Source organism: Sinohyriopsis cumingii, chromosome 19, assembly GCF_028554795.1.
Source record: "Sinohyriopsis cumingii isolate HCF-2022 chromosome 19, ASM2855479v2, whole genome shotgun sequence".
Classification (NCBI taxonomy): Eukaryota; Metazoa; Mollusca; class Bivalvia; order Unionida; family Unionidae; genus Sinohyriopsis; species Sinohyriopsis cumingii.
In genome coordinates, this window is record NC_142979.1 from 37,007,366 (window position 1) to 37,079,454 (window position 72,089).

The following is a 72,089-nucleotide window of genomic DNA, read 5'->3' on the forward strand; positions in this document are numbered from 1 at the left end:
TAGCAGTTCTAATATTTCCCGTTCCGCTTGCTTTCCTAACTATATCGTTTCCATCTAAGCTTCTCTATCTCATTCTTTCCTTTCCGGCCTGTTTTTGTCTGACACTGTCTTCTCTAATTCTGTCGTCCCCTTCTCGGCTTGCATTTCTAATTCTATCAACTCCTTCTTGGCTTCAATTTCTATATCTAATTTCTCCCTTTCAATTTCCCTCTCCTTTAATCTATGATCCCTTTACCTAGCCTGTACTTCACGAAAAAATAAATTCTAAGGGACTCCGTCTCGTAGCCAAACTGTTTCCCCAGTTCTACGAATTCTTTCCTTGTTGACATTTCACAAATCTGAAAACATCAGCTTAAAGTGCAGTATTATGCAGAAAAGGCGTAATTAATCTAATTTCAACGAACCATATTTCCCTCTTGGAAGGCAACAAAAACATTAAAGTGTACTCAAACGTAAACTGTTATGTGTTTACTTCACCTCTCTGTCTTTTCAAGATTGTCTGAAACACACAAAATATCATACAAGAATAATAAAACAATAATTTCAGTGCTCCGTTAAATTCGAGAATCGCACTTCTAATACCATTTGTAACAATATAACAGGGTGCGATTTCGGATTTAAAACAGAACACTTTTGATGGTGATACAAATACAATGTTTAATGATAAATGACATGATTTATGATTAATACGTGCGAATAATATCCACATATTGGATAAATGAACATAATGCGAACGATCGATATAATGAAAATACAAATAAATGACCCTAACCAGCACAAGGATAAGTGATGAATGATTCACAGTGATTTCGCAACGAAAGAATGATGTGTCTCACTCAAATGGTAAAACGGTGTTATGTTACTCCTATAGTACAATTTTATTCACTCAAATAGTGCAAATGATGAAAACAAAAGGACAGATGTATTAAATATCTTTATGGTCTCAAAAACACACTGGATATTACAAACCGCAAAGATTAGCCGACGGCTTAAATATTACATGTATGGAGTTACACACTCCGACACCAGTAAACTTGGCTACCACTCACACTGGTCAATCAAGCAGTTACTATTTCAGGTTGGTCAATCAAACAATCAGCACCCACCAATCTCGGTCAGCATCACCCGATCACCTGCTATTCGACCAGGAACACTGTTTACTTAGCTCTATGGCTGCCATGCTTCAGCTTCCCAGCTGCTATGGTAAACGTCTTTTGTTAGCTCTGCAGCTGGTACCATGTCGACTCCGATCACTCCAATCACTCTGATCACTCTGACCGGTCTGATCATCTATACAGCTGCGACTTCTATCATTCTGGTCACTTTGATCTCTCTGATAAGCTATAAAGCTGCGACTCCGATCCCTTTGATCATCACTCCGACCACTCTGAGTACGCTGGTCAGCTCCGCAGCTGAAGATGTGCAAGTCCTTAAAGTAGATGTTGACACCTTTACTTCTCCCCATCATGTTAGCTGGTTTGACCTTTAAGGTGACACCCTGGTGTTCTCAAGTAGTTGTTGTGTTTTAGTGTGGGTTTCCCTGTCCACCCTCTTTGTGTTATGACTTCCTGTGTTTAAAATAATACAATGTGTATAACATAAGTGTAATTTTATTAGGTGTTCTCTATGCTCTGTTCATCAAATTAAGAAATGAAAATTATCCCAAAGAAGCTTGGGACTATGTTTCCTTCCCTATGCCTGGGCTGGCAGTGGGCATGGATACTAATCTCCCTTGCTTAGAACTTAGGATTGTACAACCTTTCCCCAAGGACTATTATGTCCTAGGGTTGGATGCCATTCTTTATGGTCCCAACAGCTTTGAATATCAAGAGTGTCTCTGCCAAAGTTTTTTTCATCTTTGTGTTATGCAAGTGTGAGCACTTTGTTGTAAGTGTTCCCTTTATCTGTTAGGACAGCTGTACTAGATCAAATATATTACAGTTGCTTTCCTTATCTACACCTATTTGTGGTGTAATAAATTTTTAATGTATGAGATTAAAGCCGAAAATACAATATTTAATGTTGAAAAACAATAAGGAGTTTGTTGTGCTTTTGTTTAGTGAGTGCATGTATTGCATTTTGTTAATTGTGTTTGAATTAGTCTATATGCCTTAGCATATTTTGATCAAATTGTGTTATGTTACCTTATTGCACCTTGGCACAAAAAGCTGATTTAAATTTTCCATCACGCGGACGTGATGGAAAAAACTGTTGGTATGTAGCTGTAGTTTATATAGCAACAAAATCATTTCTTGGTGTATGGTTATGCATAAAAATGCCAATTATTTAAAAGGGAGAGTTAATCCCTTATGCTATTTAATAGTAAAATACATTTTTTGTTTGAGTTGTTGTATCTAACAAAATTGGGAATAACTGGTAAGTGTTGCATCTGCAAATTGAATGTTATACCCAGCTACAATACGTTAGCGAGGAGAATTATTCCCTTAATCAATTTAAATATAAATCCAAGTTATTTGAGTTACTAGTTCAAATAAAAGATCTGGAAATAATTAGTAAGTAGTGATTCGACAAACTAAAAGTTATACCTAGCTGCCAATTTTTAATATGCCTTAGATATTTTTTATCCAATTGTGTTTAGTTATCTTATTGCACCTTGGTGCAAAAAAGGACTGAGATCTTCGATCACGTGAACGTGATGGAAAACACTTAATTAGTTATACATTGTCAATTAGTAGTTTTGGATCGTATGACGAAATAAACAATCGTTTAGAGGGAGAATTATTCTCCTAAGCAATTTTAAAACAAAACCAAGTTGGGTGAGTTATTAAATTGAAATTTTGAGTTATTAATGAGTGTATTTTGGAAGATTGGAGAAGTTTACATGAGTTATACATTTATGATCAAATTCAAAAAGTTAAACCTTGGAGAATTTTGAAAGTGATTCATCAAATTCTTCATCCAACTGATTCTTTTTTCTCTAGTGCCTATTTCTGTCTATTTGGCTCGTGCCCTTTTAACCACCATTGTTTTTATGGTTTTCTCTTTGTCTTCTGAGTGTGGCTTCGTTACAGAATCTGTGTTTTGCGGGGTATTCTTCAGAAGAAGTACTGAACAAAGTTTTCAATCCAAAGTCTTGGAACTGGCTCCATGTCTTTAGAACGTTCTGTATACTTCACAATAAGTATTAAGTAATGTTTTTAGCGAATTCCCGTATTAAGTAATGTTTTTAGCAAATTCCCGTATCTTAAATAGTTATTCTAAGTCTGAGACCTTGTTTGTTCCATCCCGAGTTCATGTTCATTCCATTTCTTTTGAATTTATATTTTAATTATTCTGAATCAAAGTCCTTGAACGTTTACTTGTTCGTCCTGTTCCTTCGAATTTCCATTTTCCATTATCCTGAATCAGAGTCATTGTTCGTCCCTTGTCTGTTCCGATATAATGTGTTGTTTTGTTGGTTTATTTGGGTTGTTCTTGGTTAGAAGTTAGAAGTAATTCGCTAGAAGTACTAGTGATTCATTACATCACTATAGTAGGCCGCACACTGACAAGACGTTCCGTGATATAAAAATTTAGCCTTATGGCAAGGCATTTATAACTAGACGATGTAATAAGACATCATCTGTGCGCTGGAAATATTCGGTTATTCCCATCGAAAGCACTTTGCACGTGCGGCATAAGATGAACCGAACTCACTATTTTGAAATCTTTGTAGAATATACATATATTACCTTCGGTATCGTTGCACATAGAAAACGAAACCCGAGTACTTGTATTTAATGAAACATTATTTATACATTTCTTTGACACATATAGGCTTTACAATAGAGGATCAATAACTGAACAACTGAAACAACCGTTCTAAGCAAGAGACTAATAAAACAGTGCTTGTACGATTGAACTCAGTGGTCCGCCTAAATATATGTTGCATATATTATTGAATACCACCTTACTTGTTTAAGACTTGTATTGATTTCACCGTAATACTTTCGTATAGATGCTGCGCATCGTGTTAATGTTTTCTGAAATTTAGGAAATTTTTCCACTTCTGACTATAACCCTTGCTTTTTATTACTTGCTTGTAATAGATACTTTTGATTTTTTCTGCTGGCTTTCATATTTTGCTCCAGTATTCATAATTTAAACATCATGCGACTGTATTACTTTTCTTCATTTGTAACTAAATGATGTAAAGATTTCTTATTATTTTCAGAGGATTATATTTTTACTTGTTTGATATACACTAGGAAGGGGGTCTCTATTCTTGAACGTTAGTCGGGCAATTTATTTTATGTTAAACATTTCATTATATATGGAAATGTATTCTAGTAGACAATTATAGAGCTATTTATTTCAAATAAGAAATATATATATATTTGGACTGCGTTTTTAGTTGCAGGCTTTAAACACTAAGGTGATATTGTATTAGATCGACGATAAAGTTCAAAGTGCTAACTTATCGATAAAAAGACAGTCCATAATCGTTTGCCTTATCGAACATGCTTCATAACACCCTCACAGTCCCCATATTCTAAGATTCTAGTGGACAGTATCTGGTGTTCTTCATTGTGTCCCATACTAGTGATATGTATTTGGCATTCCACAGGTAAACTGCTGTCAATTTAACGATTGTCTTCGTCTATATGTCTTTGTTGTAGTATCCTTGTACTTTAAGGACATAATTTATTCTAAGTATAATTACCTTAAACAAATGATAGCTAGACTTTTGTACAGAAGTGTATAAAGACGTTCGTGCAGTTAAGTTACATGTGTGATTTTTATCTCTATTCATTGTGTGTGTGTGTGTGTGTGTGTGTGTGTGTGTGTGCGCGCGTGTATTATGTGAATCACATCATAGGATTTGCAGTTGTAATAATTCACAAATGGTCCCAGTGCCATACAATATTGCATATATATATATATATATATATATATATATATATATATATATATATATATATATATATATATATATACACATACATATATATATATATAGATATATATATGTATATATATATAGATATATATATATATGTACATATATATATATATATATATATATATATATATATATATATATATATAGATATATATAGATATATATATAGATATATATATATATAGATATATATATAGATATATATATATATATATATATATATATATATATATATAGATATATATAGATAGATATATATATATATATATAAATATATATATATATATCTATATATATATATCTATATATATATATAAAGATATATATATGTATATATATAGATATATATATGTATATATATATATATATATATATATATATATATATATATATATATATATATATATATATATATACACGTTTTAGGTGCGTTGTGGGCAGTCATCCCGAAAGTGGGTTTACGGGAAGGACATGATATAGTTTACATTTCAAATCAAAATACATATACATAGGTTGTATTTCTTACATAGTAATTATGTATATGTTGAAAATAAGTATATACACTTATGTTATAGTCCTATTCATGTTTTCGGTTCGTGGGCAGATATATAAATTTCATGGGCAGTTTTGACCTTTAGGTTGAAGATGACAAAGTAACTGCCCAAAAATACGTTCACGAAGAACAAACATATAGCATTCTGCCCGCGAATACGGCCCCGGGAACAATATATAGCGTACTGCCCACGAATACGTTCACAAGTAACAAATATATAGCATGACTTTCCGGTGTGCGCGCGCAAAATGGTTGTCAAGACACGACGATAAACATTAATCTATTAAAGCATCCTTTGCAATGGCCAGCGTACATATAGCGGACGTGAGGTTCGTTTTTCACAGCTTGTTTGAAATAAATGGATGATTATATATCCAGTGTAACAACTTGTCTTGACAGCTTATGGATGCTAATGTTTGACATTTATTGTGAAGATGATTGTTCACTGCTTGTTGATGAATTCGTAGCTTCTGTTAATCGATGTTATAGCTCAATTTAACTGTCATACACTGATATGTTTAAGTCTGCTTGCACAGTTAACTATGCAGAGTTATGGAAATATAACAAATTGGTTTTAATAACTTTCAGAGTTTGTTTTACTATTAATCAATATTTGTTTCAAGTACTATAAAGGCTGTGATAGGTTGGGTGGCTTAGATTACAAATCAGGCCCTTCTCACTTGGGGGGTGGGGGGTGGGTACTGCCCATTATGAATATTACTGGTCCTAGATGTCCAACCTGATATTTATGACATATAGGTTCAACATCTTACTGCCAGCAGAAATGGTGTTCTGTAGTATTTTTCCCAGTCAATAGTTTATGGATATATTATGTCATGTACTATGCTTGTTTAATTCTCTCATCTCAGTTCTGACGTTACCATTGAATGCTATAATGTTCCCAGACATCCGGTATTCTTGGTTATTAAAATTATATATATACACAGATAACTGAAGGTGAGTTCTCATTATTCCCTAACAATTGTAATTAGTGGGGCTGTAGCAATTGATGGTCTGAGAATTCAAGTTAACTGGTTCAAAACTTGGGTAAACAACAAACTGTTTTCTTCCTTTGACAGGCATCATAAAGTTTTGCATCTTTGTCACTCTGATGACTGTGGTACACAAGTTACAGACTTTGCCTTAGAATGAGCCTGATTTTTGATACTTGTTACTGAATGGGGTGGGGTAGGGAAGTAACAAAATTATTAAAGGTGGAATGTATGCAAACCATGCTGGAAATAGATATGTGCCAGCAACTGCAACATGTAAGCTTCAATCAATTTGGAAACTATAAGCTTTATCCTGTAAATATTAACAGTTCACACCCTGTATAAAAGATGATTTTGTGTTTGATTAACTGGAACTGTTAATTTATTATGTTAAGGAATTTATTGTTTTAACCCTAGTAAATGTAATATAATTAGGTCAAAAGTTCCAGTTTGTTTATTGTTTCCAGAGTTGATTATTGTAACTTGAAGAACCTGTTTCTAAGTGTTAAATGAAATGAAAGAGATATTGTTTACTCAAGTGATATAAAATAAAAGTTTAAAATGAACTGAAAGAAATATTGTTTATTCAAGTGATACAAAATAAATGTAAAAGTGTATATTCATTAAGAAGTGTATTGTCAATTGCAAATAAATGAAGATTTATCTTATTTTGTTCTTTACTTGTGTACAAAATTATACCTGGATTGGGCAATAATTACTTGGACTCCATTTGGAAAAGAAAAATCTATATGTTCTAAATACCTAATGTTCATATCATAATGCTCTTTTAATGGATGATTATGCTTTTCAGCTGACGTTACCATATTGCCAAGTGAACTAATAGTATGGCCTTCGGTGTGGCCCACTAATCACATTTGTAAATGAATTATGCATACAATAGAGAAATAGCTCTTAAAATATCTTAGGAGTTGAACAATGTGTGTACACAAATAAACATAAAGCAAATCTTTGAACTTGTATGCCACACATGCAAGTGAATTGGTGGTTTTCATATGTAACTTGTGTACTCTTATGGCTTTTGTCTATATTACTTTTAGCCATTTCTATTCACACACCAGAACACAACCTTTTTTGTCTGATTCAGGTACTAATGCAAAACTTATTTCAGCTGTAACTGAAGTATACAGAATTTTTCCTGATACTGAGGCCTACTGTGTAGACAGTATAGCTGTAAGTCATCAAATCAAATGGAAGACAACAGTGTGCAGTTGAAGAAAATGATATATACCCAGTACCATTTAGAGTTATCTTAAAGAAAAGTCACAATGCACACTGATACAAGTAGTTTTAGAAAATGCATTTGTTCCACATACATTTTAACTTAACCCAAAAGTTCAGTCTCTTGCCTAAAATTCAATCAGATGTATGCATTTATTCCATAAAACACAAAGATATAATGAACCAAATCATTTTCATTATTGAGTTAGGTAGTAGGCTATGTTAAAGAGTGCAATCACTTTATCGATTTTTTTTTTCCATTTCATTTTTATTTATTATAAAATGACATTTCTTAGTGGAGTGCTAGCAACTGTAACTTGAGGAATATTTTGTACATGCTGGCCTAAGTGTCATGAATATACTGTGCTACATTTTGCTTTATTAGGTATAATACTATCATGAGACTTGCTTGATTAAATCCTGAATTTGTCAGTTACACTTACAAGTCCACTGGTAGAATTTAAAATCTGTGACAGTTTGGGAACTTTTTTTGCAGTAACTGCAAATCACTTTGCCTTCACAGTCAATGAATTCAAGCCATTGATAATTGTCAAACCATTGTGACTGAAAATGTGATTGTCTCTTAGTTGTGTCCTATTTGATAATTTTGCTGCCACAGAGTCTGGATTGTGTCTCTGAAGAAATAGTTCATCTAGACTCTGTTGCAGTATTACATTTTATATGTTCAATTTAATGAATTTTCTTTCTTTGAATCATTCTTATGTCATAACTTGCGAAAATAGTTTAGTTAACAATATTTATTCAAACAGAAAAGATAACCTCACTTGACAAATCATCCTACTAAAGTGATCATGGCATACACTTTTATCTTTGAAATTCAAATATTGCCCACTCGTTAATTAACATAACTAATATTGCACATTGAAGGTGATCATATGTATCATCAGTTTTAAAAAAATAAAGACATAATACTATCATTTAATCACTGCATACAGGAAACAGACACTTGTGTCTGTAAAATGCCTTTCATTGGATTACTTTGGTTTATTAAAACCAAACAGCGATCCACTCAGGATTTTCTAGGGAAGATACAGAGAATATATTATGGTCATTCAGAACGCTATCAATACATCAGACCAGATTGTTTTTATTATTATTTAGGCAAAATAACTTAGTAAGTCAGATGGCAAACATGAGGATGGTGATAGGTTATGTGGAATTTGCATTGAATCATCTGATCCCAGAAGATCTGATACAATGTCACTGGTTGTGGTAATCATCAAGTGCAGTTGCACGGCACCATAAGACTTATCAAGATACCATAAGCTAGAAAGATGAAGAAAAAGAAAAACGATGACCCAAAGACAAATCCTGCAAACTGTGTGCAAAAACGATTCCACAGATTATAGATGAAAACTTTACTATATTTAGCTTCAAGATATTAATAAATTCGGATTACTTCCTCCCGTCTGCTACAGTAATTCATGCCCATTGCACTCATAAATTGATTATAGTCCTTGCAGTATTTTGTATGGGCCACAATATTTTAATTGATGCAACTGATGCTCCATTCTTCAGTTCAGTGTTGATTCAAACATAGCAATGTCCCTTTGGGATGTGTGCATAAATAAAGAATGCCTGTTCCTTCATTACCACACTTGTTGAATTTATCGTGTCTCTCTGAAAACTGTACCATGTGAGAAAGAATTTTATAAAGAAACTGGACATAAGTATTGCTAGACATATACTCAGACCTGAGACTTCATAAAAGACTGCTTACTTGTGAGGCATTATTAGTGCTAGGGTTTGAGGTAATAACTTGCTATATGTTTGGTAAGGCAAAATAAGGGGCCTTATGACTTAAATTGAAACTGTGAAAAAACAAAAGGTTCAAATGCAATAAACTTTTGTTTTTCCTCATTTGTTATATTACAGTGCCATGAAAGGTCATTTCTTTTATCTTTTTAATCCCTTGCCAATTTTAAGTCATCATCACTAACCAAGTCTCTAAATCAATTCTTGGCATATTTAGCTAAAATGGTGTCTACTGTTCCATTATATCATTGATTGTTTAGCTTGCTTGTATGGAGCTTAACACCATTTTTCAGGACATCATAGACTTTACATGGCAGCCAACATATTTATTGGAAGAAATCAACACACATAACGCTACTGGCAAACTTTCCCATATACACACATTGGTTGGACTAGAGAGAGTTGATTAGTGATGTGTATGCCTAGACCATTCTATAATCCAGGGCCCCATGATTGAATACAGCTTAAAGAAATTAACCCTAATTCAATTTCCTTGTTGCATTTAAATCATAACACCCACCATGCAAAGTGACACGTCTCAAGATTTTCAAATTTGTATATGTTTTGCAACTTTTAATTCTGAGTTGATGCATGTGGATGTGGAAATTCAGTTACTGAATACTTAGCTACTTATATAAGGAGCTCTCACACTGGTAAAAGCATGCAGTTGGGATTTTATTTGCAAGAGGGCAATTAATTGTTCAAAATACTGTTTTAGCTAACTACATATGTGAAGGGTTGATGTATAAAAAAGAGGATCAAGAAATCCTAGCTAGTAAAGATAATTGTATCCAACTTGATAGAAAGTCAGAAGGCCTTTTAATTTTGTACAGCAGTTTCATTAAGGAACCAACTATAATACCATTAGAAGTTTATGAGCAGCAAAAACCACATTTAGGACCAACTAGACATCAAAACCATATGCATAGTTCCATTTACGGCCAACCAGACATCAAATAGGTCATCTAGTGAAAGCACAATGTCAAAATGACCAGCCATCTAGGAGAAGTAGCAAGGAAGGGGTTTTCCAGATGCCCATTAAAACAGCCATATTGGAGGTTAGATTGGCACTATTTTCATTTACGTCCAACTAGACATAAGAAGTCTTTCACTGATATGACGATTCATTCAGGAGAAGTAGTTATAACAGGATTTTCAGGATGGCCACATTGGTGGCCTTATAGGATGTCTGTACAGCACCATAATTCTCATTCAGGACCTGCTAGACATCAACATAAGTATTTTGTACACATGTTGACACGCTGACACAATTATCCATTCAGAAGTAGCGATAAAAAGTTTCTTAATATGGCTACTGTGGCAACCACATTGTATGTGTGAGTGGCACCATCTTGTTTTTTCTTCCAGATATTTTCACACAAATATCATATTTAAAGATAACATGAATTCATACAAGATCTTGTCGGTTTATTTCATAACAGATTTTTCCCTCATATTAATATAATCTTTTGAAAACATTTATACATTATAGTTCTAGAAATTTTTCATGCTCTCAGAAACTATTAAAATCACAGCAGAAAGTGTTATGTTATATCTTTATTCAGCACTGAAAAATATTTATGAACTCTTAAAGTTTTTTCCCCTATATTAACTTAATTTAATGAAGATGTTCAGACTATAACCTTTCCATTGGATTTATTTTTTCAAACATGGCGTAAAAAGTATGTTATAGTAACCAAGTTTTACATTGCCTTCACCATCGCAGAAATCTCTATAATCAATTTCCTAGTAAAGAAAAGCCAAGAAAATAAATGGACAGTTAATATTCACTTCAGGATCACAGACCTGAGGCAAATATGTCATTGTTAAATCAAACATTTTTATTGTGTTTCCTTAGACCAAATATATATATATACTTGCCGTTACTCTAAACGAAGGCTGGTGATCCAGTTGATAACCTTTTGGGGGTTTTAAGGATGTCTTTAAAATTAAGGCCTTAAAAATGTTGAGATCTTATATTAAAAATGACAATTTGAGCCTTGCAGATTCATGTCCACAGGTGCCCAAATAAAAAAAAAGGGGGGGGGGTGCAAGGGGCAAGCTTGTTGGTGTGTTATAAAATAACTGACTTATCATCGGTGTGCTGACAGGTAATGTGTAATTAAATCACTGTTGTAATATTAATAATGAGCGAGTCTGCACAAAGGAATTTCATACAGCTAAACTAACTCAACAACTAGAGGCAATTAAGAAATATATCCACATTCGTGATTCTGTCAAATGGCAGATACAACAGCATCAGGAAGCTCAAGTGGCATTTACAGAAGGTAAAGAGCCGCTATACTTGTTATCTTTTTAGGGATGTGCTTGGATTTTGCCCTCAAGCTGGAGCAGTCATAGGATATATAATAAATCGCCACGGTCGGAATTTATCCCCAAGCTGGGGTAATCGATGGGTAAAGTCTTATCCACAGTCGGGGATTTATTCAAGCTTCAGGTGCAAGTTTTTGTGCATCTCCATGCCCTTGCATAAAACACAGTTACACGTTTTTTTATATAGATATTTTTCAGTTGTAGACAGGAATAATATGTATTTGCGAGTGTTTGAAATGAATGGGTTCATTATGAATTGAGTGGCACTACATTTCAAAAGCAAAATTGGATTGAAATGCAAGAACTGTAGTACGGAATTAGTGTTGGTTCTGGATCGTAGAATGGAATTGTGTGTGTGTGATTGGATTTTTAACGTAGCTTGAATAATTTTTCAGTCATATTGCTACGATGTCTGCAGTGTGGCAGTTTATAGTGATGTATAGCACTGGGGCATCATGCTGCAAACATGTAGTATGATGTTGCACCCAGTCACATTATCCTGACACCAGGCCGATCAGTCCTAACACTAACCTCTTAATGCTGAGCGTCTAGCGAGGTAGCTGTTAATACCATTTTTGTAAGTCTTTGGTATGACTTGGCTGGGGTTTGAACCCATGACCTCCCGCTTCTGAGGCGGACACTCTAACCACTAGGACACTGGAGTGGTCAGAATGGAATTGTAACAATTACAATGGAAGCAATTTGTATTATGCTTGTTGGGGCATTCCTCACTGATGGCTGTCAGTGACATCATCATGGGAATGTGTAACAGCCACATTTTGTAAGAACAAGGTGTAGTTGGTGAACAATACAGACACTTTTCTGCCATTTCCACTGGCATCATCTCATATGATGTTATTTAAAAAAACTTCCTACAACATACTCACAACATATAAAACCTTTATGCAAATCTGATGAAAGCTGCTTGTGTTTCTGAAACACATATTCCATACTGGTGGCAAGAATGTCCAAATCTACATTACAAAAATGAAAACATTACCATCCACCTAGGAGTTGCAAATGTATGAAATCCTCTTGTTGGGTAGTTTTACTAACAGGCTTTACAGCAGGGCCTTCCATTAGATTTAAATGTGGCAGGTAAGTTGACAAAGTAGGGTGGGGGGTTGGGGGGACCTACCCCAATGGGGATAATTCATTTTTTTTTTAAAGTAGCATGGTGTAAAGTAAAAGTAGATGGGCTGATAAGGAATCCACTGAATTTACAGACTAAAGGTTCAGACATTTGTTTTTAAGAGAAAAATGAAAGAAGGAAACAATACAACAGATATTTTAATATGACTTTAATGTTTATTTTCTAGATTTAATTAAGATTATGAATCAGAATCAGTCTCCAGCTCCACTGTAAAGTTTATCTATTACTTCTTCTGCTCAGGCACCTGCAAATTAAAACAAAATTGTAATGCTTAAATAAAGTCATATCATCTCAGCACTAGTTACATATGCAGAAGTCATGTTAATCAGCATTATAAAAATGTATGAAATTTTCTTCACTGCACTTGTGCTTCCCTTACTATCGTTAAGCCATGATACAAGATAACTTTGCACTTACTTATCATTTCTGGCAAGTGGATGGTGCAATCAATTTGCACAAAGATGAATTTATTTCATCCAAATATTTCATGTGAATAAAAATTCCAAATGGAGGCACTTGTCCGATCAGACAAGATATATGCATATTGTAGTTAGCTGGACTCTAGCTTTGATAGTCCTGGGCAATAGGATAAGCTGATTTTGTTATCAGTTTAGAAATGCATCCGCTTTGCAAATACTATGCTTTAAAAGACGAAACTGAATCCAATATTGATGAAATAAGAGTCATTTGGATTACCTTGTTTTTTATCATTCTGCGTTGGTTGGGTGCATATTTGAGGGTCTCTGATATGGTCTCTTCCATTCCATTTGCCTTTGCTTTGCCATTAGTTTTCAAGCAGGCTTCTGCAAGAGTAATACAATGTTTTAAAAAAGTTTCACAACAAAGGATGCATTGCATTTTTCTAAATGCCAGCAATAATCAATGGAATATTTTTAAAACATGTACTTTGAAATGTGGTCTCAAGTTACTTTATCAATTCATTTAAAAATCTCTGGCAAGTCACATGAAAAACACAATTTAAATCAAGCCATACTTACTTATCAAAACCTGACATATCACAAGCTCTTGAAATGCTTTTTTCCCTTTACGTCCCTTTGGACTATACTCTGGCCAGTCTTTTTGTTTTAAGCTTTTTCATCATCCTGCAGACACTATCCCCAATTGTAAACCTGCCAAGGGAGCTCAAGTAGCATATCTGAAAATAATAATAATAATAATATTACTATTTTTTGATTTTGATATTATTATTAGTAGTAGTATTTCATGATCGATGTGACAAAATATGCTTGTATATAGTTATTTTTTGCCATGGTTTTGCAAGCAAATTTAATTTCTCTAACTTGAAAAAAATTTGATAACATTAACTATGCAACACAATGTACTAATAGCAATTATAAACCAAATTAACCACCGTGAATCTATTAACTTCATAAATGACATTCACTCAAGGATTGAATTAAAGTAGCCACATAATATGTAATAGTGTATATGTAGTAAAATACCTGTTACATGTTCATCTCTAAACATGTTTTGGCCTACATCCGTAAGACAAAACAGCCGACCACTACATGTTCACCCCACCCCCAAAAATAATTATACAGGCACTGCAGAACTTGCATAAATTATTTTGAGGTTCACAACAGCAAATAAAGGTTATAACAGTTTTTTTAAATAGAAAATAAAGCCCCAATTTACCATCTTCTTGGAGAGTTTGGGATTCTCCTCCAACCTCTGGCAAAGGCCCTCTAGTTCCTCCACTGAATCACATGGCATTGCAAGAATTTCTTCTCTATATTCTGTGTCTGGGCCTTGTGTATGAACTTGGAGGGCCAGCTGCTCCAACAAATTCTCAATATTTGTGTCCAGTTTCATAAGTACATTGAACTGGAAATCTGTAACAGATTTGTGATGAAATTAGTTTTGAAAGATCAAGATCATTATTATAAACTCCTTAAAAAGATCTGTACAGTGAACATGGGTTTAACAATGAAATATATTTATGGAATGAAATACATGGTTTTTGTACAGTTTATATGAAAACTTTTCCCATAATCCTTTATTTTTTTATTCCCTGGATATGTTGTTTCACTGCTGGTGTCTGTAAAGTCTGCATTCAATGTAGATGGTTTAGGCGTCTGACTTACACAAGACAATGGTATACATCAGAAAGAAAAATAAAAAAAACCAATGGAATGATGAACAGTCGACACATCAATGAAAAACAATTCATTGTTTATTTGCACAAATAAGTCTTGAACAGTATGTTTTATGACCTATAATTTAATTAATTAACATCTCACAATGTTCTGAAATAACAGTATCTAAGCTACAAGAGCTTGTGCTTTCATGTCATAATCTTCCATTTTGCAAACAAATTTTGATGTTGAATCAATGTATATGACCTTAGCATTGAACACTAACATTCAAAATGTCTACAAGATGACAAGACTATTATCAACTGAAGTGACAACAAACCAATGAGTTTTACGTGCATTGAACATAAGCATTTTTAAATGCTATAAAATGTGTTTTTAGTGTATGGCCACAAATTACCCAACATTTTGTCAAACATAAAACAGTTCTACTACCTTAGATGAGAATTAAATTCATAAATACAGTGTATAATTGACCTACTCGTATTTAGAGAGCTGTAAATGAAATAAGAGATTATATAAAAGTCAACACCTGTAGTATTTGTTTCATTATTCTATAATGTACATTTTTTTTCCATCCTCAATGCTTACTACTTGCAGAGGAACTGGCAGAGAGAAATCTTTATATTCTCCACTCCAGAGTGGATGGGGATGGTGATGGTGTTGTCCTTCTGGATGCAGCTAAGAGTATAAAGATTATCACTACTCCTTAATTGCAGTAAAAAAGAAACAAAGAAATCAGACTGGATTTTTTGGCATGTAAACAAAATGCATACTGGTTGCAATGACCACTGTATATAAAGCAGTGATACAATATATCACAAAATGCATTCTTTTTTAACAAAACATCTAATCTCATATATACAGCATCATGAGTAAGTAAGTACTCTTAAACACATCTTATTAAACAGACAGAAAAATGATGAAATTTATACATACTTTTGATAAAGAATTTCCAATTGTGGCATGGTATAAAAGCAATTGATAAAAAATAAAAAGAGACCAGATAAACTAAATAGAACATACCAGCAGGATAAGAGGAAATCTTGGAGTCTGCAAAATACTCTCCATTTCAGGAGGTTTTGGATGAGATGGCTGACCAGAAAGGTTTCCACTTGAGATTTTCATCTTTTTTCAGTTCTTCATTTTCATCTGAAATGTCAATGAGAACTTGTAAATACTGTATGAGTCCTTGAATACACTGACTCCTTGTGACATACAGGGTTTGCAGAACAATCGCTAGCAATATTCATCACTTTTAAATCCAGCTGGTGAATTTTCACCATGAAATGCATCCGAATGCAGTGAATAATCCTGGATTAAAGACAAAATAGTGTACAGAAATGTGCAATAAATTAGTCAAGCTCCAGACAAAACAAAGATATGATTTATCTCTGATTCATAATGACTTTTCTTGTGCTACACATTTTACCAATGCAAATTACATTGAATTTTGTAAATTAAATGGTACAATTAAGATATGTATGTCAAAAGATTACTAATCTTCAGCTTTCCAATTAATGCTAAACACAAGTATCAAGTCATGTATTTAGTCTCTCACCACCAATAAATGCATTTTTAAGTAATCATCCTAGAGTGCACCAAAGTCATGTGAACTTGATCCAATTCCAACATTACTGCTGCTTGAGTGCTTAGATCCAGTATTGCCTTCACTAACTGATGTTATTAATACCTCTCTCTCATCAGCATAATTTCCATCATTTTTCAAAACTCCCATTGTAAAACCTCTGCTGAAGAAACTAACACTACACCATAAGGATTTAAAGAACTACTGCCCGGTTTCTAATCTCCAATTCATATAAAAAATCTTACAAAAGGTTGTTCAATCCCAGCTTGCATCTTGTCTGAATTCAAACAGTCTTTTTAGCAATGTACAATCTGCATATCGCCCTTGCCACAGGACACAAATTGTGTCTGCAAATAGATTACACTCCAGCCCAGTTGATCTATGTTGTGGTGTTGCACAGGGGTCTGTTCTTGGACCTGTTCTCTACACTCTATACACTCAGCTGCTCTCAAGTGTCATAGATCATCATCCAGTGTCTCACCAGTTGTACACTGATGACACCCAAATATACAAATCTAGCCACCCAACTGAAGTTGATGCTACCATCCAAGGTGTAGAGATGTGCATTTCTGATGTGAAATCATGGATGACTTGTAACAAGCTGCAGATGAATGATGATAAAACTGAGGCCATTCTGATTACAACACAAAGACTTTCTCATTCACGTCCTTTACCTCACACAATAAATATCAGCAACACCAACATTAAATTCACACAATCAGTACAAAACCTAGGTGTTACTCTGGACAGTACTCTCACATTGCACCAACATGTCATGAACATATGCAAGGCTGCATATCTTGAGCTGAGACGCATCAGCTCCATTCTCAGATATCTTTCAGTTGATGCCACTAAAACACTTGTGTGTTCATTACTACTTTCAAGACTGGACTATGGTAACTCAATTCTGTCTGGTTCATCTTAATATCTACTGCAGAGACTTCAAAAAGTTCAAAACATAGCTGCTTGGATCATACTCAGAGTACCACAATCAGAGCACACCTCCCCGCTGCTCTGTACCCAACACTGGCTATCCATTCGATCCAGAATCAAACACAACATTAGTTCTCTGTGCTACGTTTCACTGACAGACTCTAGTCCAACATACCTATCCGACCTCACCCATGTGTACACACAAGCAAGATACTTACACTCCTCTTCCGACAATCATATACTCATTATTCTCACTATGAAAACAGAGTCACATGGACAGCATTCTTTTGCATACCAGGGCCCAGCAACATGGAATGAATTGCCCACTGAACTTAGACACAAAGACGCAGTGATCCCATTCAAGAGTGCTCTCAAAACTACTTATTCTGACTGCAAAAACAAACTTAATGACTTAATAATGTTAACTACCTTAAATATTCTCAGCATGTTTTTTATGTTTTCTAATTTCATGGTGTTTGTTTTTGTAATCATATCATTGTGTATGTTTTTATGTTGTCTAATGTTGCAAAGCGCTTAGAGCTTCTAAAGATTAGGCGCTATACAAAGTCCTCATTATTATTATTATTATATTTAGCTTGGATGAATATTTTTTAAATCAGTGGCCATAACTAAAACAATGGGATTTTGTTTTATGATCATAAAAGTATGTTGGACACCATCCATGATGTACAATGCTGTCTGACATTTCTATGCACCTAAGGTTTCCATCTCAAATATTAAAGCAAAATGCATACCAAATTTGACAGATTGACGAAAATAAAAAAAGCAATGCTTACCATTTGAAAAGAGGCAATTGTCACTAGAATATTCTATTCAAAATGATATTAATTTTGGACACAGGGGATACCACCCCCATGTTTTCCTGACTCGTGATATGTCGGCCTATTCTGTGCACAGCTTTAAAAGATGTAATGTTTATCCATCGAGCTATAGAAATGAAATACATTTACTGTAGACTGTTTCTGTCAGCAGTTAAGTTGAGTAATTAGGTCAGGTTTATAGCTAGTTTACAAAATTCAATGTAGAATGCCAATAAATGACAAGATATATTTTTGCAAACTAAAGTGATCTTGAAAAAAGATTAGTAAAGTTTAACATTTTATAAAAAATAAGCTATTATGTGGAAGAGAAACAACAATGAAATAGGATGCAATGTGTTTGTGTCTTGTTGATGGGGGAAAATTACTAAAGAATTTAGAAACAGACTATACGCTGGGGAATTTTTTGAGAATTTATGTTCTGGCGACAAGTTTACATATTGGGTAGCAGATGATTTTGCATGTGCGGGACAACTTCTTGCAAAATTGGAAACTTGGATTAAAATGCAGTATTGTTTTAAGGTATACATTACCATATTTTATATAATGTATTGTATGATTCTAAAAGATGCATAGTTAATCGGAATTTCTGGGTTACAGATTCAAGAAGGTCATGGAGTGGGTCTACATGTTGACTAATAAATTACTATTTGATCCCCTAGGTGATATTTCAATTCTAAATTAAAACTAATAATACTTAATGTATAACCAAAAATGCGACAACCTGGTGGAGAGGCGAAAATGGATATAAAAAACTTCCATATAGCCTCAGCAAATTTAAACTGAATAAATAGGGAAAAAATAATTAAACTAAACAACAAGACAAATTATGATATGATTTTCATACAAGAAACACATAATAAGTTGACTAAAGAACTAATAACTTCATATGAGGAAAAATTAAATGGGGTTATAATTGTGAATGATTATAAGGAGATGTAAGGGGAGGGGTAGCTACTTTTATCAAGAATAAAATGGGAGTAACTTGGGAGCAAAAAGCAAGGGAAACTTTTTTGCAGGAAGATTGATACATATTGTGATACAGGACACTCATTTTATAAATGTATAAATACCTGCTAATAAAAACAAAAAGCAACAATTCATTGAAAACCTGTTTAAATATGTAGAAACAATTTCAAAGGCCCCCCTCCAATCTGTGTTGATATTGATGGAAATATTGTGGATCTGATGTGCAATCTTACTGCATGCAAATCTTTCCAGAAAGCACCTATGTACTGTTTAGACACCGGTATTTGGTAACAGCCATATCTAGCGCAAAATTCAAAATGGTCATAGGACAGAAGGTTGAGTAGCTACAATGTCATAGCCTCAATGTCTCCACGAAGTAGGGATAGTAATATTTGTGCTAGGGTTGTGCTATTCCATGTCGATTTACAAGTAACCAAACAGGATTTGATTTGGAAATATTTTTCGCAAAAAGATCTCTTCTGCCAATGGTAGCTCAATGGCTGGGAGAAATACTGGCAAGTCAGATGTGTATAAAATGTACAGCAATGTGTGCAGATAAAATTGTCAAAAATGTTTGCAGGTTTTAATGAAAGGGCTATATCAGCCTTGAAAGTGCCAGAAATTATCATTATAGATGTGGCTTGAGTCTACATGTTTTCAGTTAACAAAAACAGAGTATCAAAGCTAGTAACTGGCATCCTTGTTAATTTGACTAATAACTATTTTTAATTAACCATTTCAGATTTATAAATATATACTCAATAGTAGTGAAGTGGGATGATATAGCATCAATGGGACTTACCATTAAAAACCACCCTGGGACGATATAGTGTCAATGGGAAATTTAACATTATGGAAACCCTTGGGACGATATAGCGTCAAGGGGAATTTAACATGGGAATATGGGACTGTTTAGCGTCAAGGGGAATTGAACAGGGTGGGACTGTACAGCGTCAAGGGGAATTTAACATGGGCAAAAAAAAAAAAAAAAAAAAAATCTTGGGCCTGTTGAGCATCAAGGGGAAATGGAACAGGGTCAGGACCCTATTTTAATAAGGTCCCGACCTGATGGGTCTATGGAAATGGAACAGGCGAATATTGAAACAGGGAGGGGTCTCTATTTTTTATTTTTTTTAAAACAAAAAAAAAAAGAAAAAAAAAAGGGTAGGCAATGAAAGTCAAGATCTTTTCGAGACCTATGAGTGGCCCTGAAAAGGGCCTTTGGGTTTCTTCTTCTTCTAACTCTTCCACTTCTTCAACCATCTTCTAACTTTTACCAATATTCCTGTCATCTTCTTCTTTATTTCTGACTCAGGCATGCAGTCAGGATGACCTATCACTCGGAATTTCTCCTGTATTCTTATCCAGTTATTGTTGAGTTTCTCAAAGCTTTTTTTTCTCTTTCTATTTTCTTCTTCTTTTCTTTCCTTAGACCACTTTTCTTTGATGTTCTTTACCTCTTCCGTCAGCACTTTCCTCATTACTTCTTCCATTTTTGTCAACTGGTCGAACCCCCATTTTACGTATCACCACTCCATCCAATACAATACTTTTTCCAGGAAGCACCCGACTTGGATGACATGGTCCAGTGCTTCCTTCAAACTTCCCACTCTGACATAAGGTGGGTCAGTAAATCCGCTTGACTTGTTGACTTCTTCTTCTATCATCCCTGTGATGAGATCTCCGGCCACCTTTAGTCCTTTGACTTGAATAGTTAACAAGTCTTGCCTATTTCCATCACTCCATTCCTTTTCTATTCTTCCTACAACATATTCAACATCCATTATCCAAAAATAGATATCTCTTAATAGATTGAATAATTTTGTCACCTCCATCTTTGTTTATTCCGTGGAATGGTCTGAACGATTGTTGTTGTTGTTGAGTTGAATTATAGTGGCGTGCGCTTCGCATTGAGCATGTACCACTGGTTTATGATGCCACAGGCACCGAACTGATTACTCCTTGGAGGAAGGAATGGAGCCACTTCCTCCAGGCATATCTGTGTTCACAGAACACTAATTGATTGGGCCGTCAGGTCAAGGTACTTTTGTGTACACATCGATCTGATTGTAAGGCCTATGTTTTGTTTGAGTGGGATTGGACCCAGCACACACTCTGTCATTCATTTGCATTGATTAGCGACTAGTGGGATTGGACCCGATCTAGTCCGTATTTTTAATTTATGATGCGTGCACTGCACGTATGTGTTTTGATGTCTGTCCGTCGCAAAGGGCGAAAGTGGTCAGGCTCGGGCGGAGTTGTCTTGCCACAGGTTAGCAGGGTTTTTCCGATCCAGGGTATTTTTGTTCTAAATTTCCGTCTTTGGAATTTTGAATCATAAAAACTCTGTGCTGTTTTTAAGAGAGATAGAGTCTATTGAGGTCGATGTTAGCTTTTAGGTGACAGTATTTGTCGATTGGTTTTGCAGCCTTGTGCTGCTGGCCCTGGATGGAGTTGGTGTTATTTCCATCTTACTGAGTAATTGTTTTTGGGTCCTAATTATCTAGTTGTAAATTTTGGTTGCAGCCTTGTGCTGCTGGCCCTATAGTCACTGGTTTTTTTTTACTACCTTATACAAGTAATTTTTGGGGTGGTATTCTATATATTTGTTATATTTGCAGCATTGTGCCGCCGGGCCCGATAGTCGTTGGGTTTTTTTGACTACCTTATATGTGTAAGTTTAGGGTCTTAATACGGGGGATCCCTGATGGTCTATTCTTGCGACCACCTTTTACGTTCTATTTTGGGACTATATGGTTATACCTAGTTTTTGTCTTAGCTGTCACCTATGTAGAAGATAGACTTTTGGAGCTGTTAGTTAGGGTGTTAGGTGAGTATTAAGTTAGAAGTGGAGAAGGTTTGTTTTGTTTTTCCCACCACCCACCCCCTGTATATTTCTTCCTGGTATTTGAACTAGGTGTTTTTTAATTTAATGATATTTGTTTGTAGAGTTTTATCAGTCAGTGGGCTAGTTTTGATAAAATGAGTTTTTCTATTGTTCAGAATTTGGTACTTGTTTTGTGAGTGTATTTATTTTGTAATACTTTTGGCTAGATTCGGATTAGATTCCCTCGTCGATCACACTCGCCTCTCATAAACGGAGAGTTCGGGGAGACCGAATCCTTGTCTTCGCCATTGGTCCAAATTTGATATATATATATTTTATGTAAGTATTTATTAGTGTAATTTAGATAATTTCATTGCTTAGCCGGTTTCGGATTAGATTCTCTCGTCGATCACACGGTCTGAATGACGAATACTGTAGGTTCTTATAGTTATAGCGCAGACCTGAAGGAAAACATCCCCCTAAGACTAAAATCTTATATTACCAAGATCATCACTTAAAACGTACAATTCACAATCTTCTCCTAGAGCAAAAGTAATCCACATAGTAAGTAATTTCAGACCACTGCCATTCAGGGTAACGTTCAAGAATCTCATTGAACTCTTTTGATGTAAACGGTCTAAAGCGATATAATAGTATGAATGCACCCTTGACCCAGAGAAATCTAACACACTGGTTGACTTTTTTCACTTATCTCTTGTGAATTTCTCGGAATAAAAGTTCTACAGTTATCCATTGAGATTTCACTCTGGCAAGCCCCTGCCAAACTTCCTTGTAAATCTTCTCTTGCAGTTCTTTAGGTAATGATTCAATATCGTTTTTGAAATGAAGTTTAAATACTGGTCTCGATGATGTCCAACATTTGACTCCTAACCAATCTGGTTTCTTCTTTAACGACATGGTAAGTTACTTCAATTTCTCGGTCCCACTAAGGGTAAGTAATGACAATTCGGTGACCAACGAGCATGTTCTAGATAGGCCGAATCTTGTGGTTCCCAGTGGTGAAGTGACACACCGCAACTGAAGCACTTGACTTTATCCCCTTCGTGCAAGTAGAAAAATCTGGCTCTGGCTAATTCTTTGGGGATCGGTCCTCCCAGATACTTAGGCCATTTTCCTTTGAATGATTGAAGACGATTTTCAAAGTCGCAGTATTCCGACAAACACACAGGGAACGAATATTCGTCTTTCACAGGTTCGTTTCGATGAGGGCTGGGTGACATGGACAGGAGTTGCTCAAGTCTGGATGACATCCGTAGGGGGGTAGACGTGAAGGTGAACATCCACATTTAAAATGAAACCCAGTAAAGTGTCCAAGAGGACGAGCAGCATCGCTTTCGCATCCCTCAGGTTTGACACGCACAGCATCACTTTCCATGAGAGGGGTAGTGAGAACAAAGTTCTCATGATGCTTTACGGCATCGCTAAGGTCACAGCGTACAGCATCGTTCCCATCGCAAGGCTCACAATAACATTCCACTTCAGAAGCCCCAAACTTGAATTGTGCCTTTCTGAACTTGTTTTGTGTTTCTCTGAAAGGATTCATCTTGTTCGCTTGGTCTTGGTAGTCACAATGAACTATCGATCTTGACCATAGCCCCTTTTTATACTAGTCACAATGCAGTCTCAAGCTTGTACATCGTTCCTTTTTTATATCTAGTTTTTGAAGGTACTGTCTCTAAGGTACCGTCATAATTGTACCGTAGTGTAATGGGTGGAAAGGCCATAGAAAGGTAAGGGCAGTGCAAAGACCATCGAGTGTGTTCCAGAATAGCTGAACCTTTATAGATACATAGATCCATTCGTAACTTCAGTCCACAAGCGAAACACTGTACTTCGTATCCCAATCCTGACTCAGGTCCCAAGTAGACAAATCCTGTTCTAGCTAAAACATGCGAAGAAGGTAATCCTTCCCTATCCGTAAACTATTTCTGAAATGTGTCCAATCGACGGGCACAATCACAATAGTCAGGTAAGAAGACTGGAAAATGGTAGGGTTTGAACTTGGAGTTCTCATCAGGTTTCTCACTTGATTCTTGCTGTGGCGTAGTCATGCTTCTGGTGAGTGGCTATCCACTTACAACCAATGTTTTATACCGACATGTCCATATGGCAATATAAAGTGATTGGGAAGCCGCACTCGCTTCTGATACACGATTTGACAGACTTTTTCCAAGGGTCGACTGACGATGTGGTGAGTGGGTAAACGTACAATCTTGTTCGGTTGATAGGTGGTCACTTTAAAGTGTTCATCTTCTCTAGACTGCAAAGCTTCTTTCAATACGCCAAAGTTCACCACTCGACTGGTACGATAATTCAGAGTCAATCCTTTCACTTTACACTTCGTGTGCACTTCTCCTTGTTTGTCCCAGTATTCGTAGCCGTAATTTTTAAGACCGCCACTGGCAAAACTTAGAATCTTGTCGTCAGAATGCTCATCTGTCCAGGCTCCTAAACGGTCTCCTTCGATGTTAGAGTGCTGTTGACTCGGGTGATCGATGTAGATGCAACTATCCGTGTCAAAGTACAGGACGCGTTCCCCTAACAGTTCTAAAGCTTCGTACAGTTTTAAGCGAGCATGAGCTGTCACGTAAGCTGCAATGATGACATTTCCAAAAGGATCGGCTTCTACAAAGTCCAGATCTTCTTCGTAATTGACTAAGATCAAATCTTCGCGAACGACGTCCACGTGTTTGATGAATTTAGTTTTGTTGTGAATCATCTGGAAGTAGCAGGAAGGTTCTGTCAAATATTCTTGGGTAAACACGGTCGTTGTGCCATTTTACCCCACAAGCAATTTAACATCACTTTGGCAAACGATCGCCTGCCTTTGTTTTTCTCGATGTGATCTAAAGTAATGCCTTCTTGTGCCCAGTATTTCTCTTTGAATGTCTTTTGGTCTTCGGGAGTGTGATACCAGGACGGATAACCACTGGCTTCTTGCTTTAGTTTCAAAAAGGCATCCACGTAGTCTGCCAAAATGCCTTTCTGAGTGGGGTCACCCTTGTTGTATTGTTCTGTCTTGGGAAAGTGACAAATTTCATACACTTCTAACAGTTGGTATCCCATGTCCAGAGCTTTGAACAATTCTACGCTGACCCACGTCCCCGTCAAGGCCCGTTCTTCCTGGGTGTGCTGACAAGGCTGGTCTTGGTTGCACGTTTCAGCACAAGTACGGCACAAAGGAAACATCAGTTTGTCTTGACAATGGTGAGGTAGAACGGGATGGTACAAGTCAGTGGGAGCCAAAACTTTACATTTGATCAAGCCTTCATATTGTCGAATGTTTTTCAAATCGATGTGTTCCGTCAACAATTGTGGGTGCCCTGCAGGAAAGCGACAATATTTGCACACGTAGGGATGCAGTGAACACACGTCCAAGTATTTGATTTCTTCTCCTTTCTCTTCGTCGGCTTGGTACAGCAAACTGGTGGCATTGGTCCTTCCTCCGTACAAACTATCCCTCGTGTTCAGGGGGTCCATGAACTGGTAACTTTCCACGAGGTGTTTAAACTCTGGATCGGTTTTCAAACGGTGATGGTACTCGTGTTCCCACATTTCCACCACTTAGTATCCTTCCTGTTCTAACTTTAGGCGTTGCTGACATGTGGCCTGGTACAAGTCTTCCATGGTTCATTGTAAAAACTGATTTTTAGTGCCACGGTCAGGGTAACAGACGGGGCATCCGTGAAATAAGCAACCTTTAAACTCGTACACAATCTTGGGGTTTTCTAAGTCCCAACCATCGACCGAATGCATTCTGATGGTCTTTTCACCCCCTCCGTTGCGGGCATGCTGAATCCATTTGTCTTCCTTGTCACACAAGTAATGTAACCAGCGTAGGGCTTTGACCGAGTATTGACGTTTGACATAGTTGGTCATTTGAGGACTGATGACAGCCACGGTGTTTTCAGGCATGAATCATTGCCGGTACACTAAGGAACATGCTTTGGCAATGGTGCAAGCTTCTTTGAAAGGATCGACCCCTCCGTGTTCCATGAACAGTTCTCGAAATTTTCCACAGCAACACCGTAAAATGTCCACGTCGGAACGACAATACTTTAGCATTTCTTCCTGAAAGTCGAAAGGGTCAGAGGCGTGAGCCTGGTACCAAGCGTAGAAAGCTTCTCGTTGTTCGGTACGCATGTTGTCAGGGTCGTAATAGTGAGCCTCAGGCAAATGGGGTAGAACGGTGTGTTGATTGGCTTCCGTATTGAAAAAGTGTGGAAAGCACCCTTTAGCCATTTCTGTCATTCCAAACGTTTTAGGCATTCGACTCAAAAGCATGGCTAAGTAACTCATCGAATCTTTAAACTGTACTTGTCCCACTTGCATGAAAATGATTTTGGCTCCATTCAAAGTGACTTTAGGACGTTCGATGCCATGTTCTGTATAGTATCTGTGAAGAAACTGTCCATCGTATCCGGAGAAATTGTGAGCCATCACTGTGGCATGACGATGACAATCTCCGTAACGTTCGATGTCCTCTTGGATCCACGTCTTGTCGATGGGGTGTAAGACCCATCGAGCGAAATCAGCTAGCGTGTTCGGTCCTCGAAAGATTTTTTCACGTCCTCCAGAAATCTTGCTGCAGTGAAGGCAATGACTGAAAATAGGTTCTTGAATGCACTTCTCGCACGCTTGATGAGCCACGCAGAAATTAGGAATGTGAATACCAGTCTCTTGCATGCATTCAAAATCGAAAAAGATGAAATTGCCTTTCTTCTTGTGACCGATCTCTTTCTCTGGTTGGGGTTGGTATTTTTGCACATAGCATTCGTGTTCCAAGTCCACGATGTGGCAGCAAATGTGACATTTTTTCTTTCCTCGACACAGGTGTGCCTTGGCATTATTGGTAAGTATGCCTTGTCCACAGGTAGGGCACAATCTCAGCAGCTGACAAGCACATTTCTTCTGTGAACCTTGCATCTTCAAATGTTGTTGGTAACAGGCAGGGCTGACAAACGTGCGCAGACCAGTTGAACAATGCACTCGTTCTTGTCCTTCGCTCAGACAGGGTGGAGAGGCCAAACATGCTGAGCATTTCAATCCACATCTCGGTGATGAACCCTTCTGCTTTCTCTAACAGTACTTCGGACTTGAAATCTTTAAACTTCACCGTGTATTTGTAAGCTGTAGTTCTAAATTTTCTAGAGGGATGCTCTTCCGTCTCTTGAATGGAATAGTACTTTTCACGGTTGACTAAGGGTGGTGAACTTTGTTTAGAGGGTTTGGATTCTGGTTCACTCATGTCCTCTTCAAAATCACTGGCATGAATTTGTGCCAAGACTTCAGCCCTGGTACGAGGCGATAAAGCACGTTTCTGCCTCTTACTTTCTTCTTCCTTCTTCTCAAATGAATTGGATCGTTTCATCTTGATAGCAGAAAGTCAAATGACTAAAGTTTAAACACCATGGACTAATTTATAGTCATAGCAGACCAGCGTATATAAAAGGGTGTGTGTCTTGTCCTTTCACTATTCATTTCACTCTCAAACCGAGCACAACGATGGAAGAGACTACCCAGATCGAACGTTTCATCAGAGCTTTGCGAGGGGTCATCCAAAAATTCTCTTCAGACCAGCCGAGGGACTACTCTCCTTCCTTTCAAGATAAAAGTCAAGATACTTGCTATATCTGTCAGAAGAAAGGGCATTGGTCTTCAGAGTGTCCAGACCGTCAAAAAAGAAAAAAAGGGGCTAGAAAAGACAAAAGTCAAGATACCTGTTATTATTGTCAAGAAAAAGGACACTGGTCTCCAGATTGCCCAAAAAAGAAACAAGGAGTCAGAAGAAGAGAGGGATTCTTCAGAGGAAGAAGAGGAAGAAAACAGGTGAAGAAAAAGAAACAGGAGAAGAAAAGAAGAAGAGAAGAAAGTGAGGAGGAATAGGAGGAAAAGACTGTGGTGGTGAAGAAATTCAAAAAACTCAGAGAGTGAACAATGAGACAGAAGAAGTTTATGAACTTTTTAAAGTGCTCTGTTGTGAATTGTGAATTGGATTGTAAATATTTATAAAAGAATAAATTAGGTATTAAAAGGTAAGTGTCTTTGGGTTTTGATTTTAAAATAAGAACCTACACTCACACACTCATACACACGTACTACAGAGGTAAAATGTTTTTTTTTTATAGTTTGAATGGATGTTGGCAATTGAAAGTCTATCTCTTTTCGACAGACGTGGGTGGCCCTGAAAAGGGCCTTTTTTGGTGTAGGGGTGAGTTTAAGCAATCAACTTTAACTGCCTTAAGCCTTTGCCACGGCCAAGGCCTACTTCTGGACTGCGTAGTGTTGATGATGATGATTTGGTTGAAATCACTAAGGGTGGCACGGGAGGCTTAGTCACAGGGTTGGAGTGTTTAGCTCGGGAAGGTCGTATTCTCTTTGGTCGTAATAAAGAAGTCTGATAACATTTGTTTCAGACTTCTTAACTCCGCTAAAATGTCTAACAGTACCGTGACCATTTGATTTTCACACCCTTGTTTCTTTGCTGCTGCTTCTTCTTCTTCTTGTTTTTTTCTTACCTCTTCTTTTTGCTGCTGTTGCTGTAGGAGAAAAGCTTGTTCCGCTTCCTTTTGCTGTTGTATAAATTTCTCCAATTCTTCTTTCTGTCTCTGTCTAAATTTCTCCACGTGTGGTAATGAAGGAGAAGGTGACAAAGGTTCCGGAACAAATTCTTGCGAGGTAAGAAAATCCACAAAATCCCAATTCACCTCTTCTGAAAGTAAGTCCGGTTTCCCTTGGGTAGTCTCCACAGCTGGTGCACCCCAATTTATCGTTTTCTGAGTTTCCGTCATGTTGAAAAACTGTCGCATGAATTGACTGCACACAGGTGCTAGCAAATCTATATAGACCACATGACGTCACAGACTGCTCTCTTCGGATTGGATGTGGGCGTGTTTGGATTGGTCAGTGAACTCCGTTTCAATCCTTCCTCTCCCTATAAATAAGTGTAGTTCACTGCATTCCTTCACCTGTTCTCGGCGCCTCAACATGTGGACCAACGTTCAATCTTCTATGCTTGTGTCTTCGATGATGTTCAGGACAGACACACCGATGTACGTCCGATCCAAGTGGACAGTTGTCCATAGGACAGATACCAGCCTATGGATACGTAGGATCTATGTGGAGAGGCAAGGATGTCTCAAAAGAGTTTTAGTCTATGGTCCTGCAGTCAGGCGAAGCCTAAGGACAAGAAGAAGTCACAGATGCCCTTTATGTTAAGGGCATATTAACATAAACCCAAAGGCCCTTTTCAGGGCCACTCATAGGTCTCGAAAAGATCTTGACTTTCACTGCCTACCCTTTTTTTATTTTTTTTTTTGTTTTAAAAAAAATAAAAAATAGAGACCCCTCCCTGTTTCAATTTTCGCCTGTTCCATTTCCATAGACCCATCAGGTCGGGACCTTATTAAAATAGGGTCCCGACCCTGCTCCATTTCCCCTTGACGCTCAACAGGCCCAAGATTTTTTTTTTTTTGCCCATGTTAAATTCTCCTTGACGCTATACAGTCCCACCCTGTTCAATTCCCCTTGACGCTAAACAGTCCCATATTCCCATGTTAAATTCCCCTTGATGCTATATCATCCCAGGGGTTTCCACAATGTTAAATTTCCCATTGACGCTATATCGTCCCAGGGTGGTTTTTAATGGTAAGTCCCATTGACGCTATATCGTCCCACTTCACTACTCTCAATGTGTTTATACCAATATTAAGTTTCTGTATGTCACTGTGTTTAAGTTTTGATTTTCTCTGTTTTATTTCACTTGATACAAACACATGCTGACTAATCTTGTCATGTGGTGTATCTCGATCATACTGTAAAAGTGCATAGCTTAACACAGGTTTCGAACTCTTGCTATGAGCAGCAGCAGTAAACATGGCATGTACCACTAGAAATCAACTTTTTTTCTTCTTGGCTATAAAATCATTAGGTACTAATGTGTAAACTATTAAGTTGGTAATTTTTTAAATATAATTATTGTGCAGATTTACTAAATGTACTTTTGCGATACTAAGTCCCATGTTTGTTTAAAGGTTCTAACAAGCTGGGGTTTTTATGCAATATGTCATAAGTATATAAGGTGTTGTGGGCTGCATGTATGAAGACAGCTCAGCAGCTTTCTAACTAATATTGCAATTACTATGAGCTTTTTTAAAAGTTATTTATTTTTTTTAAGTTGTTTCTTACTGTTCTGTATATAGTTTAGAAACTTTAAGCAATATTTTGGACTAGTCCGATAACATAAGACACATCACCCAATATATTTGTTGGGGGGCTGATGGGTCTTACTGCCTAACGAAGGGTGCTGTGTGGAGCGTTTTGATGTCGACTAACAGTGTAATGAAAGTCAAATTTTCTGAAATATCACACACAACTGGTAACCAATAACAATGCATTTCTACAAAGTAAAGTTATAATGTTTTTGTCAGACTTCACTTATCCTGATGTCTTTTCTCTAATAAATTCAAATTCTCACAAAAGAACCGGACCTGTTTTCAAGTTTTGTTGGCCCACATTTCAGTTGGCTGGAAAGCGATGAAAGTCAGGAATGCCAAAATCGGGTTAAGCTGAAACATTATTCTTTAAGGAAACAAATAAAAATATGTTTTGCCTATTGGAACTGTAAGCAATGTTTTGTTTCATTCAAGAAACATATTCCCCACATGAACCTACTTAAACAAACTTTGGCGTACCTCGACTACCATTGCATTGCAGCAAATTCAAATGTATGTCAATGGAACATGAAAATGTGTCCATTTGCTAGTGTCATATTTTCACTCCACCAGGATAAAGACAGCACTGTAAGTATATTAATTACCCATAAATTAGTGGAAGAGTGTCGATATAGGCTGCCAAGTGTGTGAGCTATTCCTGAAACTTGGACTACTCATTCCGATGACAATTGACATTGGAACACATATACATGGCCGTTATTTGGGTAGTAAGACATAGCACTAAAACAAAATATTTTGGACTTGTACATTTTTGTTTAAGATTTTATTTAAGCACAAAATATCTATTGATGGAATTTAATGTGCTTTTCTCTATTCTAAATTATATAATTAATATTCATTCCTAACTTATTTTACAAGCAAACTACATATAGTTATATCATTTGTTATAAGAACTTGGCTATATTGTCAAGTGAGTGTTATCTTCACATACCAACACGTGTATGTACTGATTTTCTGTATTTAAGACTCTAATTCCATGCCTGAGAAATTTTTCTTATGCTGCAATACATGATTCAATTTCTTATACAGTATAGGTCCAAAAATGTTCTTAGGGATATAGAATACCCAAGTCATTGTGAGTGTTATCCTTGCTGATTTGATCTTTGCAATACAATTTAATCATTACTTAATCCATGATATGATTGAGGTTTTTTTAAACTAGTAATTTTTTAAATTACATTACATTTTTTTGTAATGTAACAAATCCAAATCACACACACACTTAATCTAGCACTTCACACACATAATTCCAATGTCTTCACAAAAAGCTCAAAATGTCAAAGTCACTGTGAGTGTTATCTTCACTGACATAATATTCTAACTTCAAGTCAACAATAACTTATTAATCTAGCAATCCAGAAAAGCATAATTTAATGACATTTTTCTTTCATAATTTACTAGTTGTCTAAGTCTGAGGTGGGCAAACTATTTTTCAATGTAGCCACAGGTGTGGCGAATGAGAAGTGAAAAACATCATACGATGCCACAACTGAGCCAAACTTACATGGCCAATTTGCCACTTGTGGCAATTGGTCACAAGGTTGCCCACCCTGGGTCTAAGTCAGTGTGACCATTGTCATTACCAGCCTGAAACCCAATTTAATGCCATTTGTATAAATTCATTTCAAATAAATATTATGATATAGTTGAAGTGTAAAGTCAAGCGAGTATTCTGTTTGCAGATTTTACATTTTAGATATTACAGTAAAGTCATATTTTCTCTTGTGTAGTGAACTTTATTGCAACTGGTTCCAAAATAGTAAAACTTATTCAGTTTTCATTCACCAGAATAGGTATTAATACAATCCTGAACTAACTGTATGGTACTAAAATATACCCTGATCTTGTGTGAGATTGTAATATACAGAACTATACCTCAAGACAACAATAATATATTGAATTTATATTATATCAAGACTGTCATGGTTATGAACTCCAACTTTATTCAGGTTTTTTCATAATAAATGATCATCTTGTGTTATGGCTGAAAAGAAATCAGAGTTCATTTTAACTCCATTCTCTCCACATTTGTCAGTTGTTATGATGCATACTCATCATCAGTGTTATAGTAAAATGTAATCTTATCTGGATCAATCTTGCTGGTGTAATATATGAATGGAGAAAGAATATTATCATCCAGATTAAAATATTTTTTATTCAGACTCTACTGAAAATTTTAGCTGGATATGGGATACGGAGCCTGATGTGTACGAACAAAGCAATGTGTACCATGACCTTTTTAATTTAACATTTTAAACTCCTGCAGAAGAAAGAGATTTTTAGATCCATTAAATTGTATTAACAAAAACATTTCTTCAGTATGATTTTCCTTTACTTAGTAGTGACACAACTCATATTTTAAAGTTGTTGTTTTGTGTTTGGTTTGGCTTTTTATGGTAAAGCAACACAAGTAAGTTATTTAGTGCCAAGGCACTTTAAGTATAGTGCCTTGCCCAAGGACGCACCATGGTAGCTAACCCAGGTTGGTCCGATGGTAGAATTTGAACCTACCTTATTTCACAGGTCCAGAAAGCTAACCACTGAGCAACTACAGCTCCCCATCTTATAGTGGAATGCTGGTATACTTTATGATCAAGAAGGATGGGTTGGGGTATGCATGTTGCATCTGAAAAAAGTGATGGAATTTTTGTTTACATAATATTTTAGTCATACAATATGAATCATTTTCTATAGATTTAAGATGTATCAGATCAAGTTAAGAAAAATTATATATTCTGTTTCCTGGGAATGTACTAAAATTCACTGTTAATGTTTGATTTTTTTGGTAGTAAGCTTACTTGGTATTTTTTTCTTTTTAACTTGAATACCTAATTTGTTAACATCCTGTCCTAAATCTTCATGGTTCTGTCTATAAAGTGACAACTGTTGATACATGTAGGGAAGTTTTTGTTTATATCTTTTGATTTTTGTGGTTCTGGAAGTTGCAGTATTTGTTGTTGTATTATTAACCATTTCAGTAATTTAATGAATGCAGAGTATACTGCTCTATAAATGAAATTTATGGGAAGATAATGTAAAAGTATGTTTCACTGCAAATATAAATTGTTTAAAATAATAATATATCATTTATCATATGACTATTCAATTGTGGTAACTAGTATTCCATCCAATATCTATATATTAAAATATGTCTTTTCATACAGCTGGTGATCATTTAGATACAAGTCCAATTGAACATAATCAAATTATCAGTGCAGGTGTTTTTATTAGTAGTAGTATTGCAAGTATAAGTGTTAGTATTAAGATTTCATATACAGGTATGATAAGTGTATCATAATGTTTAAATGATGCTCCTTGTTACAACATAAAATATGTTCATTGAAACAAATGGTTCACTGGTAAATTGGCAGTAAAGGTCTTCACTGAATTATGTTGCATAAACTATTTTACAATAAAACATATATGATGCATCTCAATTATGATGATGTGGAGGAGGAGGATTAATAATAATGCAGTTTAAGTTATCTTCATCACATAAGTTCTAGCAGATGTGTCATTTTTATGTGGCTCATTATCAGTTTGAAACTGGTCTATGATTCCTGGATCTGGACATATCTGGCCCCCTGCTGTTGTGCTGCTATGGTCTTTACAGTTCATTAGGATATCAGTTACACTTGGTTTACATTTAGAACCCCATGGGATGGAATGCCCAGTTTGAAACTGAGAGAATGGTTAATTATCCATAATATAACTCCTGCAGTTATTATTAGGTTTGATATCAAGGTCTTTCATTAAAAGCTTTTCAACTCATGTTTTGTTCTACCATACAGATAAATAAAGTCAAATTCAAGGCTTTCAGAATTGTCCAGTTTGTTTCATGTGTTGTCAGTTTAATGGGCAGGTAACTAAATGTGCAGCAGACGGACTGTATATTGCCACTGTACCACATAAATATCAGTGCTTAGTCTGCTCTCAGTGGCTGTGGTTTGATTAGTTACAAGTATCATCACATGTGACTAATTATTAACCAATGTAATGAAACTTATATAATTAGAAGGCTGTATTTAAAAACTCTAAAGATCTTAAATGTGTGCTAGAGGGTAGGGTTAGCAGTTATAATCCCAATTATGTTGTGACGAGCAAAAAGCACTGCACACATTTGAGCTTTTAGTTTGGTTCTGGTAGGGTCAAAACATGCAGGTACATTTTGATCTTTAAAAATTAAGATAATTCCCATGTAATACTTTCCAAACCTAAGTATGCAATTGATCTGATAAAAGTTTTGAGATTACTGTTTAGGCTCTGTTCTTACAATACTAGATATACCTGACTACTCCACAGTGAAATGGCCAACTGTTAAGTTATATAAGCCAGATGAGTAATGTTAGCCATTTGTTTAAGTGTTTTCTCATTAATTTCATTTGTGTCACAGAGTTGCATGCAATATTTCTTTCTAGAATAAATTTATTTTATTTTCTAATTGTGTATTTTATGGTCTCACTGGACAGTTTATCTGGTGAATTTTCATCCGACAATGACCAATTACAGAAAAATGAGAATAATTTTACACTGAAGATACTAACAAAAACAAACTAATGATTTTTGTAGAAAGCATACATGTGAGATTTTGACTGCAGTAATCAGGTTAATTCCTGATGCAGCTATTGATTTCTATACTGAACCATCACTGCCACCATCTCCTAAATTTTGCATTCATTTTTGACAAGAAATAGCTATTTTCAATATTTTTCTGTGACAAGGCAGCTAAAAGAATCAGTATGTGGCTTATGCATGAATAAAGTTCACTAGTACTATAACAAATTAGCATACTTTTTTCATCAACCCTCAACCATCTAGATTTTTTTATATTTGCCTCTGTAGCAGACACACATCAAGGTCAGCAGCTCATTTGCAGATCAAGCATTTGATCTCCAATGCTCATCTAACTGTGACAGGCAGTCACTAACAAGCCAACCTATTTCCATGCCTAACTCAAAGTAAATCTAAACCACATTATAGATTTAGCTTATGTGTGAATTTAGAAATGCTAGGCTTGTGATAATTAGGTTCATGCCTTCTACCTTAAAAATTAGGTGTATGTCAAAATACAAAATTATCCAGTGAGACCTATGATGTTAATTTTAATCCCTATGGGATTTGTGACATAAAAAACCCAAATGCTTTATGTATTAAAAGGTAACTAATGGGGGCAGGATCTGCAGTGAATCAATGGTATGTATGATAGACTCCTGATAAAAATGTTTGTGTTACAATCCTGTTATCAAGTCAACCAGGTTACCTACTACAATGTACCCTTGCCTTACTCCAATTCCCTCAGTACTCAGTAAACAACTAGTGTTGCTGTACATAACAAAACCAGTCCATATTGATTTTACCTATTTTACTAAATCCTGACAAAAATAATTCTCTAAATAAAGCATGATTAATATGTGAAGGTCTCGCATGTAATCAAACTCTTCCAAGCTTTTAATGATATGAACCGATTTATCAATGTTTATCAAATTTACATGAAAAACTATTTCTTATTTGTTATCAAATATGTTAGATGTTTTGATCATATAAGCATTTCTGCTACATTAGATCAAAATAATCTTTTTGTCAGAAATAGAGCCCTTATAGTATTTGCAAGGTCAACCAATCAGATGCAGAATTTGAGTTTAATATGAATGAATATTTTTTTACAAAATTGCTCCTTTGCTATATCTTGATGAGATAAATCTATTTACCAAGTCTGATAAAATTAATGAGAAATAGTTTTAAGAGCAGTAGCAAGAATGGCGAGTGAGATGTAGAACCACCACATTATTTGCATAGAATTTGCTTACAGCCTCAGACATACAAGCAAATAATTAAACAAGTCAGATCTAAATTTGACCATAAACACTGTTGTGCAAGTCGTAAGAAACTCTGCCAATCAGATGCAAGGTCACTTCATTAACATACCTTTATCACACTCATAATAAGCATCATTGTGAAGCTTGACTATAGAAGCCCAATGGCCAAGTATGATCAAACTTGAATCAGCAGTAGTGGTTATAACCTCGTGTATTTGTATGCATCTTCACTTCTTCAATCTAGATCTCATTTATATAAGCATGTATTCTAAATTTAGTAAAAACTGCACTATATGCATAAATACTGCATGCGGTGGTAACATGCTCAGTCAGGTGAAAGATCACTTTATTATTATTAATGGTTAACACTCATCAAACTTCGAGGACAACTTAATGATTTTAGTCTATATTGTGGAAGTATGGCTTTTAGGTTGGTTAAAAGAACTCAACTAATCTTATACATGATCACCTCGTGTATATATTTGGATTTTGCTGAATTCCTAAAGCATGGAAAGATGCCATAAAAAACCACCTAGTACATAATAATTTTGATAAGCAGGATGATAAAATAACGAACTTGCGAAAACAAGATTCACTCAAGTTTATTTACAAAGATCTTTGACAGGAAGCTAAAAGGCAACACACTGCGAAGCAAGAAACTTGGATGCAAGTATTAAATAAAAATATAAGTAGTGAGGAGTGGTCTGATATATATAGCCGGGCAAAATGCTGTACCAAGGATACCAAGTTGATCTCTTTTAACTTTAAATTAATTCATAGAATAATCGCTACTAATGATATTCTTAAAAGAATTAACATATTTGATGACAACAAATGTACTTTCTGTAAGAGTGAAACTGAAAGTATTGAGCATCTCTTTTATGACTGCAGTATTACTTCACAGTTTTGGTACCGTTTTAATGAAGTTTTTGCACCTTTTTGCCCAAATATTGTACATCTGTCCAAAAAAGAAACATTTTTAGGAAGTGAACAACTGGACAGTTTGGATAATTTTCTGCTTATTTTGGCAAAATATTATATTTATACTTGCAGATTCAATATGAAAAATCCTTCTATTTTTGCTTTTAAGCAAATAGTTGCAATGCATAAGAACATTGAAAATTACACTGCCAAGGTAAATAAAAAAGAGGACCAATTTCTTCAAAAATGGACCTCAACAATGAACATTTAACTTGTCTCTGACTTGAGGGTAAACAGGAACAAAATACTGTAATATCACAAAAGCCATGTCACCTAGATTTTGGCCATATGCATGTGTATATGCGTGTGTGTGTGTGTGTGTTTTTCTTTTTTACTTTCTCTGTAGATTATATTTATTATCCCTAGATTATCTGATAACCAGAAATGTTTGATTGTAAGGTGATCCTGGGATGGTTCCCCGACCCAGTGGTCAACCTATTACGGGGTTAATAAAAAAAAAAAAAAAAAAAAAAAAAAAAAACTTGGATTTTGCTCATTATTAGATTTATCCAAGATGTTGATTTAAGCCCAAAACCAAGTTTTATATAAACAAATTGATCAGAACTATGGACTCCAAAGTAGCTAATTTCTTACTGTTGAAAGACAGAAGGGATGTGAAATAAATAACACACTCTGGACCATTACATAAACCCACTTAGCCTTTTGACCAGTTGAGATAAAATAGCAACAATAATGTTAATTCAGATTGATAAATTATGTTTTCTCACATTACCTCTAGCCGTTTTCAACATGGATGGTATTTTTCTTCCACATATGTCAGCTCTTAATTAGTGGCCCTTTTCCATCATGAATGTTGTAGGTGAAACTCTCAGAATTAGGCTTTTTAATTTGTATCTGAAAAAGAAAAAAATTATTGGTCTGCATATATCAATGTCACCTTTTCTGTATTAAATTAAAATACCATATGTGTGTGTGTGTGTGTGTGTGTGTGTTCATTTTAGAATTTAAGCATACTTGTCTCCATGTGTTTATTTTACAATTGATGATGATAACACATAACTGGTTCAATTGATAAAATGTTATTTCTGACTTCTTACAACTGCTCATTATATCTAAATTTACATTCAATGTTTGTTTTAATTAACATATTTTGGATAATGGGCAAATTATTTATTTTTTAGTTTATCATTATATCATTTATCAGTAATTTATCATTCAAATATTTAAAATATAGTACCATTATACTGACTTCATATTATATATGATATCCCAGCAATACATGTTAAGCAGATAAGTGCAAATAAAAATGTTTAGAATGTAAAAGCTACTCCAAGCTCAAAGAAGATCTGCAAAAGATGATCTCCCAACATATTACCAAACAAAAAGCGAAGTTAACGCAGTTACCTTTTTTATGATGTCTCAAACACCAACGGTACTGTACAGCTACGTCTTCTGAGTTTTACCGTCATCTTGTCTTTCAAACCAGAATTAATTTCTTGAGCTCTTACAAAATGAAGAAAATTTTAAATACTATAATTTAAGCAGCTTCTTTACATGACATAAGATAAATTATGGCACAGTGTTATGTCTTTCAGCACGACGCAACTTCACATTTGGACGGCGTGCTGTGTGGGCATCCCTGACACAGCAACTGACATGAATCCTTTATTAGCAGACAATAATTCGGAATAAATCCTCCGCAAATCTAACATTCTCGATTTTTCATAGTTCCACTTTTTCACTGTTGCATTTGTTTGATTGTGCTCATGAAGTTCAATGAATCAAGTTCATCTGCTGTCTGAAATCCCGGTTCAGTTGGTATTTTCTTCCGCGCATGATGCCGTGTAAATACAAGTTACGGTCGACATTCAAAGTGGTTTAGGTTAATTTATTATTTTCCTTTATTAAGGTCATTTGCAGAAAGTGTTTCGCTAGGATGAGTTAATTTAAAAAAAAATATATCAAAAATAAAACTTTCTTTTCCAACGCTAATACTGGATATATTTCAATTTGTGATTGATACTATAAATAAATATTTAAAAAAACATTTTAGCCCGTGGCTTCGGCGCGCCACTCGTTTTTGTGGGTTTTTTAAAATGTTGTTGGTGTTGTTTTGGTTTTTGTGTGTGTGTATCACACTAAGAAACATACCAGGTATTAGGCCTAACGTAGGAAAAGAAATTATCCTCTATTTGTTACTATTCTTACTGTAAAATGACGCAAAAGTGATCAAATTGCTATTAAGATTTTGTTTTATATAACACTTACCGCTCGTTTTCCTCGAGATAAAGCAGCCACTTCAAAATGATTATAAAATCTGTGACAGATGAAGAATGTGGTTTAAATAATTCGTAATCGCCTGCCTTAAATAATGTAGGGATTTGCTAATGTATTTCATGGCCCTCGTTTGAATAGATAACAACGATCATGTATATCGACCAAAATTTGTATATTCCTGCCCACGATCATGTATTTTGTATTAAACCGTATATTACACGAGCGCTCTGTGGCGAACTCGGCGGGGGGTGGGGGGGGCTCTATTATACCCGCTATATCAGTTGAGAAATATATTGAACTGATCAGGCCCCAATACTCTCGCTCTGACAAACATTAAAATAATTATATGCAGAATATCGGTATGTCTCCCTCTTGCCGAAAATGTCAGCACCATATATATTTTGCAAGTAATGTAATGGGTATAGTAACACACACACGCACACACAAACACACTTTTTTGGGGGGGGGGGGCGCCGGAAATATGCCCCCCCCCATTTCCAAAAAATTAAAAAGTATTTTATGTTTGTGTCTTTCCCCCTCAGATGTGTTGTATGTTTTATTTAAAACAAAATTTTATATAAAAAAATTTAGTTTGTAGATATTTTGATGGGGTATTTATGTTTCCATAGTGTTATCTAAAGGGTTGTTCGTCCGAGTCTGGTTTCCCTCACCTTGCTCGAAGTTCCTTCCCTTGAAATATTTTGTGACCTTTGCTATATGTCGCCTAGGTCTCAGTGTTTGCTATATGTAATGGTGCTATATTGTATGTATGCTATATTTTCTTTATGTTTGAGACAGCAAGTATAGATCAACTATCTTTCCCAGTTGTATTTCTTCCTTTATGATGTTATATTGTATCTTTTAATTTGTTTTATGGTTTTCTAATTTTGACGATGGAATGGTGTACTATTTAGATTTTGTTTAAAAAAAAAATAATTTCTCATTTTATTATTCGAGTGATAATATGATCGTTCCTCATAATAGGTTTTAAAGATGTTGATAGGTAGGTTACGCTCGATCCAAGGTTCACGCTTCTTTATTCTTTATGTGTTTCTCCTGGGTCGCATTAGGCTTCCTTCATTTAGTTTATCTGATTATGCTTTATTGAAAGATTCAAACGTATGTATGAGACCACATTATTGTGCAGTGGTCAACCATGCAGTGCGGGAGCTGTATGGATTTTAAGATATAGAAGTTAGTAGGGTTTTAAACTAAGTGTTATACAGTATGTATTTGTGTCTCTGTTTTGTCTGTTTATGTTCTACATGGCGTGATTTCAAAGACTTTTGATGGGCCTGTCCACTTCGCTTAGCGCCATGTGACTTAGCCCCATGATGTCATTGCTATTTACTTCCCCCTTATATTTTCCCTGTATCCCTTACTATATATGTCTTTAGAATTTTTTTTTCATAGAAAGAAAAAAAAAGATAAATTACAAAATTCTTTTATTGTTTTCTTTCTTCCTTTCTTCCCTTTTCTCTTTTAAAAAAAAAGTTATATGGGTTTCTTTGAAATATTTGAAATATAATTTGAAATTTTCTTTAAAATATGGCTGTTGTGGGGTGCGAGGAGGGGGTATGGGTATGGCATCAGCTCGCAATTGCGCTACGCGACCCTTCGGTCTGTCATACCTATTCCTCTCTCCCCCAATTCCAACATAAATTGCGTTATATCAGCCTGACGGTAAGTATCTGTTCGTCGTAAGACGTACTGAGTTCGTATTGTGGTTAATATTCTTATTTTTACGGCGTATCCTATTTAAAAATCTTTATCACCTGTTCACAGGAGATCATCGTAGTTACTATATAGTCTATACATTTTTAGAACGATTTTGTTTTCGTAGTCTACATCTATGAATAAAATGTTATTTTTGTTATACTTATATTTTTTTTGCAAATTTCCATTATTAACTTTATCCTATTATGTTTAGTTTTTTTACATTGGGCAATCGTATGTAGTTTGGTGAAGTTCGCTGTTTTACATAAAGGGCATTTCGGCATTATCCTGAGCATACGACGTTTGATTGCTTCTTCGTCTGTTAGCCAGGTGTTGTGCAGGTATTTAAAAAATTATACTTTGTGTTTGACAGATCTTATTTTCACCAATTTTTCCAAGTGTTTGTCCAATTTACCCCCCAGTTGATATGCTCTAATCTACATTTTATATTTTTGGTTACCTCCTCTCTAATCCAAGCGTCACTTTTACTTATTTCTATTTTCCATAAATCTGTTTTGTCTCTATATTTTAAAATTAGTTCTCTTATATATTTAAATTTGCGTGGCACTTCAATTTTTTATATTAATTTGTTATTTTTGTATATCTCTGGTCGGTTTCTCAAGGTGAAGCCGAACCAGTAGATGTACAGTGCTTCCCACGCTGTAGCCGGGTCTGATTGCAATTTTTTAATCTATTGATTATGTTAGTTAATTATAGTAGTAGGGGGCTCGGCAACCCCAAGCCCCCTTTACTTTTGGCCCTATATAATGTCTCTTTTTTTACATAATGCATTTTATGATTCCATATATAATCTATTATTTCCTTGTCTGTTTTGTTTAAAATAGTATTATCCGTATATATGGATTTAATTATGTAGTTAATATTTGAGTATAAATAAGTCTTGGCCACTTGGGCCCGCTCCATGATACGTAATGGCGCCATGGCCAGATTTTCATATTTTCTCTTATTTTGTTGATAATATGTTCATAGTTTTCTACAGCTTCTTTTCTTTTTTACCAAAGTAAACCCTTAGAGCCTTTACCGTGTCTCTCAGTAGGTGTGTGTGTGTGTGTTGGGGGGGGGGGGGGCAATCCAGGGTGGTTGCCCCTCCAGTTAACTATTTTTAAGATTTCGTGCTTGTTGTGGTTTATTTTGGAACCCGACGCTTTACCAAATTTTTCAAATTCTTCTACTAGATGCATATAGCATTTCCCCTCTCTTATAAAGTTGGTGCAATCATATGCATGTTAGAGCATTTTTTATTCTTTTTTAGGTTTGGTATTTGTATGCCTTGCATTCAGGGGCGGATTAAGGCTCACTGGTGCCCTAAGCACTGACAAATCTTGGTGACCCCCTCCTTTCAACGTACACCTGGGAAGATAACCCTAGGGTGTACCATGATCAAGAAACAGAACATTATGATCAATTGGCACTAGTTTTATCAATTTGTTTTTACAAATCTTCATTCGCTTTTTTTTTTCTTTTCACCCTTTTCTCAACTTTGTGGTGCCTCCTTTGGCCCTGGTGCCCTAAGCAAGTGCTTAGTCTGCCTAATGGTTAATACGCCCCTGCTTGTATTTCTGGGTTGTTTCTTATCGTGTGACTTAGGATTTCTATTGCCATTACGTATTGTAGCATTGATAGTGGACATCCTTGTCTCACTGATCGTTTTATTTCAAATTATTTCGTGCATTTCCCGTTTAATTGTACACATGAAATTATCCCAGTTTGTAGGATTTTGGTCCATTTCAGAAACTGGGTCTGAAACCAAATTTTTTAAAAACATTCTTTATATAGTTTTGTTCAAATCGGTCGAAAGCTTTCTCCTGGTCGAAGAGTACCATAACACTCATCATACATGTTTCATTTATGTAGTTAATTATAGTTTTAATGTTTAAAATTTTGTTTTGTATATCCCTCCCCCACAAGTTTGATTTACAATAATTATTTTGTTTATCCTACCCGTTACTCTATTTGTTAAAATACTACTTAAAATCTTATAGTCCGTGTTTAAAAGTGATATGGGCCTCCAGTTTTTAATCTCGTCTCTATCCCCTTTCCCTTTGTATATAAGTGTGATAACTCCCTCCCTCATAGATTTAGTCATTTTATTTTTACTTAAAAATATATTGTTATACAAAGCGTTTAAGATCGGGGTCAGTTCACCGTGGAACTTTTGATAGAATTCCACGGTGAGTCCATCGTTCCCTGGCGATTGTTGTGAGTGTAGATATACTTTTTGTGATTTCTTGATCTGAGATGACGTCATCACATTGGTCTCTATGTTCTGTTGATGTCATCTCACAGTCGACATTTTTTAAGTAGCTGTCGATTGTGCTGAAGTATATGTTCTGTGTGGTGTATAGTTCTTTATAATATTGGGAAATATTATTTAGGATATCTTCTTTTACAGTATGGGTTACATTGTTTATTTTGATTTTGTTTAAAATTGTATCACCCCCTTTTCTAAATTCTTCTCGTTTATATAAGTTTTTTGCCTTGTTGTAGATCTCTATAAATTTTCCCGCCCTTATTATTCCCCCCTGATTTTCGTCTTCTTCAACGATTATAATTTTGTCTGTCAATCGTTTTTTTTCTCCATCGTCGTTTGTTGTTTTGCTTAGTTCAAATTTGAGTTCGTGTTTGTCTTTTTTCTGTTTTTCCGCCCTCTATTTGAGTACTGAATATATATTCTTTTCATTATGTTTTTCAAAAACATCCCAATCAATTATTATATTAATATTTTCTTCATTTTTGAAGGTTTCAATTTCTTTTTTTATTTTATTATTTGGCCCATATTTTTCTATAATTTTTTTTTTCATTTTTAGGTCAATAGTGAACATGAAATGGTCTGATAGTTTTTGGTTGGTTATTGCAGCATTAATATATATTAATGGATCATAAAAATTCCCGTAAAATTTATAAAACCTGCTAGACTGGTTTTATTTATAGTTAAAGGTAAATTCTCTTCTTAAAATGTTCAGTTTTCTATGAATGTCATGTAAATTGTGTTTATTTAATAAATTTACCATTTCAGTTCGGTATATTTTGTTACTTGTTAGGTCAGCCGTTCTGTCAATTTCGTCCCCTACCCAGTTGAAATCTTCCCCTATGATTAGATTTTCCATCGAATATTGTTGTAGGTAGGTATGTAAGTTTTCTTTAAAATTAGTTTCTTATTTTTATTAGCTGGCATGTACACATTTATAATATGGCAATTCAACATTTTAACATGTAGCAACCGTCCCTTAAAAAAATTCCCCCACCTCAAACCTTTACTAGCTTACTGCCTGTTTTATTAAAAAATATTATTGTTGCAACCCACTCTAATATCATTGTTTGTAAAATTGTTGCATATCTTTATTGCGTTAAGTTTGTCTTCTACTAAAATTTTGAATTCTGGCTTAATTCCATAGTGTGTTTCTTGTATCATTATTATCTCAAAGTTTGTTTCTTTGGCTATTTTGTCTGCTTTCGCTTTGTATATCCCCTTGCTGTTGATAGTAGCGATCCGGAAGTTTGTTTCTTCCATTTTTGCTTTACTCCCAGGTGCCGCATCACTTTTAAATATAATTTAATTGTATATATTTCAGTTAAAGTTATTATATTTACACACACACCAGCACGCTCGACAAAGAGCGCTTGAGTAATATACAGTTTGATACATCCTACATGGTAGTGGGCAGGAATATATATATAGGTCGCTATCCTTCTGGACCGAAGTAGTAATATTGTTCCAATGTTACCACTCGACGTCCTCGATTTGTGCTTCATCGTATTTGCAGTCTATACACTTAAAGTTACAATGGAAAAGTGCACATGAACATATTTATACCATAGACAGAGCCTTGAAGTACTACTTATTTCGGTTTAGAAATGTAAATTAAAAAAAAAAAAAAAAAAAAAAAAAAAAATTATAAAAATAAAATAAAAACCCGGCTTGTGATAGTTCATTTCGATACATTTGCACAAGAGCATTTGACGTTCATTTTGATGTCAATATTATTTATATCGACTAAGTGCGATTTGTTTTCAAAGTTACTTTATTGCTGGTAGTGCTTCTGTTTTCAAGTTCGATATATAATAAAACCATGGAGCAGTAGTAATAAAACAAACCATGAACAGCAACCATCATCATCATCATCGGGATTATTATTATCGTATATGTTGGTCACAGCTATGATCATTAATAAAAAGCGGTTGAAATATGAACAAGATTCCATCTCTTTAAATAGCAAATACCCTAGTAAAGTGTGTGTGTGTGTAATTTTTTACGTAGCTTTAAAAAAATGCAATCATATCGCTACCATGTCTGCATTGTGACAGTTTATAATGATGTGTAGCAATGTGGCATCATGCCACAAACATACAGCATTTTGTCCCACCCAATCCCATTATGCTGACACCTGTCCGACCAATCCGAACACTAACCTCTTAATGATGGGCGCCAAAAGAGGCAGCTGCTAGTGCCATTTTTACAAGTCTTTAGTATGATTCGGCCGGGGTTTAAATCCGCGACCTCTCGCATCCAAGGCGGACGCTCTGTAGAGACACTGCACCACCGGAGCGATCGCTTAACAAAGAATGTACGATATTGGTTCCTGTTGTTCTTGACAACTCGACCTGGAGACCTACCTGAGGGAAAATGAAGGCGCATTATAAGGTTATAATATACGAATCCAGAATTTTTTTGATAATTATAATTTTCAAGAAAGTTAGTGCCTGTTAGAATTTGACAAAGTGTGCTTGCAGTAGCGTACTAAGGGGAGGGGGAGTTTACAACATACTTCGATGCTGACACTACTGATTTCAAGCATAAAATTAAAGCTAAACAACAGCATAACATGTTAATATATTTTATTAAGTACGTCTTCATTTGTCTTACCGTGCGCCAAATGCCTTCCTACACGAACATGTTCCACATAGGTAAATAAGTTGTACCAATCGTAAACGACCACCGATTTCGACATATTTGATATCAATTTATAGGTTTCTCATCAGTTTAAATCGATCTATGCCACACACACACACACACACACACACAATAAAAAAATACGGCGAAAATGAATAATAAAAAGTTGCTATTTGTGACTCATTGTCGCTTGCGACTTTACCGATCTTCGTATCCTTGATGCTTCCATCCTTGCCGTTTAGGATGGTAGCACATAATTGGATGCTAATACTATAGATTTGAAGCATATAATTAAAGCTGTATAACAGTAAATAATATGTGTATGTATCTTATTAAGTAAGTCTTCATATATATGTTCGTGCGCCCAATGCCTTCCTATACGAACGGTTTCGATATAAACGAATAAGTTATACCAATAGTAAACAAACACCAATTTTGACAAATTTCATATTATTATATAGGTTTCTCATCAGTCTAACTCTATCTGTGCCAATAGACATGTGTTAACATGCAAAATACAAAAAAGTGTACTTTTTACTGAATATTGGGTTCGACTTTACTGATCTTCATATCCTTGCTACGTTCATACAGCGTTCCCGTTCTGCGATGGTCGCACATACTTCCATGCTAATACTATAGATCTGAAGCATAGAATTAAAGCTGTACATAATTATAAAATATGTGTATGTATCTTATTAAGCACGTCTTTATCTGCCTTTCCGTGTGCCTACATCTGACCTATACGAACGTTTTCCATATGGGCGAATAAGTCATACCAATCGCAAACAAAGAACGATTTTAATACGTTTGATATCAGTTGACAAGTTTTTCATGAGTCTAAATAGATCTGTGCCAATATAAATGGGTGAAAATGCAAAATAGAAAAGTTAATATTTTTCACTCAGTATCGCTTGCAACGTTACCGATCATCGATTCCTTGCTACGTCCATCTGCCATTCCCGTTTTGCGATCGTATCACATTTTTACGATGCTAATTCTATAAATCTGAAACATATAATAAAAGCTGCACAACGGTAAATAATATGTGTGTATGCATCTTATGAAGTACGTCTTGATTTGTACGTCCTTGCGTTTAGTGCCTTCCTAACCAAATATTTTCCATATAGGTGAATAAGTCATACCAATCGCAAACAACCAGCGATGTTGACAAGTTTGATATCAATTGATAGGTTTCTCATGAGACTAAGTCGATCTGCCAATAGACATGTGTGAAAATGCAAAATCAATCGTTTTGTTCTTTTTACTGAATATTGGATGCGACATTACCGATCTTCATATCCTTGGTACGTGAATCTACCATTGCCGTTTTGCGATCGTACCACATATTTCGTTGCTAATACTATATATTTGAAGCATGTAATTACAGCTGTACAACAGTAAATAATATGTGCATGTATCTTATTAAGTACGTCTTCATTTGTCTGTCCTTTCGCCCTCTCTTCCTATACGATCGTTTTCCATATAGGTGAATAAGTCATAACAATAGTAAATAAACCCGGATTTAGACAAATCTGATATCAGTTGATATTTTCTCATCAGTCTAAATCGATTTGTGCCAACATAAATGTGCGAAAATGCAAAATAAAAAAGTTTATATTTTTGGCTCGGTATCGGTTGCGACTTTAACCATCTTCATATCCTTGATACGTCCATCAACCATTGCCGTTTGCCACGGTACCACCTACTTCAATGTTAATAGTATAGATTTGAAGCATATAGGGAAAGCTATACAACAGTATATAATATGTGTATGCATCTTATAAAGTACATCTTTATGTGTCTGTATGTCAGCTCAATGTCTTTCTCAATGTGCGTTGTCCATATAAGCAAATAAGTTACAACATTAGTAATTTTTTAAAAACGCGATTTAGAAGAATTTGATATCAATTGATAAGTTTCTCATCAATCTAAATTGATCTGTGAAATATATAAATGTGTGAAAATGCAAGTAAAAAAATTGATATTTTTTACTCGGTGTCGCTTGCGATATTACGGATCATCAACGGATCATCATATTCTACCTACGTGCCTCTACCCTTGCCGCTTTGAGATGGTACCATATAATTCGATGATAATCATTTGAATGTTAGTGCTCCTAGATCTTTACGACACGAACGTTTATCTTAGAGTCGAATAAGTCATACCAATCGTAAGCACACAAAGATTTTGACAAATCTGGTATTATTTGATAGGTTTCTCATCAGTCTAAATTGATATATGCCTACAGAAATGTGTGAAAATGCAACCTAGAAAAGTTAATATATTTTACCCATTATCCTTTGCGACTTTACTATTACCAATCTTATATTCTTGTTACGTGCCTCTACCATTGATGTTTTGCGATGGTATCACATATCTCGATGCTGATACTAATGATATGAAGCATATACTTAAGCAATAAAACAGTAAAAGTTATGTGTATGTATCTTAAGTACATCTTTCGTCATTTCTCTGTCCGTGCGCCTATATCCTTGCAACATGATCGTTTTCTATAAGGCTAAATATGTCATGTTAATCGTAAAAAAAACCCAAAGATTTGGACATATTTGATATCCATTTATTGGTTTCTCATTAGTCTAAAACGACCCGTGTCAATATAAATGTGTGAAAATGCTACCTTGAAAGTTGCCTTTTTTGTCTCGGTATTGCTTGAGACTTACCGATCTTCATATCTTTGCCACTCGCTTCTACCCTTGCCGTTTTTTGATGGTTTGTATATAATCAAATAAGTCATGCCAATTGTAAAGAACCACCGATGTTAACACATTTGATATCAATTTATAGGTTTCTCATCCTCCAAATCTTTCTGTTTTTAAGAAACGTTTTTCTAATTCAACTAACGGGTCATCACGCTAAAATTATGCTACTGACAAATGTCATCTTAATATCCTACATACTAAACTTAGATAAGCAGGTAGTCTCCTGAATTCTGACCTTTACATGGTGAATTTAGTTAACTCTTTCACGTGTGCATGTGCTTATGATAATGAAGAAGTTGAGCACTTTGTCTATTGCCGCTTACCTAATGCCAAAGATCCCAGCTCTTTCGCTCTACCTTTCAACACACTTCTTGGTTAAGTCTAGATTTATCATTGAAAAGTGACGTGACTACCCAGCTACAATAAGATGTCTTTCTGCTTGTGTGATGATCCGTTAGTTAAATTAGAGAAACGTTTCTTAAAAATATAAAGATTTGGAGGATTTCGGATAGCATCAGGGAGAGAGTTCTAAAGACGAATCGTATATGGTAAAAGGTCGTGTGAAAATATAAAGTTTGGTAGAGATTGGTGTGATACTTTGAGAGTAACGTAGACGATAATTAGATGCCTCATATCTCCTTTGTGGAAGAAGTTCGCTTAAATAGTTAGGTACTTGAGTATTTATAATCGAATACATAATGCATAATCTCTTCCTTTTCCTTCGTTGTGCAAACCAAAGAGTTTCCGCATAAAGAGACTATCTAGAAGAATTAATGGGTATAGATCTGGAACGATCCGTGCATCTTCCATCTGATTTTCCCCCCTTTATTCTGATCTTTCCGAATCTTCAATAGAGCAATTATCCCAGACTCCAGAAGTATATTCTAAGGTTGGACTTATGAATAGTGTATATAATTTAGCCGAAGTCAACAATTAGTCTGTATTTAGACGGTAGTGTTTTATCTCCTTTCTTATACATCGGTATGTCATACGCTAGCTTGCACTATGTTAGGAACACGCTGGCTGGGAGTGATTTATTTAAAAGTATTTGCAATGGAACATACATTTCTTCAACTATACTTGTACAAGTTTATTACTTATTGGATTGGTTCCAGCGGTTTTGTTTAGGTCAAGACTAGTTATTACATCAATAATTTCTTGTTTATATATAATGATGGCAGAAATAAAAGTTTGATTTCTAACTTCAAAATGCGGTAACTGTTTATCATAATTTTTTAAACGTGTAACATATCAAACTTGCGAGTTCAACAGATCGCACTTCTCCTGATCACTTTTTGCAAATTTAGATGATCATTTCGTACGTTTCAGTGGAAGTAATAGGTTCCATGTCTTTGTAGAATGTACTTGTTATCTCATTATTTTCCAATAAGGTCGAGGATTTGATCCGATGGCAGGGGTTGAACCTGCATCCTTTCGGTCGCAGGTCTGAGACGCTAACCACTGAGCCAATGTGGCTCCTCTTAAGATTAATATACCCATATGATATTTTCCAGTATCATACGTAACTATATGATACGTTTAATAACACCCAATAACTCAGCAAATGCCGGCATGACGACATATGAATTGAAGGTGTAATGACGAATGTAATTTAAAGTCAATTATGTAACCTATTTTTATGCTTTTTATTGAATATCATTTCTGTCATGTGATACACATAACATAATCTTACATTTAAGATTATTTAAAATGAAATTTATGAAATTCATTAAATAGTTTCAATCTTTTGCGACTCTCGTAAAAGATCCTTCATTGTTGTTCATGTAATTTTACATGTCATTATATTCCTTTATTGATTTGCACTTTGGTTATACAAAAGAGACAACTTTGTTACAAAAGAGACAACTTTGTTACAAAAGAGACAACTTTTGCAATTTAAAACTTATTTCATCTATACTACACTAGTATAGCTCATGAAATGAAGGCAGTTTACTTGGCCTCTAATTCATCTATAGGGAATGATACCTGCGGGAGACTGCTCTATCTGATCAGTGTGTAACTATGGAAACGGTAATTTAGTGACCTCTTCTCCAGCATCGAGCTTTAGGTTAAGACTGAAATTCGTTGTCTTATGTAATGTTCTGTCTCTGCAGTTTAAAGCTGGGAGAATTATACAAAGAGAAAAGCAAGTAAACCCTTCTGTAAACGGAGCAAACTCGCACTTTTACATTGTAAAACTAATTTCTCTTACAATCATTTATGAATAATTAAAAATTACTGAGTAGTAACTAAGAATATATAAATTCTTTAGATGGAGACCCAAATTTCATTTTTTAAATTATCGTATTTTTTTATGTTTACTTTCCAGATACATTTTAAAAAAATTTCTCAAGAAAATATGAAATCTAACAAAAGATGAACGAAAGTCTTATTATTTTGATTTTTTGTAAAGAGCAAAGAAAGAAAACTATTGATGACATAACCTTTCATCATGACATATACACACTAGCCTCCACAGAAGTACTTTTATGACAGTACGGTTAAAATAGAAATAAATATGCATATCCAGTTGTAAACTTTCCCGATTTATGACTAAACATTTATACTGTGATAGGGTATTCTTAGTAAGTAAAATGTGTATTATACAATAAATGAATAGGAGGTATTCGATGAATGGACTGCATGCATTTCAGGTGCAGTGGCTACTCAAGATTATTTACTGATGCACAAACTAGTTAGAGTTGTCATACTGGTTGTCATTCCAGGGATACTGACAGTCAGTGATTTCCACCTTGTAAAATCTTTCCTCTAGGGCGGACAATAATAATAGTTTCTGAAGCTGATTTTATTAGCAATGGTTTGCAAAACAACAACAAATATCCTTGTGTTTTATCAACTCATTATGGTTCCGCTGCTTTGATAGAACAAAAAGGAATGCTCTTTATTGTTTTATGAATGTTATGCCCTGTGACAATGGCCAACATTATGCAGGTCACGATCACTTTGGCATAAACTTATTTTATGCATGGCAGTTGGAAACTACGAAAATCTTCTTAGAGGCGAGCTGTATAATCGGCAATTACATTGTTATTCTGAAAGAGTTCTGATAACTAAATAAAAAAGTAGATAAATAAAAACACCAACTTTTATCATTAAAAGTTGCCAAGTGTTGTTTATACATTGTACGTGGCGTAATTCGTAAGTTTACTCGGCATCTTTTCAACTCAGTAACGCCTGGTAACGGTCATAATTTTACCTAAATATGTGGGTCCTTTGAGAGCATCGTAAATGTATGGAGGAAAAGAAATTGTCTTTTATGCTCATCTCAAAAGATTTGTTTGTATTTCTGCGAAATAGTCATGCCTAACCAAAGAATAGCAAAGAAAATCCCCCCCCCCCATTGTAACTACAAAACCTTGAACAAGTGCGAAGTTACCAGTTAATTTTATTGTTTGTTTCTATTTTTCAAGTTGTCTTCGTGTGTGTAAATTGAAAGCTTGTTATTACTAGTCAATATCGTCAATCATATTTGCTCCATTATTCCATGCAGATAAGAAAGGAACTAATTTTGTGTTGAATTTGTGCCCCCACCCCCCACCCCACCCCGGCACGGTACAATAAACAAACACTTGATTGAAAATAAAATAAAAGAAACTAACCTTGCATTGTTATAATGTATTCCTTCTTTTTTCATCATGCGAAATTTAGAGAACAAAATATATCAACGAACTCCGTAAATGTAGCGGATGCCGGCATGCGTATGCATCCTTACTGTGTGTGTATCGCTAATGTCAAATAAAAAAAAAATATCGCAAAAGAAACGAAAATATTACCAGATTGCTTGAAGGCGCCTGCCATTCACGCATGATAAGTTACAAGGTGCAAACGGACCAAGATTGTATTGTATCCAGGTTAACTATACGACGATATCTCGCAAATAAAAAAAAAATCATTATTTTAAAGAACATACAATGTGACTGCAAATGATAATCTTTCGCTAGTATGGGTTACGAAAGTATTATTATTTATTTTTTATTTTTGGGGGGGGGGGGGACGCACCAGACAGATGCACCCCCCACCACAAAAAATAAAGTGTTTTCATGTACTCTTGTATACCCCAAGATGTGTGTGCTTGTTTAAAGTTTTAAAAAAGGAATTTTGATCAAACGTTTAGTTTATAATTAGTCCCAGTGTTTTCTAAAGGGTAGTAGTCTGAAACATGGGTCTTATTCCCATTTTCAGATTTCATATCCTTGATTTTTAGTGATCTTTGCCAAGGATTTCCTATGTTCCGTGTATGCTATGTGTATCAATGCTATGGTGTGTGTATGCTACATAGTCTGTGTATAGGGACAGCAATACTATGTCAAATTTGTCCCTGTTGTCTTAATATATATTTTTCTATGGACTTTTCAAATTTATTTGTTTGTCCTGGTATAAATTTAGTTGCTTTTGAATTAATTTCAATTTAGAATTCCGGCGAGATGAACGGTATACTACCAGTTGAAATTAAAATAAAACCTATTGTTTTATGTGAGTGACTATGGTGTGGCGTTTCTCACATTAAAGTCTATTTTCAAAATGAGGCAGGTTGTATTCGAGTCAGGGTCCGCACTTTCTTTAATTATTTGTGTTTCTCCCAATTCGAGTTAGGCCTCCTCTCTAGTATTTCATTTATAATGTAAAAGAAGTAAATATCCAACCCAAAACCCCTTAGGAAGCTTTATACATTTACGGGTTTGGTTTTAGCATGAAAAACGTAAGTGACATCTACAAAAATAATAAACTGGTAAAAAGACTAGAAAAACCAAGGACCTTTAGAAGTATAAAGGAACTTTTATGTAAATATAGGGAAAATGAGGAACTTTGGGGAATTGAAACTAAGGAAACATATAATTGGATAAGGGAAAACTTAACCTCTAAAATTAAAAATAAAGTAGAGGAGGAAATATCTCGGTTAATTGGGACAGACCTTGGAGGTACTGGACCAACATCGGCTCTCCAAAAATACAAAGCTTGATATTCAAATATCTACACGACATATGGCTGACTGGTAAAGTGGCACTCCGAAGGAGAATGATACGCATACATGTAAAATATCTCATGTGCAAATGTGCGAACTCCACAAAATATCATGCGATAGCACAGTGCGAGTTTAGGAAACAAGACAGGATACAATTATTATGGAGATATCCAAGAAATAAGAATACAGAAGAAACCAAATTTTATATCAAGATGGCAACTTTAACAAAAATTTAATAGGAAAAATAACAGATTACATAACTAAAACCATGATGGCATGTGACCAAGTCATAAACATAAAAAAATGAATAGGCCAATTTTTTTGTAATCCTTTCAAATTAATTAGAAAAAAGACCTTCTAGGAAGATTTGTGAATGGGAGGGACGGGGCTGCAAAGGGTGAAAAGAAGGGGAGGGAGATGGGGCAATGGATAGTCTCCCCTTAAAGGGGACCACCACAAAGTGAACCCTTGCCCCCATACCCCCACCCCGGATTGGAATCTGCTGTAGCCGCCACCCTTTTAATTTCTTATAAATTTTCCTAAAAAGCTTCAGTTTCTTTTTATTATCCATTAAAATTAAAATTAAATAATTAAATAGACTTTAATTATATTACGCAATCTATCACAAATCTTAATTATCGGGACAGAGAAACTATATGGGAAAAGTACGAGATAATGACGTCATGGGCTATGAAAGAGTCGGGGAAAACACCCCATATAGGAAACTTTACATACAAACACGAAAACAAAGGATCTAATAAGTCTCTCTTCTAATTCTATTCGCTCTAAATGTGCAGCTCTCGCACTGCACGGTAAATCCCCACTCTGTGTGTGTGTGGGGGGGGGGGGAAGAACAACCATTTTTAGAGATTTTGGCAGAAATCCAATGAATAATTTGAGACGGCCTAACTCTAGGTGGGAGAAATACAAGCAAATAAAAACGTGTATGGACTCCAACTCGAGTACAGCGGATTTCAATTTACAAATTCAATATGTGAATAATGACACAATATATTTGCACACAGAACACATTAAGGTTTTTTTTTTAATTAAATTATAATACACCGTTACTTCGCCAAAATTCCAAAATATATTAAATAAATAAAAATAAACCTTTTCTTGATCCGATTATAAGGTCCTAAGATTACTGGGGAGATTTGGGAAAAAAAAATATAGGATATCCCAACATGGAAGCAAAATATAGCATACACAAACTATAGCATATATACATATAGCACACACGGGATATAGGCGACCTCTAGCCAAGGTCAACCAAGAGTATAGGGAAGGGATTTCAAGTCAGGTGATGGAAAGATGGAAACCTACTCGGAAAAACAACCCTATAGATAAAACTAAGTTTAAAAAAAAATACCCCGTTAAAAATTAGAATTAAATGTTTTTTACCTAAATTCTTTTGCATAATATAAAACATACAACACATGGGGGGGGGGGGGGAATAAATACACATAAAACACCATAAGTTTTTGGAAAAGTGGGGGGGATCTGTCTGGTGCCCCTCACCCCCCACCCACCCCAGTACTTCGTCTTGTGGGGATAAATGTACGTCATTTCCTGCTGGCGTCCTCTATAGGTGGAAAATCGTAGCTAAGTAACAGTGATGTATACTTTTATTTCGAGAAATTAAATTATTTTTTCTGTACACTTGATAGTTTTTTTTTTTGGTTCTTTTTGTTCAAGTATAACTACTTTTAATCATGTTATGCAAATCTGATGCAAAAAGAAAAATGTTGGTGCATGGCCGGTAACTTTTATTCGTCATGGCAACGGAAATTAAATTCCGCGCATGCGCATTTTGTGTGGGAGCACAAAAAACCCCACACAAAAACAAGCAAGTGAATGCAAACATCTACTAAAACAAGCCATTATGTGAGAACTTGGCCTGAAAAGAGCAAATATAGGTACTATAAAATGTTGTCTAGTCTCGGATTTGACAATCCTTATTTTTTTATGCTGATGAAACATTTTTCAGTAGAATTTTTTATCCTACAGTTTAAATGCCTATATTTACTGTTTATAATCATACCTGTTCAAATGTACTGGTCACATATAATAATATCGTCGAAATATTAACTAATACCATGCTGGATTTAAATAGAATGTCTAAATGATCATAAAACTAAAGGTGTAATTGATTATAACCAATATATATTTTTTGCAATAACAAGATAATGAGATCCGAACATTGACCAAACAGTACTTAGAGAAATTCAATATCGATTAGTTCATCCTCAACCTCCAACTGATATACTTTATTGCAAGGGGTAAATGGTACCCTATTGAAATGGAACCGTATTGAAAGACGTGTTAGGATAAAAGATACCATTGTTAAAGAATATTCTGACCGACTGAGATCTCAACATCGTACATCATAGCTGAAAACAGTGCAAGCCAGTATACATATTTGCATTATGCTCACGCAAGAAATATTGTATCAACCAAAGGGGTTTCTTGACCGAGCGATGTCAAGCCCTTGCGCGAATCCCGCTACGAGTCATAAGTTTCCCCTGATTCAAAGGAATCCTGTACAACTACTTCTGCAAACTGGAAAGTCCAACGCGTCCATTCTATCAATAATGTTACTCTAATTAATACATGACCACAAATCCCAATTTCCCAATTGAATGTCAAGGTCACAACTGCAAAGCTTCTCTTCGTTAACTTTCCGTAACTTACCACCAGTATTTCACGCCGTGAAACTATACAACTCAACAACCTAATACAGGGAACCGTTTTTACTACGCCACCTTAGGCCATTTAAATCATGATTTTTTTGCTTAATTACGCCTGTAACTTTGTAATATATTTACCACCATAGCAACAATAAATGGCGCCTGCCGACGGCGGAACAGTCCTTTCCTGTTGATTCCATTGTATAATTTACCAATCTCCAGTCATAAATACTGCACCTGGAGTCACACGATCAATTCACGCAACTAGATTTGAATAGGGACTACTGAGTGACAGGGACACTCATGCGGCTCTGACCTGAATTCACCAAAAGTAAACCATGTCATCTTGAAACTCACTTACACTTCACTCCGTAACGTTTGCCCCTAGTAACTGGCTAATTATTTCGGTCTAAAGACTATAATCCCAGCACCGACTTCCCATATTCAAGCAAGTATATAATGAATCCTTAAAATGGAGAGCTGTAAACAAATGCGCATACTCCAAAATATATTACAATATTATACATACTTTGGAATTTTATTAACTATTTTTGTTTATATATTTTCATTGTACTCGTGAATGGGCAATGTGATTTTGCGTTCTGCCTTGCTTATAAAATGTATTGTCTTTGGTCAACAAAAGTTGATTTAGAGTGGATAAGAAAAGAAGTCTTGTTAAACGATGATGGAATTAAATAAACACTGGGGACAATATCGTACGTTGCATCAAAATGATAACACATAAATCGCAGAGATTAACTGAGATTTTGCTTAACGGTCAATCAGTCCGCACTCGCAGTAGGGAAATAAGTGAATAATGCAAAAGCCGACCATTGTCTGATAATCGACGTACATCTGCCACTGCCATATATTGTAAAAATCCCATTACTACAGGGAAAAAAGAATTAACTACAACTGCTTCTTTGGGGCGTCATGTGTGACCAGTGTATATTAGTATTGTGTTAGAAAAATATTGCGACAAACCAAAGTAAAGAAAACAGTCACTTTTATCAATCAGTCCATATCGTTTTACAAATTATACTGAATAATTGACTTCAGTAGAACTCAGAAGAATGTATTCCTGTAAGCACATCACGATTGCGGTGTTTGTACATTTATATAAAGTGGGATCATTTTACAAGCAAAGTATACATTTAAAAATTAATACTACAAATGAGACAACACATAAGTACATACGGATTATAATCGTGAGATGGCAAAGAATGGTTCATATGTTGAGAGGTAACCAATACACCAACAAAATAAGAGTTCGTAAGAACATCTTATTTCCTTCTAAGATATACTTAGCCATAATGCAAATTGTTTCATAATATGAAACATTTAAACATATTCCGACCATGCTGGAAACAAAAATAGTAAATTTAATTTAGTTTAGAGTAAACTGTAAGTTAGTTCTTTCCTTTTGGCATGGTGTCTGAATAAAAAAGTATATTTCTCAAATTTGCTAACCACTACACTGTCATTATGTAATTAGATACCTAATTGTTGTACCATGGTTGTATACATATATCTATAAATATATATAGTTTTGTGGACATGTACGGTTGAATAATACCATCCCGTGTTTGTGTAGGACAATGCGTACATCACAATCGCACTCATAAATTTGAATCAATACCATCTCATGAATGGTTAGGGGCCGTCCATTTAGTATGTACGCATAGAGGGGGGAGGGGGGTAACCCAAATGCATAGGCTTGCGTATGGAGGTATGCTGATAATAAATGTACGCATTTAAGGGGGGGGGGGGGCGCTGAAACGTCGAAAATAAGTTGTATAATACGTATCCTGTTCGACTTGGTTCAGTAGGCTTTTGCATTTTAGCGGACACAAGACAAACTTGTCCCACCCAGTCACACTATCCTGACAACAGGCCGGCTAATCCGAACACTAACCTCTTAATGATCGGCACCAAAAGTGGCAGCTGCTAGTACCATTTTTTATGTCTTTAGTATGATTCGGCCGGGGTTTGAATACGTGACCACTCGCATCCGAGGCGGACGCTCTATAGACACATTGCACCATCGGAGAAGTCGCTTAGAAAAGAATGTACGATACTGGTTCCTGTTTTTCATGACAACTCGACCTGGAGACCTACCTGATGGAAAATGAAGGCGCATTATAAGGTTATAATATACGAGTCCACAAAATTATTAAAATTATAATTTTCCAGCAAGTTAGTGTCTCTTAGCATTTGACAAAGTCTGCTTGCAGTAGCGTACTAAGGGGAGGGGGGTTACAACATACTTCGATGCTAATACTACTGATTTCAAGCATAAAATTTGGACATGAGGATGTTGATGACAAAAATGAGAATGTTGTATTTGAAGGTGTAGTTAGACGTAGAACAAGGCGCTTTTATGTGGGTGGCATTGGCGTCAAATCTACTGCTGAAGGCCTCGGTAAATTCTTGAAAGAATACGATATAGATCCGTTATCCATAAAGTTTATCCACAGTAGACGTAATTGTCTATCGGCCAAGCTGACTGTATATAATTCAGACTGCGACACTGTTGAAAACGATGTAACATGGCCAAAAGGTGTTTATGTAAGAAGGTGGTATGGGAATCAATCTTGGCGAGACAGGTTTAGCAATCGCGATCAGGAGGCAAATGAAGGTGCAGGATGCGATATTCTGTGACTAGGGTGACAGTTAATTGTTCATAAATTTGCCATTATGTTCTGTCGTAAGTTAATGTGTTTTGTCATCTTTGTCATTTTAGTCCTGCTTTCACGATGCATAAGTATTAATATGCCTATATTGCAAGTTAATATGAATCTTAATATACTGACCTGGAATGTTAGAGGAATTATGTCCTCTGCTCTTAGCTTTAGTGCAATGCTGGATAAATATAATGTTGACGTAGCTTGCGTAACTGAACATAAACTATTACAGCACATACTTCCATTTACGATACTATTCGTTCTGATTATAAATGCACTGCTAAGGCAGAGGATATTTCCTCTAATTGTATGTTAATAAAATGTGGTAAAGGAGGAGTTGCAATCTTCTGCAAAACTTCTCTCATGAGATATGCTAACTTTATAGATGAAGTTAATAGTGACAGAGTTGTTGGCATAGAATTCAAATTTCCTGATATGCAAAATGTATATATTTTTTGTGTATATATGCCGACCCTATTATATGGCATAGATTGTTACAAAGCGCAAATTGAGTTGATTCAAAATCTCTATGATCAGTACTCACAGCTGGGGGACGTGTATTTTACTGGTGATTTCAATGCAGTAGCTGAACCAGCCACTTTCAGAGATTACAAAGATAGAGTATTTCATGAGTTCTTGCGATATAATAATCTAGTGAGTGCTGGACATTTAATAATATGCACTGGTTCCCGCTATACGTTCACCCCAGCAAGAACGATGATTGATCATTTTGTACTGTCGGATCAATGCATAGGTAGATTACGAAGTGTGCACATTGTTTCAGATCACGAAGAGCACGCGATATCTGACCACCTCCCTATCCTTACTTCCCTTCGTACAGTGACCTGTGGGAGAGACTTCAGACAGTCTATGAAGAGAAACAACATAGCCTGGAATAAATTAAACGCTGATATCTTGAAAAACTATCAATCTGAGCTGGACCTTCGCCTGAAAACTTTAGATATAGATACTATTTCGGACAATGTTGATAGCTTTTACCAGCACATTGTTAATGCAATACAGCAGTCAAGCGACATCGCGCTTCCAAAGTCTAAATTCAATTATCATGCCAAACCATATTGGTCAAATGAACTCAAAGAAGCACATAAACTTCAAAGACAAGCTAGGTATACTTGGATAAATGAGGGAAGACCGAGGGGTAGTCAATTTAATTCTTACAGAGAATATAAAGATAAGAAGAGAGACTTTAGAAACGTTCAAAAACTGGCTGTGGAAAAATATATGGGGGAGGTGTATGAAGAGATTGAAAAAGCACATGAATGCGATGTAAGACACTTTTGGAAAATGATCAACATTAAGAGAGGGAACAATACAAATTTTTGTCAGGAACTATCAACTGATGGAGTTTGTGTCCGTGATGATGATTCCATCGCAAATGGCTTTGCTAGATACTATGAGGACATTCACACGCCGAATTTAAACCATAGTTTTGACGGAAACTTTTATGAATTTATAGAGAGAGAATTAAATCGGGGTCTACAGGACGAAGTAAGCCATATCGAGGCCTTACAGACCAGTATCAGTTTAAATGAAGTAAGAGAAATCATTAAAGGTCTAAAGAAATCAAAAGCATCGGGCCAAAATCAAATTTGCAATGAACATTTGATCTATGGCAGCGACTACCTCATCGAGTGTATGACAATTTTATTTACTCGGATGATTGATCAATCTTACATACCTGTAGATTGCAAAAAAGGGTTAGTAATACCACTGTACAAAGGTAACAGAAAATCAAAGAACTCCCTCGAAAGTTACAGGCCTGTTACTTTACTGCCTGTTATCTACAAAACCTTTGAGAAAATTATTCATGAACGTTTGGTAACTTGGCTCAAAGATACTAATTCTAGTATACCCAGTTCACAACAACATGGTTACCAAAAAGGTTTAGGCTGCACAACAGCGAGTTTTGTGCTGTTGCAATCAGTACAATATAATGTAAACATGGGTTCACGGGTTTTTGCTGCTTTTCTTGATACAAAAAAGGCATTTGATGCCGTGTGGCACGAAGGACTGCTTTTTAAATTATTCACGTTGGGAATTACGGGTAAATCCCTTTTGATATTTTTTAACATGTATACAAATTTACAGAGTAAAGTTCTTGTAAATGGGCAATTTTCAGATTGGTTCTCAATTGGCCAAGGAGTGAGACAAGGGGGTGTTTTGTCAACCTTGATGTACACAATATTTATAAATGACTTGCTGCTACAGTTAGAAAATAGTGGATTTGGAGCAAAGATTGGATCCTTAGCTGTGGGAAATCCAACCCTAGCTGATGATATTTCACTTTTGGCTATATATCCTAGCAATCTACAAAAGCTGTTAGATATAGCATACGACTACAGTAATAAGTGGCGATTCGAGCTTAGTGTTACAAAGTCATACATTATCATTTTCGGACCCCAATACAAGAATTTTATCAATATGAAATGGTATCTTGGCCCGTCATGTTTGCCGGTCACCGATTCGGCAACACACCTGGGTCACCGGATTAACTCAAAGCTGACGTCGCATGACGCAATACTCGATGCATGCAAGAAAGGGAAAAAATCTTTTCACGGTCTGTTTGGTATTGGCATTAAACCGAATGGTTTAAATCCTTTGGTTGCTGCAAATGTAATTAAAAAGGTAATTTTCCCTTCAATGTTTTATGGAAGTGAATTATGGTGTAACATTTCAAAAAGTGACCTCGCTTTATTGGATAAAACTCTGAGGTATTTTGCCAAACATTTACAAGGTTTTCCAATACATACAAGATCAGACATTGCCCTGGGAATGCTAGGATGGACATCAGCGCAGTCCGAAATTGATAGAAGAAAATTGATGTTTTTACACAGATTGTGTTTGATGCCTAACAATGTACATACTAAACGTGTGTTTAACGTTGCGTTATTTCACTTCATTCTGAGCGGATGCATGTCAAGCTGCGGGTTAATTTCAAATTTATATTATACCTCAAAGAAGTTTGACTTGCTCGGGTATCTAACTGATTATTTACATTATTCTGAAATTCCAGATAAACATAATTGGAAAGAAATTGTAAGGTCAAAAATTGTTGGTCTTGAAAATAGCCTCTGGAGAGTTCGTATGTCTAATCAAGCAGATTTTGATAGATTCTCTTCGATACACGAATACTTACGACCTGCCTCAGTGTGGCAGTCGGCTAAAACTAGACAACACACTAAGGTATTTACATATGTAGCTAAACTATGGGCTGCTGTTCCACAAACACAGCTTGATATGTGTATTAGATGTGGGAATGTTTATACAGACTTGATACTTCATTGTTGTGTTAGTTGTCCTTATATGTCGAACTTTCGAAATTCTTTCTGGGATTTCCTTACTGATAAATTTCCCCTGAGCCTGCACATTACGTTATTTAATGCAGAAGATGAGCTGCAACTACAATATCTTTTAGGTAAAAGGTTACCATCAGGAGTAATCGACAAAGAAAACTCCAAGCTATTCGTCCTGTATGCAGCATACTTTGTCATGCAGTGTGCAGCTATCTTCTGTAAATAAGGTACTGAAACTTGCAACTTATGAGTTGACGAACACTTTGTTGATTGATATTGTGTAAGAATTTGTATTCCAATATAGAATTTTTTTTTTTTTTTTTTTTATTTTTTTATTTTTTTTTTTATATTTATTGATTGTATTCAGATGATTTATTCTTATATCATGTAATCTTCCATGGAAGGAAATAAAGATGATGATGATGATGATGATGATGAAGCATAAAATTTAAGCTAAACAACAGTATATAACATGTTTACATATATTATTAAGTACGTCTTCATTTGGCTTTCCGTGCGCCAAATGCCTTCCAACACAAACATTTTCCATATAGGTAAATTAGTTGTACCAATCTTAAACAACCATATATTTCGACATATATAATATCAATGTATAGGTTTCTCATCAGTTTAAATCGATCTGTCCCCCAAAAAAGTCGAGAAAATTAATAATAAAAAAGTTGGTATTTATGACTCATTATGGCTTGCGACTTTACCGATCTTCATATCCTTGATATGTGCATCTACCCTTCCCGTTTAGCCATAGTATCACATACTTGGATACTAATACTATAGATTTGAATGATATAACTAAAGATGTACAACATTAAATAATATGTGTATGTATATTATTAAGTACGGTTTCATATGTCTGTTTGTGCACCCGATGCCTTCCTATCCGAACGGTTTCCATATAGGTGAATAATTTATACCAATAGTAAACAAACACAGCTTTTGACAAATTTCATATTAATATATAGGTTCTCATCTACCTACATCGATTTGTGCCAATAGACGTGTGTGAAAATACAAAATAAAAAAGTTCCACTTTTTACGGAATATCGGGTGCGACTTTACCGGTCTTCATATCCTTGCTACTTTAATACACCCTTCCCGTTTTGTGATTGTAGCACATACTTCGATGCTAATATTAGAGATCTGAAGTATAGAATTAAAACTATACAATATTATAAAATGTGTGTATATATTTTAATAAGCACGTCTTTATTTGTCTGTCCGTGCGCCTAGATCCGATCTATACGAAAGTTTTTCATATGGGCGAATAAGTCATAACAATCGCAAAAACAAGGTTTTGACACATTTGATATCAGATAAAAAATTTGATTTTAATTGATATGTTTCTAATCATACTAAATCGATCGGTGCCAATAGACATGTGTGAAAATGCAAAATAGAAGGTTTTGTTCTTTTTACTGAATATCGGGTGCGACTTTACCGATCTTCATATCCTTGCTACGTGAATCTACCATTGCCGTTTTGCGATCGTACTACATATTTCGATGCTATTGCTATATAGCTAAAGCATATAATTAAAGCCGTACAACTGTAAATAGTATGTGTATGTATCTTATTAAGTATGTCTTCCTTTGTCTGTCATTTCGCCTAATGTCTTCCTATACGATCGTTTTCCATACAGGTGAATAACTCATAACAATAGTAAATAAACCCCGATTTTGACAAATTTGATATAAATTGATAGGTTTCGCATCAGTCTAAATCGATCTGTGATAGTAGAAATGTAAGAAAATGCAATATGAAATTTTTGGTATTTTTGACTCTGTATCGGTTGTGAATTTAACGATCTTTATATCCTTGATACGTGCATCTACCATTGCCGTTTGCCTCGGTACCACAAACTTCAATGTTAATAGTATAAATCTGAAGCATACAAGGACAGCTATACAACAGTATATAATATGTGTATGAATCTTATTAAGTACATCTTGATGTGTCTGTATGTCCGCCCAATGTCTTCCACAGCGAGCGTTTTCCATATTGTGTATTGTTCCACTTCCTATTTTTACACTACCTAATTTTGACCTAGTTTAATAAACACCCATTTCTACAGAGGACACATCTGTCGCAGCCTCGACATTTGTTTTACACATATCAGCATTGAGTCACGCAGACTAAAAGATTTGTCAAAAGTCATATCATTATTATTAATGAAGTGAAACAAGGACACATACGATGAAAAAAATAATACATTTCTCAAATTCACTTTTTTCCAACCAGGAAGTCCTCTTACAATCTTTACCAACTATTCTGACAAGGCAAATACAATTCCTACCATACCAAGCATCCAGTCTGCTACTCAACATGTGTTAGCTATGTGACTCACAGCTGATAACTGCATCTCCAACACTTTTTTAGAATTGTGTTTTGTGTTTTACATGAATATGTCATTACTGATTTTCTGAGGTGGTTCTTGGATATTTTACTTTGGAGTAATGAACATGAAACACACGTTTATGGTATATTTCATAAATAAATCAGCATCCTCTACATTACTGTTAATTTAAATAAAGTACATGTATTACTATTAGGATTTTTCTCTCAAAAATAGGCAATTTTACTTTAATACTAAATTTTCAAACGTCCATTAAACTAATCTTGATATTTAACTTATTTTGACAAATTAATTCTTTCTAACTGTCTTCTGTCTCCTATTATTTGCACTATTAGATAAATAAGTTATGAAGTATGCAAAACAGTTTTGTACCTTAAACAGTACATGTACATTACTAATTAGCATTATTGAAAACTTCTTAGATATCATAATAAATAGTATATATGTAATTATGTATGGTGCTTTTTGGCGACATTGGCAGATTATTCACTCCACATCCTGGTTCCCGGGCAGTTGTGATCTCTCACAATAATAATCACGGGTACAGCGGCTCGTTGCAAAGAAAATCAACAGATGTGGGTTCTAACCTGTAACAATATTAACATATTATATTGTTACAGGTTAGAACCCCATCCCTTGATTTTCTTTGTAACGATCCCCTGTCATCATGGGCAGTAAATTTGAAACATACTACTTCCGGGTCAATCTATTTTTACCATGTAAGAAATGCTTGTACATAATGGGAGGTAACTCAAGTTGTGCTATTCAATTCAATTCATTAATGAAAAAATGGAAATAAATAGGTAAAAAGGCAATTATTTATTTTGCAGATGAATATTTATCGAATATTTAACATTCAGCAGCGTAAATATGCATTTATTTTATTTATATTTGTGGCAAGAGTGCAGAAAAGGACGACGTGCTTCATGGGCAGATTTCCATCTGCCCACGAAGCTTTCATCTGCCCACGATACCAGTCCGAGGACGACAAAACTGCCCACGACCCACCTTAAATAATAGTATATATATATATATATATATATATATATATATATATATATATATATATATATATATATATATATATAAAGACGTTCGGGCAATTAAGTTACATGTGTGATTTTTATCTATATTAAATGTGTGTGTATTATATAATATGTAACATTATATTGTATTGTATATATATTGAGACAATTGATGCAGTCGTTTACCCCCAGAACTGGGTTTGAATCTACGTAGAGTACGAATTATGAAATCTCTAACCTGTATGATACCTTTACTTCTTTAGAATATTAATTCTGCATACTATCATCAAGTTTTCTTGTATAATAATCCAGGGATAGCACTTTCCGTTCTGTCTGTTGTATATTTATAATTCTCTATAATTAATTATATATACCTTGATTTATTTCATATGAGTCCAGATTGAATGTGTAGATACAAGAGAGTAACTTACATGGTCTTCATTCGAATGTGTCTTCTACACAGGAGTGATTATAATACCGACTGAGTACCATCGTTTTTTTTATTATATGTACTTTGTCCTGAGAGAATATGGGCTCGTGTATGTAGGCAAAGCGATGGTTTCATATTATCTACGGACCTGGACCCGAATCTCCGTAGTGTACGAATTAAAATTCTCTAACCTGTAAGATAGTATTATCTGCATTAAAACATTAATACTGCGTACTACTATCTCTCTCTCTCTGTATATGTATATGTGTATATATATATATATATATATATATATATATATATATATATATATATATATATATATATATATATACATATATGGATTCTTTTACATTTTATAATAGATGGGAAATATACGAATAAGGGACACAAACTATGATATTCGGCCAGCGGAGAGTGACATTGCGTCAAGAAACGTGTTTGATGTCCTTGACCTTCTTGGTGCAAGATATGTTCTACGTGACCAAGCAAATATCCCAAGATATATTTCAGTCGAAAAGAATACAGGTACGTAAAGGTTTAAATGTGTTTGGTGTATAAAAGGAAGAGAACATTATTTACATTATATTTCATAGCTAGGAAGATAAAATGTATTGCTGAACACAATTACAATACTAGTAGTGAGTGGGGATAAGTTCGAAATCTGGGACTTCAATGTTATAATGTTCCGCGACCCTATAGGGTCATGTTTTATCGGGACAATGGGAATTGACATTACAGAGAAGGTACCGGCTCTATAGGTACAAAACGAATTATATCATTGGTGACGTCACGGTACTGGGAAACATTGGCAACAATGTTGCAAGTTGTTGATATCACTTGTGCTTAATATTGTTGCAATTAGATGACCAAGATATGCGTTACTCTGGAGACGGATAGAGACAGGATTAGACAAATTGACAGAAACATTGACATACGTAGATGTATAGACATAAATCTATCAAACAAATTGCCGATTAAAAAGTATAGGCAAGAGAAAATAGACATACGTTTGAGGCAATGGTGTGGCCTTCAAAAAGGCATGTGTTGTTTGTTTGTTAACGCCAGTTATTTAACATAGATGGTATCGCACGGATCTTCTTTTCTTCCTGAAACTTCGTTCGACCTTGAGACCATATATTAAGATCACTTCGTTTCTAAAAGGTCGTCTCGGTGATCTTGTTGATAGACCATGATGATCTGACATACATGGGATAGACCGGGTTTAACAGCATCTACGATATAAAGGTAGACGATTCTACGTTTGTCCAGATCTTAGGACGAGAACTGGTGAACAGAATTGATTAAGCTATTTCACCAATCCTAACAAGCGTTATACAGTTCAGTAACAGTGCGAAGTTTGTCATCGAATCCGAAGAGAGCTTTCTGTGACGTATCATTCCTCTTATATGTGCGCCAGCATCTGTGCGCAGTGAATCAATGCGACAAAGCTAGAACATGATAAAAACTAAGAAAGCAATTAATTGTGGTGCACCGGCTGTGGATAGGACGAGTGATAGTATAGCTGTTGCTACTAAAACATCCACAATCCTACTTCCAGAAACGATCAATTTGAATTGGGGATTTAGCAGAATTTCTCACTTTACAAGAATTTATTCCGGTACTAGCACTTTCTCCGCTTTCTACTTCCTTACTGTCCCTCGAGGATTTTAAACAGAGCAGAAAGTAGAAATGGTAAATTTTTTGCAACCTTTGAAAGACGCAGAATAATCTTGTCTTATTCAACTGCAACAGCGACAAGAAGATTAGGTAAGAACACAACGATAGGCAGAAGTAGTTGAAGCAGAGAAGAAGCCAGGATAGGAGAGAACTAAGCCGGTGAATGTCAAGCGTTGACGGTTCTCTTAGACATTTTGGCAGAGTTATTGAGTCTCATCAAAGAAACGTATCAGACTTCTTTAATACGACCCAACAGATAAAGACCTTCCCGAACCAAACAATCCAACCTCGTGAACACTCACCCTTTGCCTAATAGAACAACCATAGTGATTTATACCTAATCATCATCAACAACAACAGGTCCAAAAGTAGACCTTTGCTACAGAATACGGACCATGTTTTACGTTCAAGTTTGTTTCAAGGAAAACCAACAACAAAAATCAAATCCCCAACGGTCTTTTCAGGGTCACCCATCTCTTTCGAAAAGGGACGCATCAGTGTTTGCCAAAAGCAAATAAAATAAAATCTTTATGTCTCTTCAATGCAGACCCAGAGTGTCTAGGTCAAATCAAAGTTTACCAGAAGTAACCCCAGACAGCTATTATCGCATTCAAGAGACGGATAAACGATCGTCTAGAAAATATAGAACCACGGCCTACACGTACACAGTGACTTTAAAAGATTTCAAGTCAGACGTACAGCTTGAGAAAGCAGAGGGGTTCATCACTGATTTGTTGTATTCTTTGTTAACCTCACTGAAAATGCAATATCGAGCCAACGAAGAAGAATGCATTACACTTTCCATTTATCACCACAGTATGAAGGCTCCATTTTAGATCGAGATTAGCAGGCCATCAGAATGGACACCTCCCAAAGTCATCGACAACACACAACACATGCAACAGTCCAACAACTTTCACATCACAACGTTTCTCTTCCCGGAGAGAAGAGACAACGAAAAATGTGCAAAACCAAACACAGTTTCGTCAGAATTAACAAACGCTACGATGTGATGTGTGTAGTCCATGTCATCATGATGGGATGAACTTATGCTGACAAAAACGAAACGGCAGAATGGAAATGAGCCTGGGACAACGTTCGAAAATCGAACCGAGCCAAACAACGAAGAGAAGCAGAACTCCAGTTGCAGCAATCGGTGCTATATGAAGACACATCTTGTGGCATTCCTGAAAAGCAACAATTGCAAGACATCTTAACTCCACTCCACATTTTGAAAGTACACCCTCAACAAGTGCGTGAACCTCTGTTGTTTCGAGGCAAACATTTCAAAGACGAAACAACTTTCACGTTTAGCATCACGATGGACATTTCTATGCCATTACCGCTGGTTTCGTGGGTATCATTTCTTATTTTGAGAAATGTGACTATGTGTATAATAATCTCAAGCAACAAAAGCATTGTGTATTGAAAGGTCCAGGATGTCTGGCCCTTAAACCATGCCTTGACGAATGACAAAAACCTCTGCATTGCTCAGCTTGTCAGCGCACTTTTGTCAGCCTTCCTTTTGTCAACAGAATATGAAGATGAAACGTTCACAGAAGAAACCTGCTTGTCAAATCCTGAAATGTTGTTCTGCTTGTGGAAACGTCTTAGGTACCAACACCGACAATACACACATTTGTTCAGTAAAAACTCGATGTCACATTTGACACCAAAATGTAGACTTGAAACACGAATGCTACATTCAAAAATACCAAAGCCTACAGGAGGACGAAGACAATAACTAGAAGAAATGCAATATTTTCCTTTTTTTATTTCGAATGCATGCAAAAGACCGGCATTCACATTACTAATTGCTGCGTGGTTTATCGAGCGTGCGAGAAATTGATCAAAGTACCAATCATTTGTTATTGCCAGCCAGTAAGAAGATTCCTAGAGGATGTGAAAAATTCTTCCGGGGACCGAACACGTTGGCCGATTTTGCCTAAGGACTATTAGACCCTATCGCCGAGATGTGGAGTCAATAGGACGTCAATAGGACGTCAAACGTTAAAGATTTCCAACTTTATGCTAGGTCGATGGATCGCAATTTTTCGGGATACGTTGGATAGTTTCATCTTAAGCACCATTTGCTTCCGAACGTGACTTTGCACGGAAGCAAGCTCCTTTCCATACAGGTGCTGCCAATGCTGCTTAAAGATTCGATGAGTTACTTGGCCAAGCCTTGAGTTGAATGCCTAAATCATTTGGAATGACAGAAATAGCCAAATGCTAGTTTCCTCATGTCTTCAGTACGGAAGCAAATCAATATGCCATTCTACCTCATTTGCCTGATGATCACTACTACGACCCCGTCAACATGCGTACCGAACAACGAAAAGCATTCTTCTTTTACTACCAAACTCACACCTTGTGCATTTTCGACTTTCAGGAAGAACTGTTAAACTATTGTCTTCTGACATGAGCATTTTGCGGCGATGCTATGGAAAAATTTGAGAATTGCTCATGGAGCATGGGGAAATCGATCCTTTGAAAAATCTTGAATCGTTGCCAAAGCGTGTTCCTTAGTGCACTGCACACGATTCATCCCGAGAAGACCCTGGTTGTCATACGCCCTCAAACGACAAACTTTTGTCAAAGGCATATACTCGTTCGAAACCCCTACCCTGGCTACATAGCTTGTGTGCAAGGAAAATAAATGGATCCAACACGCCTACAACGCAGGAGGTGAACAGACCATTGGAATATTTTTACTGGATGACTTGGACTTGGAAACCCATAAGATCCTGTAGGATCCTTATATCACGGATGTCCAATCTGCTACTCTCAACAGTACACCCAAAATCAGTTTTTACAAGTCTCATGGAAGATTTGTACAAGGCCAAGTGTCTGATGCCCTTGAAGTTGGAACAGCAAGAATACTAATTGGTGGAAATGTGGGAACACGAATACGACCATCGTTTGGAAACCGCATCGTGGAACGTTACAAGTTGGTGGACCTTCTGAATCCGGGCAACAGTTTGTATGACGCCGGACGAATGACACCTGGTTGCTCTTTCATGCCGACGAGGAGAGAGGGGAGGAAATAATATACTTGGACGTGTTCGCTGTATCCTTTGGTGTGCAAATATTGTCACTTTTTCGCAGGCCACCCACAATTGCTGACGGAACGGATCGACATAGCAAAATAAGACAATACAATACGATGGATTGATTAAATGTGAAGTCGTGCCTCCCACATACTTGACCATCCCATTTTACCTCACCATTGCCATTGAAAAGTGATAAATCCCTTGCGCAGTACATGTGCAGAAAAGTGCAACTAAAACCAACCTCGTCAACATAAACATGAAGAACCGGCCTTGACAAGAACGTGAGTCAGGATGGAATCGTTCAACGCTCTGGACCTGGGATACTAATTGTTAGAAGTGTACTAAATTTACCATTTCCAAAGACGGAACAGTACCACAAGGACTTTAAAAACTGAAAGAAGAAGCCAGTGGCTATCCTTCCTAGGACTACACTCGAAGTTCAAAGGAAATTCAGACATTGCGGACAATGATTGCAGAACTCATGAAGAAAGCTGCTTCATAAATTGGTAAAATATAAAAAACAGGATGAAGAATATAAAAGGGACCTCTGAGGTCATAATTTCTCAGACGTGACATTTGGAATTTGATGCAGAAAGACGCAATCTGACTTTAGTGTCTAACAAACGATAGATGGAATTCCATCGTTGAAAAGATCAAAGGACCCCGCATTCACCTCCCAATCCTCAGTTAACCGAGGTGTCCCAGCTACAGCACGGATTGCAATCGTTGTTGGATCGCAGCGATTTTTCAGAAAAGGAAGACCGCAACGGCACGGTCAAGTCTTGAAACGATTTCAAAACATTTAGACTCTGAAAGATTTTAAGACCCTGCTTAAAGGTCCATCACCGCAACCACAAACCCCAGTGACCACGACATACACAGCCCCACGGATGCCTGAGGGAGAAACGCACGATAAGTCTTTCAAACAGCGTCATCAGCTCCCACCCCTAGTAAGATCGCATCGTGCTTGTTGACCACTTCCCCCCACACCCCATAGAGA

General features: G+C 35.6%; 1 long non-coding RNA gene across 4 annotated transcripts; it reads right to left on the reverse strand.

Annotated features, from left to right (window-relative positions):
- Positions 1-13,082: 13,082 nt before the first annotated feature.
- On the reverse strand, positions 13,083-39,160 carry LOC149775451 (uncharacterized). Of its 4 annotated transcripts, none has more exons than XR_016416580.1 (9): positions 38,638-39,155; positions 38,006-38,127; positions 32,987-33,101; positions 16,091-16,216; positions 15,656-15,772; positions 14,607-14,803; positions 13,949-14,106; positions 13,647-13,753; positions 13,083-13,194 (listed from the first exon to the last, which is right to left on the reverse strand). It is a non-coding gene; the product is annotated as an uncharacterized LOC149775451 (long non-coding RNA). The 4 variants fall into 4 exon arrangements; XR_016416579.1 differs by having other exon boundaries at positions 15,656-15,745; positions 38,638-39,154; XR_016416582.1 differs by having other exon boundaries at positions 14,641-15,745; positions 38,638-39,160.
- Positions 39,161-72,089: the final 32,929 nt, after the last annotated feature.